A 72,089-nucleotide genomic window follows, 5' to 3' on the forward strand; every position below is an offset into this window, starting at 1 on the left:
GGGAGAAGCTGATGTTGGATCTGGTCCTGTACCTGGGGGTGAGACTGGCCCTTTTATTCTTGTGATATGAGTCCAACCTTTTTCTTTGGTCCGCACAGCTGAATTAGTGATTAGGAGCACCTGGAAGGGGCCTTCAAATTTAGGCATTAATGTTCCTGTATTCCATGATTTTATCAAAATCTTCTGGGCTAATGTTATGAACTTTTGTGTCAAGAGGGGAAGTTTGGGGAAGGTATCCTTTCTTTCTAAGTCCTTCCAGAGTTCTTCCAATTATTTCTAAATACTTTCTGGTAGCCTTTTCCCCTTCCAGATAGTCTCCTGTGCTATAAGGTGTTAACAAGAATGGCAGCCCAAACATCATTTCATAAGGTGAAATTCTTATGTCAGACCGAGGTCTTGTTCTGATGCGCAATAGTGCTAGGGGCAAACACTTCAGCCAATTCATTTTTGTTTCTTCAATCAATTTAGTTAACACATTTTTGAGAGTTTTGTTCATTCGCTCCACCCTCCCAGAACTCTGGGGGTGCCACGGAGTATGCAACCTCCATTTCATTCCTAAAGCCCCAATTATATTTTGTAATGTTTGGGACACAAAATGTGGACCTCAGTCTGAGTCTATGGTGTTCACCATTCCATATCTGGGGATAATGTTCCCTAGGATTGCTTTGGCTATGACTTGAGCTGTTTCCCTTCTGGTCGGGAAGGCTTCTACCCAGTGTGTGAGATGATCAACAATAACCAGTAAATATCTGTACACTTGCACTGGAGGCATCTCAGTGAAATCTATCTGTATGCTTTGGAAGGGTCGCAGAACTAATTCCCTTTTTCCAGGTGCTACTTTTCTCATAACTTTCTGGTTCACTTTTTGACAAATGACACACCCTCTTGTAACAGCTTTAGCCAGGTTATATACACCGATGCATAGGTTATTTCTTAAGAAATGATCACATAGTCCTTGGACTCCCCAGTGAGTTAATTTATGTAGTCCTGTTAGCACTGTCCGAGCCAGTGCTTTATTCAAAAACACCCGTCCATCTGAGGTTAACCACTCTCCTCGTTGTCCTTGATGTAACTTTAAATCTTTTATAGCTTCTAATTCTTCTTCACTAAATACAGGTTCTTCCCCTTTTTCCCCTTCTTCAGGTGTCATTTTTGCCTTTAAAATTTTTACTGTATCCCCTGGTTCTAAAGCTGCTTCTTTGGCTATCTGATCAGCCAGTCGGTTTCCTCTAACTTCAAAACTGTCTCCTCTTTGGTGCCCCTTTATATGGACCACTGCTATTTCTGTAGGTTTCTGTAGAGCTTCTAATACTGATCTAACTAGGTTCTCATGGGCTAAGCTCTTTCCCTTTGAACTTAGATACCCACGTTCCTCCCATATTTTCCCAAATGTATGAACTGTCCCATACGCATATTGGGAGTCCGTATAAATGGTTCCCCGGTCCCCCTCCAGTAAGTCCAGTCCCCTTTTCAGGGCATATATTTCACAACTTTGGGCTGACCAGTTTGGAGATAGTTTCCCTTTTCCTGCAATTTGTAATGTTTCTCCATCTATAATGGCATAACCTGAAGCTCTTTTTCCATTTACTACCCTTGAAGAGCCATCTATGAATAAGCTTCTTCCAGTTGCTAGAGGCTGATCTTCCAAATCTTCTCTTACTTTTGTTTGGAGGTAAACCAGTTCAAGGCAATCATGTTCTAAATTCTCTATAGGCTCTCCCATTAGGAATTGTACTGGATTGAGGGCATTTGATGTGATAAATTCTAAGTCCTCTGTGTTCATTAGTATTATCTCATATTTTAATATTCTGGCATCGGTTAACCACTGCTGAGCCCTCTGTCTCAGTACTGCCTTAAGATCATGAGGAGTATGCACTTTAATTTTTCCTTGTAAGGTCAATTTTTGGTACTGCTTGTATACAAACTGGTACTGCTTGTATACAAACTGGCCAGCCTCTAGCCACTGGATCTAACAATTTGGATATGTACGCCACAGGTTTCCTACACCCTCCCCACTCTTGAGTTAAGCTATACCTCCTTCTGCACTCACAAACAGGTCAAAGCCCTTCCTGAGGTCTGGTAAGCTTAGGACCGGGGCAGAAGACAATTTATTTTTTAGGTTTTCCAATTGCTGATCATCTTCAGCTGTCCAAATTAGGGGTTCTGGATCTACTAGTTTATTGTATAGAAATTTCACACTCTGTGTGTATTGATCTAACCATAACTTACAATACCCGAACAAGCCCAGGAGTTTTCTCACATCTCTTTTCGTTTTTGGGGCCGGGTTAGAGCTAAAATACCTGAAATTCTGTCAGGGCTTAATCTCTTATACCCTCCCCCTATTATGTGCCACAAGTATGTTACTTCTGATTGCACAATTGTAGTTTCCCTTGGGAAACCTTTAGTCCTTTCTCCCTTAGAAAATTCAAAAGCTTAATACTAGTTTGTCTGACCTGATCTTTTTCCTTTCCTGATACCATCAGGTCATCAACATACTGCAGCATCTGCACTTCTTCTTCAGGGACAAATTGTTCCAACAAACTCTCTAAAGCTTGTCCAAAGAGATTGGGGGATTCAGTGAACCCCTGTGGTAATCGGGTCCACCTTAGCTGTTGTCTCCTTTTTGTACTTGGGTCCTCCCATTCAAAGGCAAACCAATCCCTACATTCTGTTGCCAGAGGACACGCCCAGAAAGCATCCTTCAAATCTATGACAGTGAACCAAACATGTTCTCTTGGAATTCTGCTTAGGAGACTATACGGGTTGGGCACAACTGGATGTCTGGCAATGATTCTTTTGTTGACTTCCCTCAAATCCTGTACCAGCCTATATTTCCCTTCAGCTTTTTTAACTGCCAGTATAGGGGTATTATGTGGTGACATGCAGGGTTCTAAAATTCCCTCTTGCAACAGTTGTTCAATGACTATAGCAAGCCCCTTCTTTCCTTGTAGGGAAATCGGATACTGTTTAACCCGTATGGGTGAGGTATCATCCTGCATTTTTATTGTTTTTGGTGGAATGTCTAATAAGCCTCTCTTTCCCCCCTCAGCCCATACCTCAGTGTTTATCTCTGCAACATCTCCTTGAGATAGCTTCATCACTTGTACTACCATCCTCCCTTCCCTTGGAACAATCCCAACCCCCAAATGAACTTGCAGATACCTTCCTAACAAACTTTTTTCTAAGTTAGACAGATAAAGAAAATTAGCTTCACATTGCCTTGAGTTTCCAGTTGTTTTCACTTCTTCAATCACTGATGCTCTAAATGGTTTCCCCTCCACACCCAATACTGCACAAAATTTTCTCCCAATTTCCATACCTTTTGGTATTTTGTTGAGACAGGTCTTATCCGCCCCTGTACCAACCAAAAATTCAAATTCTTCATTTAGGGGTCCCACTTCAAAGTTTACCAAGGGCTCTTCTAGATGTTGCATCGGGTCCCCTAAAGTGTAAAGCCCCTGACCCTCTAATTGTCACCTTTAAGGATCTTCCCTAAATTATCTTGTTCCCTGGCTATTGCCGCATCGAGACTGAGCTTTCTACAAAACCTCCTGATGTGTCCTGCCTCCCCACAGTAATAGTGTCGCAGACATTTCTTCACAGAAATCCTTTCTTTCGGATTTCTGCGTCTTCTGGAGGCCAGAGGCCTCAGAAGACATGGTAAACAATTATTATCAGATGCTGTGGAATGTAACAGGGACACCTTGATTGGCTCATTTTCTATGTTTATAATTAAGGGCCAATCAGCAGTGCAAGCTAGGGGACTGAGTCCTTGAACACAGTCCTTGAACTTTGTTATAGATTCTTTCTATCTATTCTTAGCCTAGCCTAGCAGCTCTGCAAACCTCTCTCTATATTCTATTAGTATAGTCTTAATGTATTATATATTATATATCAATAAATCAAGCCTTCTGATTCAAGAAACAAGATTCACCATCTCTCTCTCACCAGCTGCGACCCACTCAGGCGCAGTAATATAATAGCACTGTCGTTCTCTCAAAGGGACTTGAGGTCTCTCAATCCTTCGTGCACCTGTCAGTACTGGCCTGTCTCTGCCTCCTCCTGGTGGTGGATTCGCCCATTCTCTGGTTACCTTGGATTGTGGTATAGAATTGCTTGCCCCTGCACCTTCCCTAGCTACAGCAACCATAATCCTAGCCTTAGCTTTTGCTTTTTCATCCTCCCTCCTTAAATACACCTTCAATGCCTCTCTTAATAACTCATTAATGTCCTTCTCTTGCCAATCTTCCATCTTTTCCAATTTTCTCCTTATATCAGGCCAAGATTTGGTAACAAATTGGACTTTTAGTAGCATTTGACCTTATAGGGTGTCTGGGTCTATTCTAGAGTACAACTGGAAGTTCCGCTTTAGGCGGTTAAGCCAGGCAGCAGGAGCTTCATCTTTCTCTTGTGTACCCTCAAATGCCAATTGGGTGTTAGTTCCTTTGGGAACTGACTCTTTGATCCCCCGTATTATCAAAGACCTATATTCCCTCATGGCCTTCCTCCCCTCCTCCTGGTTAGGGTTGCAGCTGGGATCCGTTAGTGGCAATTTCTGTTCACCTGTTGGCACCTGGGGTCCTGGATGGTTCTCTTTCTCTTAAATTCTTATGCCAGCCGCCCTAATCATCTGGACCTCTTCTGGGGAAAATAATATACTCAGGATGGAATTAATCTCCCCCCAAGTGTAGATATTTGGACCTAGAAATTAATCCACTTGGTTGGCTATGCCCACTGGGTCCTCAACTAAATGCCCCAATCTTTCTTGAATCCTCTCACCTCAGAAGCAGTTAGGGGAGCATTCACAAAGCCAACACCTCCCGCTACTCCTCCCATAGGAACCTCTCTGAGGGGAAACAGTCTCTCTGCCTTGGAGGTCTTGGATCTGGTGCTACAGTACAGCCCATCTTCAGATGCCAAACTACTTTGAGGGACATCTGGGTTACCCTGAACGTTCTGCCCATCAACAGGTGTATTTGCTGATAGCTGTTTTATTGGGCGAGGAGGCATTTGTGTCCCAACTAGGAGGAGGTAAAGGGACAGCAATAGAAGGGGGAAAAGAGCCCGAGTGGATATTAAGTGGAGCTGGAGAAGGGGTGGAGAATGCAGCAGGTGGAGTAGGCACTTGTGGTGGTGCAGAAGGAACTGGAGGGGCTGGAGGGGGTTGTGAGGGAGTGGTTGCTGGAGGAGATAGTGGGTTTATCATAGCGGAAGCTGAAGAGGTAGAAGGAGGAATTTGAGCAGGTGGTAATGAGATGGCAGCCGGGGGAAGAACCGGACCTGCCATTTGAGGTGCTTGAAGAAGAGGATTATAAGGTGGAGGGGCAGAAGGAGGCAAATAATCCAGGGGGTCCAATCTTTTACTAGTCCTGTCATCCCCTCCTTAATTTCCCTCTTTCTTCCTCTGTATCTTACAAATTCGCATCCCTTCATCCCCAACAGCGATCTTTACCCAGCAAGATACATACAGTAATTGCTCAGGATCAGTATCACCTCGAGCTGTCAGATACTTATTTAATTGTTGGCACATCCACTTACCCTTTGTCCCACACCAAGGCCATCCTCCTTGCACCTCTAATTCTGGCCAGACTTCTACACAATAATGAATCATTTTCACTTCATCTAATCCCTCCATGGCCTCTATAGAATCCCATTTCTCTAACAGTTCTCCTAAGGGACTACTGGGAGATATATCCCTCAGTCTCTTGCCGGCCTTTTTACTATTACACCCTCCCATTTTTCAGGTCTCAATAGTAAAAAGTCCCAAAGGTGCCTCTACTGACCGGGAATTTCAAAAAAACCTTGTTTGAGGAGCTTCAGCCTCCTCCACTGAACTTCAAATTTCTGCCTGATGCTCAGGACTTTATACTGAAACAACTGCCCGATCTCTTGATTGCCCAGCTTTCCCAACGTCAGGTCTTACATCTATCGGGACTTGAACACACGAAACCTCGGCCTAAGAATCCGGGTCGTGCCTGACTCCCTCAGTCAGGAAAAACAACTGCCTGATTTTTAGTTTGCCTAACTGCCAATTTTTAGGCTTCACCGTATGGACTTAAAAGCAAACCGCAGCCTCCTTTGCTGGGGTTTGTGTCTGACTCCTTTGTCAGGACTTGCTTTGCCTGCAGGGCTTGTGAGCTATTTGAATCCTTCTCGGGACTTACAAATCTTACCCGTATCCTTCTCGGGACTTACAAATCCTACCCGTATCCTTCTCGGGTCCTACAAATCCTACCCGAAACCTTTTCGGGACTTACAAATCTGCCTGACTTCCCTCTGTCAGGACTTACTTTAGGTGCGTGCCACTCATACAACTATTCCCTCCGCACACCCGGCGGGGGGGAAGCCCCTTTTTCCCCCTTAGGAGACGACTCACTCACGCTAATTCCAAGCACCGCCCCCTGTTCCCGGCCAGCTTTCTCACGAAAGGCTGAAAACGCAGTACTAAGGGGTCCGCTCTCGCTTCAAAGGTCCGGCTGCTGGCCCTCGTCTCACTCACACACACATGCGCACGTCTCCCACTCCCGCCACCAGATTCCTCACCAGTCCGGTGCTCCGGTGCTCCTCTGGTGCTCCTCTGCGTCGCTGCTCCTGAGCCGATCCCTCTGGTCCTGGTAGCCAGCTGTCCTTGTGGTCCAAGATGGCCAGTCTTGACGTCCTCTTGCGGCGTGGCTATTCCGGACAAGCGCCCCAGCTGAAATAAACAGGGCCAGGAGACTTCTTCTCCTTTTTAATGCCTTTATTAAAAGTGATCAGCTCAGGATTGGGCAGCTCAGCGGGGCTGCAGTCTCCCGTTGTCTCTCCCAGGGCGACTCAGAGGAGCAGGATATGCGCAGCTTTGTCCACTAGGGGCAGAGCTGGGGAATCAGGTCCTCGTGCGAGCCTTTAGGGCGCGGTGATCCCATCCAATATTGATTTGGTCTGAGTCTCGCTTCCTCCCAGACCTGGCCCGGGGGCTCTCGAAGACAGGGTGAGGAACAATGAAGGTTTTCAGCATCTCTGCAGGCCCAGCACTCCGCTCCTCTCATCCAGACATCACTCCAATCTCCCAGCTCTTAGGTGGCTCGTTGTTTTTGGGGTTTTCTCCGTGCATTTGGAATAGGGGTCCCACACAGCATGCTGGTCCTTGGAGTCACTTTGCATAGCCCCCTCCACCCTCTCAGGTCTCTTCACTATTCTGGGGAAAAGTACAACTTAACCTCGGGCAAGGCTCTGCTAATACAAAAGGAGCAATTAGCCACAACGACCCGTGATTACAATAACAAAACACGCAGAACTTCGGAAGCAACAGTGATCTGGCTGTCTTTTTGTAACCTTTTCTCGCAAAAAAAATTAACAGAATTTTTGTTCATAACAAATATTGGGTTTGATTTTTACTGCTTTTGTTTATTTTGCCTTGTGTTTTAATTGTTAATTGTATTTAGAACAAGGACAGTTGAATGATAGAAGAACCTTGGCTCCCAGAAGAAGAGGGAGCAGTAGATACACTACTTGGGCCCACTTTTGGGCCATGCATTTTATAGGTCAATTGCCATAGTAAAAAGACGTTTAGAAGTTGCACATTTGATGCTGTTTAGGAGCTAGCAAAACAAGAACTGAAACGATCTGATGAACAACATGATTAAAAAGAAAAAGGGGGGAATTGTAATGGGTTAAAACTTTAAGTTTGTTCATCAAAGCTGACAAAGTAATTCCAGTAAGACTGTTGCAACACCTCCAGTTTGTTTAAGTAAATTTCCAGACTTTAAAGGATAAGGAAGATGAAACCAAAAGACAATAGTTTTGACAAACATTTGTTTATCTGTTTAGTAAACTGTTAATATGGGTGGGGGGTTTGCTATGATTGATAACACAGTATCAGCTTATTCGCTCAGTAAACCTAGGATTCCAGGAACTCGGCAGATTGAACCTAAAAATTCCAGGAATCAGACAAAGAAAAATTACCAACCTTCATCTTCAGACCCCGGGAGGTGGCCTATGACCACCTGTTATGGTTTGGGCCTGGCAAAGCCAGAGCCCCCATGAGGACACCTTCTCCCCGGTGTCTGCTGCGAGATGTGACCAGGAATAAACAAAGCAGGCTCCAACTTCAACATACAGAAAAGTTTATTAACTAAGCTACATACAAACAATTACTAAACTACAAAACTACACACAAAAGAGGAAAAAAAACACGAGGAAAATGAAAACCTCACAAAAAAAACACTCTCCCCCTCCTCCCCCCTAAATTCCCAATACAATACATCCTCCAAAATCACCAATTCTAGGTCCAACACCACCCTTTAGATTGCTCAAACTTTCAGTTCCTCAAGAGGAGAGGGAGTCCTTCCATGTGTCGTGGTAGCCTTTTCCGTCCTTTTTCCGGTGCTCTCACCACCGAACAGGGATCAGGGCTGCTTCCAGGGTTGTCTTTTTTTAAGGATGCTTTGTCCAGTTCCAGAAAAGCACAGTATCTCACCTTCTCACCTCTGGGACATCTGTCCCCCCCATATTTTATATACCCCCTGGTGCCGAGGGGTCCCCACACTGACTCTTCTTTGGCTCTGGGACATTTCTCCCCCTGGACTCAGTCTCTGTATCACATGGAAACATGGCTCTGTCCATGACTACACAAAAGAGTCCAGCATAAAATGCCACTCCATCTTCTCCATTCTTTCAACATCTCTCACTCTCTCTCTCTCTGGTCCAGACCTCCATCACTCGTTCATTTCCTTCATCCTCCTCCACTCTTATCACTCGTCTAGGAAGGGTTAATGTTCTGTAAGGCTTTCATTGTCCAAAAAAAAAGGGTTAAAAAACTCCTCCAGGCAGCTGGACTCCTGGCTGCACCCCCCGCCCATCTCCTCAGCTGGGCTGCCTGCTGCCAGCACATATTTAGTGAATTTCAAGGTAACACAGGCTGCACTCTCTCTCTGTCTGTCTCCAAAGGGGGGGGGGGGGGAGGGGGGGAATGGCTGCCCGATGTCTCTTGTTGCTCTCCACCCTTCCATCCTCCAGGGCCTCCTCACTCCCATCTCTGTCCAGACCCAGGCCTACCGCATGGCTGCCCCTCCCCCACCCAGCAGTAGCGGCTGGACAGGGGAGAGCTCCAACCTGTGTCCCTCGAAGTCCCAAGAGAGCGTCCCAGGGCCGAAGCTCTGCTTTTAACCCCTGGGTGTTCTCGGAGGTGTGTCCTAAAACCCACTGGCTACCCCAGGTGCCAATATCAAAATCCAAGCACCCATTGGTTTGACCACAACATCCCAGAATTCCCACTTCTTCCTGGTCAAACCACCACACCACCTAAACACAAAAGAAGAATATGCAGAGTACTACACATCAACCCGGAAGAAGGACTGTATAAGAACTCCACGGAAAATCAGGAGAGTGCGGCAGTGTTAGAGCGGAGACTCTCCTGTCGCCCAGCACGCCCAGGGCGCTGACTTTGCCTATTATCGCTTGCTCTATCAATTAATAAATTTCATGTTATTTGGACTTCTTAGTCGGTGATTCATTCCCCACCGCAACTAACCTATAACAGTTAATGCAGTATTATCTTTCTTTTATTACTATGCTATTAAGAAGTCCCCTCCAGGTACTACTGAAGCAAGGATCAGAATCATGGAAAGAGGGTGGATTCATGCCAGCAGAATCAAAGGACTTGTGAAGAAACCTGAGGAATGGACTATCACCTTTAAACCGGGTGATGCCGAACTGACTTTCCAATGAGGACTGAGTGGTAATAGTTTGAGAAAACCCAAATGATCCAAGAAATGTACTAAATTAAGAAATAACACTGAATTAAGAAATAAGATAATGCTTATATCACTGGTTTCGAGCACTGCCTGAACAAAACATCTCCTTGGGGGAGTAAAACTTCAGATAGAAAGATCAAGACTAGTTTCTTTTGTATTCTGACCTTAGCCTGAGAATTGTACAGGGGAGAAGGGAAATTGCCATTTCCATTAGTAAAATTTATTTGATGCATTCCAATACTGGACATGCTAGCTGGGTTATAAGTAAATGCTTAAATTGTGAGAGTAATTAGTGTTGTGATTCGCAAAATTTATGCTCTTATTGCAAAAAGTGTAAAAGTACTGACTTGGTTTTGTGGATGGGAATTATTAGTGCCTGTTGAATGAGAGATACCTGAGGAACACTAAGAGACCACAGTTAAAGAGTGTCAAAAACAATTTGCCTAGAAATTAGTTAAGAGAAAGTGACAAGAAAATAGAGGGCAAGACCAGATTGGCCTCTGTGTTTCACCACCGAGAAGATCAAATAAACCTGCTGTGGGTTGCAACCTCACAGGCATGGGAGGTGGGAGTATAAGCCATACTGGACCTCTGTTATTCCTGTTTCTGGCACTCATTTGTTGTCTTTTCCCTTTCGGGATACCAGCAAGATCGTGTCACAAATGCTACATAAAGCATCATATAGAAAGAAACCAAAGGTCCTCTTTTATTACACACACCTATGTCAACAGCCACTGTTATAATCCATCCAAATTTAGAACTTGTAGGCAAAATAGAGTAAATTATTAGATTACAAGAAACTTAAGAAAAAGTGGTAATAGATTTAGAACTGAATGTCCAAAAGGAGAGAGATGGATTTGTTTTAAATTCAATCTTGAAGATACGGTTCAAGATTTCGTAAAGAACAAATAATAAACGAAAAGCTAAAACCAGCACAGCAATCTAACTCTGTATTGACTCCAAATTATCTGTTGAATTGTATTACAAGACTGCAAGTGTTGCCCGATTGATAAATGACACAAAACTCGGATAAGTTTTGTGGGTGCTTTATTAAGGGCCCGGGGAACTGGGGGACTCACGTCCCAAAATCCCAGCCCCCAAATTCACGTATGGGTGCTTCCCTCTTATACATGCGATTCACAACAAAGTCTCCAAGGAACAGTTTCCCCGTTCCCCTTGCCTGGTCACAGACCCCTTGTGATACATTCCTTGGTTCACAAACAAGATCATTAATCCTCTGCTTATCTTATTCTAAGAGCATTGTATGCTGCCTTTAGACAGGTTAGCATTCTTACTTTCTTGCACTAGTTTAATTATTTATTAAATCCCTAAGACTACCTGCTAGGTTACACACAAAACTCAACACACTTTTCAACGGCTACAAAACTGCTTTTTTAACAAACCAGTTCACACACAACTCACTATAATTAAATATTTTGCTAAATTTCATTTCTTTTCCAACATTTCCCCCCTTTTGAGCATCCTTCAGTCCTGCTGCAAGGATGCTCAATCAACAGTATTGACAGTAACATCTTCATAACGAGGGGGGGGAGTGTTCTTCATTCTGCAGCCCGCGGGTCATCACCTTCAGCAGCCGGAGAGATCGCCTCTTTTCCTTTTCGATCACACCTAAGAGGCATCTCTATACAATCCATATAGTCACTAGAAATACTAAAAACATTAGTACATACTGTATAGCAGACGTAATCCAGCCAGACAGGTGAAGCCCCAAAGAATCAAATACTGCTCCTATCCAATTATGCTGTGCTTCCCTTTCAATTTCCTTGGTTTTTGTTTCCACTTCTGCCAGTTGAGAAATATCTTTCTCAACTTCAAGTGTAACATTTGGAATGTGTACACAGCAATGATCTATTCTCCTACTCAGGTAACCACAAACTCCATGTTCCTTTAACAGTAGCAAATCCAATGCCATTCTGTTTTGTAGGGTCATTCTTGATGTAGCTTGCAATTGCAAATTTAGATCCTTAAATCCCTTCTTAGTAGCTGCTGCAAACCTTTCTGTCTGTCCTAACAAATTGTTGAGCATTTCCCTGTTTCGATATGTCGCTACCGGAGGGAATAATGACTCCAATATCCATCCAAATTGCACTCCTGAGCCAGGTTCATGCCACTGCTCCTCTAGGGATTCTTCCCTCTTTCTGAGTCCTTTCCTTTGGATCAATCTATTCTGTTTCCAGTATGGACACAATGCGGGAACCCCTAGGGTGATTTGTGTTACTGATCCATCTAGAGGTAAATGTGTGGTCCACTGTCCGTGTCCCAACACCCAGACTAGATTTCCAGGGCTATGCACAATAGTATATCTGCAATCTATAGGTCCATCCATGGACTCTCTGCTAACCGTGTGATCATACCCCCTACACTCGCATCCCCACTTTAATGCCATTTTCACTGGTACCAATCCGATTCGGTCTTCCGGTGTATCACATGTAAAAACCTCAGTTCAATTCCAATCCTCTTTCTGCGGTCTGAACTCTCGGGAAGATGTAGACGTGATAAGGGCCCTATAATGTGACTGATTCTTTACTCCTGACCATTGGATGCACCATTGTACTTCCCCAAGGTAATTATAGTGTTCCAAAACACTAGGTCCCCATAATGCCTTCCAACTATTCCAGGTGTCAAAATTCTGTGTGACATTCTGACAACTCATCTCGTTTTGTTGGGATTTCGTTCTTATTCGTACTGTATTGCATGGCTCATCTATTGGGGTTGCAATTAAACACCTCCTGGAATTTTGAATCCAACCATAATGATTGGATTTCTTTTCACATTCCTCTCTAGTCATAGCCCGAGTGGTCATACACAAATCCCTCCATACATCTACTGGTTTGGGAACTGACTGGCAGGACCATGAAACATTCTTGAATGTTTCAGGCATTTTGGTTACTGGTATTATTCCCCAGGGAATTGGTTCACCTGCAGCCTGTGGTAACGGCAGGCAAGCTGTTATTTTAGTCACATTCTGCATGATCCCAAAATCTCTGATTAATCCTACCACTAAATTTTCCTGCTCAGTATTTCGTTCTATTGTATCATTAACCTCCCGTCTACTCCTACCGTGTCTCTGTAAGGATAACATCATTCTGTCATGCCTCCACCATGCATTTCCTATTCTAGGATTAGTGACACTCGACCACCCACAACCTTTGCCTTCCTTTCCCCACCAACTGGTCCCGTCCTCTATTCTGTCCCAGGTCCCTATTTTGCTTCCACCATTTGACCCAAAGGTTCCTTTGATATCTTGATCTTACTAGGAAGGAACAATTTATTCTGAGAGGTGGCCCATCCCACATGTCCACTGCCATTGATACTGGATTAACCTTTATGTTTTCAGCACGATCCCCTGTCCATGGCAAAAACCCTCATACTCACTCTTTTGTAATCAAAACTATCCCGTATTTTGACCAAACATGTATATTCTCCCGTGTTGTTTGTGGTTACCTTGGTAAGATTCAGTACCGTGTTTCCTTGTTGCTTATCCTGATCCCAACCAACTCCTATCTTGCCCAAGGCCTGCTGGTGTGGCTATTCACAGATGCGGTCCTTTCCGCTGACCGCCACGGGAGCTTCACCGCTCCATCTCTGACACCTCGGCCGGCTGCCTCGTCATCAGTCAGGTGCCCTACGCCCGGGTCACCACATAGATACCGACTTTTGGGATGGGACGCCCACTCCAGCGCCCCACATAGCTCACACGTCAGCCCCGAACCCGGGACTCAAGCAATCCGTCAGGGTTCAGCTTCCCCCATAGCTAGGATTACAGGCGCGCGCCACTACGCCCGGCTATAAAATGTGGACCCCTATCTGATGACAATCCTAAAGGTACTCCAAATCTTGGTATTATTTCTTTTAACAAGGTTTTTACCACCTCCTTAGCCTGATTAGTTCTACATGGAAAAGCTTCCGGCCACCCTGAGAACGTACATACGTACACTAACAAGTATCTGTATCCCTGTGCCCTAGGCAATTCAGAAAAATCAACTTGCCAGTAATCTCCTGGTTGTGGCCCGACTTGCAACTTTCCCATTTGTATTTGTCTCCTAACTACTGGATTATTTTTCAAACATACTGGGCACATTGCATTAACTCTTTTTGCCATTGTTAACATCTGATTAGAGATTATCTCATTCTTCAAAAATTTTACCAATACTTCTGCCCCCCAATGACATTTATTATGTTCTGATTCCAAAATAAATTTCATTATGCGGGTAGGTACCACTATTTGTCCCATTGGTGTAACGTACCACCCAAGTTGATTCTTCTGTGCCCCTAGCAAGTTTATTAGTTTTCCATCTTCTATTGAATATTTGGGCTCCTGATTCAGGTATGGGGTAGCCGGATTTGTTCTTACCGGTACCAATGCCATTTGAGTCCATACTTCCCGTGCCACTTGCCGAGCTGTAAGATCAGCAAATCGATTTCCTCTTTAAACGTCTCCTTCCGCAGTCTGATGTCCCATGCATTACTGCAACTGCTTTGGGACTGTGTACCGCATCCAGTAGCTGTAGCACTTCTTCCCGGTGCTTGATGTTGGTTCCATGTGAATTCAAAAGCCCCCTTTCCTTCCATAACGCCCCATGTACATGAACCACACCAAAGGCATATTTAGAATCTGTCCAGATATTAACCCTTTTGTCCTTGCTCAAATACAGGGCTCTGGTGAGTCCAATCACCTCTGCCTTCTGGGCCGAAGTTCCAGGTAACAAAGCCTTTGCCTCTATTACCTGATCCAATGTTACCACTGCATACCCGGCATAGCGAGTCCCATTCTTGACAAAACTGGATCCATCAGTGTATAGTTCCCATTCAGGTTCTTCCAATGGTTCATCCTTTAGGTCGGGTCTGCTGGCATATACTTGTTCAATTACCTCTACGCAATCATGCACCAGTCCCCCAGCTTCCTGGTCACTGCGTAAAAACTCTGCTGGATTAACATGATTAGTAGTCCTTATTTCAATATCATCCTGTTCTCTCAGGATGGCCTGGTATTGCAACATTCGACTGGATGATAGCCAGTGACCTCCCTTTTGCTCCAAAACGGCCATGACCATATGGGGAACAAACACTTTCATTTTTGCCCCCAAAGTCAATTTCCGGGCCTCTTGAATAAGAATTATTGTTGCCGCCACGGCTCGTAAACACGAGGGCCACCCGGAACTTACCGAATCCAGTTGTTTAGAGAAGTATCCCACTAGCCTCTTCCAGGATCCCACCTTCTGGGTGAGGACCCCCAATGCCAGTTTTTGCCTCTCATTCACGTACTACTGGAATTCCTTGGTCACGTCAGGGAGTCCTAGGGCTGGGGCCTCCTTTAGTGCCTGCTTCAATTCCTGGAAGGCCTTCTTTTGCTGTGTCGTCCACTCCAACCGATGCTGCTTCAAGGCCTCATACAGTGGCTTGGCTAGGAGACTGAAATTCATGATCCACAGTCGACATCATCCCACCATTCCTAGAAAAGATCTCAATTCCTGATGGTTACGAGGCAAAGGAATAGCACATACTGCCTCTATTCGGTTTACTCCCAAACGTCTCTGCCCTTGTGTGATCTCACAACCGAGGTAAATAACGCTATTTTTGACCAATTGAGCTTTTTCCTTAGAAACCCGATACCCTGCTTGGCCAAGCATGTTGAGTAATTTAATTGTTAATTCCACACACATTTCCCTTTCCTTAGTAGCCAGAAAAATGTCGTCCACGTACTGCAGGACTACATACAAGGGTGGGGATATTGTTACCTGGGTTATCTTCCATTCCTCCAGCTCCTTGGCCAGTTGGTTTCCAAAAATAGTAGGGGAGCATTTAAATCCCTGTGGGAGTCTCGTCCACATAAGCTGCTTCTTTCTCCCAAAATCAGGACTCTCCCACTCGAAGGCAAAATATTTCCTACTCTCTACTGCCAGTGGGATGCAGAAGAAGGCATCTTTAAGGCCAATCACTGAGAACCATTTAAACTCCTCTGATACAGATGTTAACAAAGTATAAGGATTAGCAACAACTGGATGTATGTCTTTCACTATTTCATTAATAGCCCTTAAGTCCTGTACCAAACGGTACTTACCATTAGGTTTCTTTACTGGAAAAATTGGAGTATTATACTCCGATTCTCATTCCTGTAATATTCCTTGAGCCAAAAATTGTTTAATTAACGGGGCTACTCCCCTCCTTGCCTCAAGCTTCAAGGGGTATTGCTTTATCCTCACTGGTCGGGCCCCTTCCTTTAGTTCTACTTTTACTGGCTGCGCAGCTTTAGATTTTCCGGGAACCCCTGACTCCCATACCCAGGGTACTAAAGCCTGCTCAATTTCTTCTGGAATAGGAGAGGCATCCACTTCCTTGATCACAAAAATGCCTGCTATTTGTTCCTCAGGTATTTCCAATTTCACCCTTCCCCCTTCAAATATTATTTTCACATTAAGTCGGGACAACAGATCTCTGAAGAAGGGGTGTGGGGCAGTTTGGCATATACAAAAATTGGTGATCTAATTCCTTCCCCCCAAACCTAAGATTTAAAGGTTGTAAAAATGGTTGTTCCTCTAGCTTCCCTGTTGCCCCCACCACCTGTACCGTTGTGTCACTCAAAGGTCCCAATCGTCTATTGAGTACATAATAAGTAGCTCCAGTGTCTACCATAAATTCTTGATCCTTTCCATCTATTTCTAAAACTACCCTTAAATCCTTTTCTAGTCAGCTTTGATTCTGATAGTTTCCCAAAACTAGTGCTTGAGCAACTTCTGCTGGTCCTCCCGTGAATCCTCCCACAGGAGCATTCCCCATTTGACCTGTCCTTAATCCCATGTTTCCCATGCCCATACCTCCTCTAACCGGGCATTCAATTTTCCAGTGTCCCAACTGTCAGCAAAACGCACACTGGTTTGGATCCAACCTCCCCATGTTATAGTATCTAATAATACCTGTAAATCATTCCAGTCCGGATCCTGAGTCTTTATTACCATTTTAACCACCCTTGCCACCCTTTCAGGAACCTCCCGATAACTCCCCGCTGATTGCTTCCATATTACCAAATCCCCGGGGGAGAAAGGCACCTTTATAAGAATCCTTTCTCCCTGTGGTCCCACAGCTTCCCTTAACGGCGCAATTAACTGTGGCCCCTTCTGCCCCTTCCTTCCCTTGCGAGTCCGCCCTGCTAACGGAGTTCTTTTAACACACTCATTCTTTTCACTATCACCACCATCACTATCATTCTCACTAGATCCCGTTTTTATAGCAATATCCGCAGGGGGAGCAGGGGGCACATTAGGAGCAACCGGAACCCTTGGAGGTGCTATACAATAAGACAAATCTTCCTCGACTGAAGGATACAAATTACGCTCCTTTCTTTCTTTACATCCCACACACTCCCTTTCATCATTCACTTCCAAAACCAAAATACCACATTCCTTTTGCCATTCCTCTTTCCGATATAAAACGAAAAACAAATCCAAATATGGTATTTCATCCCATTTCTCATTCCTCCTTAAAAATTGCATCAAAGATTCCATTATCCCCAATTCCAGTGTACTGTTCACCGGCCATCCCGCTTCCCCAATCTCATATTCAGGCCACCAATGATTACAATAATCTATCATTTTACTTTTATCCAATTCTTGATAATACCCTTCACTTTTCCACCATTTCAATATACAACCTAATGGTGTATTTCCAGGTATTTTACCATTGGCTTGCACTAAGGTTTTAAAAGTTTTAAAAGACATCATATTACAACCTTTAATTCCACTATTAATCCCAATAAACCAATATACCTTAAACCAATATACCTTCTCGCCGTCCTTCCCTAAAACAAACAGGAGGCGAGTTCCGGTCCTGCGTCCTTAGATGTCTTATGGCCGGAGCCTAGGCTTTTTTACCAACCACCAAATCCAAATCCAATTATCACCTTTTTCCAATATAAAGCACCTTCGGGCTTACCTTGGCAGTTGTCCAACAGGCGCGGGGGGTCGGGCACGACCGATGACTCCCCGAGAAGTGCTCGGTGCCGGCTTGGAGTGGATCGGGACGCGAACCGCCCCAGCAGCCCTTGGAGTCCTGCCGCGGTCGCCAGAAAACTGTTGCCCGATTGATAAATGACACAAAACTCAGATAAGTTTTGTGGGTGCTTTATTAAGGGCCCGGGGAACTGGGGGACTCATGTCCCAAAATCCCAGCCCCCAAATTCACGTATGGGTGCTTCCCTCTTATACATGCGATTCACAACAAAGTCTCCAAGGAACAGTTTCCCCGTTCCCCTTGCCTGGTCACAGACCCCTTGTGATACATTCCTTGGTTCACAAACAAGATCATTAATCCTCTGCTTATCTTATTCTAAGAGCATTGTATGCTGCCTCTAGACAGGTTAGCATTCTTACTTTCTTGCACTAGTTTAATTATTTATTAAATCCCTAAGCCTACCTGCTAGGTTACACACAAAACTCAACACACTTTTCGATGGCTACAAAACTGCTTTTTTAACAAACCAGTTCACACACAACTCACTATAATTAAATATTTTGCTAAATTTCATTTCTTTTCCAACACAAGCAGTCACAGAAATGGTAGCAAATAAGGCTGCCCAGGCATTAGAGTTAATATTAAGTCAGCTAAGCCAAACAAAAACTGTAGGGTATCAGAATAGGTTGGCTTTAGACTATTTATTGGCCAAAGAAGGGGGTGTTTGTAGAAAGTTCAATATATCAGATTGTTGAAAATTGATGACCACAGAAAAGTCATTTTAGCAAAAGCAAAAGAAATCAAAGAAAAAAATATATATGCATATAATAACCCAGGTACCAGTCCAAAAATTAGAGAGCAATGTTAAAATCTAGCTGGTGGGGTGATGTATTAGAAGAAATTAAGATATTTTCATTTTTTGTTACAACTGTTTTTATATTACTTACTTGTGTAATCCCCTGTTTTATTTTGCCAGCATAGTCCAGAAGATGCAAGTAGATAAAAAAATATTGCTCAAGCCAAATGATTTACAAAGAATAAGAGTGGGGATTGTGAAAAATGCATGTATTTTATGATTGGCTTTTCTCAAATATTAAAATGAATATTATATGTGTTGTGTTAGAAAATAATGCTGTATTAATTTTCCTAAGTACTGTGTTAAATATAGTTTTAGGTTCTAAAAATTGTTAAAATAGAAATGATGCTATGTAGGATGCTTTGTTTAACAGAAAGGGCTTGCAGCGAGATAGCAGCCACAGGACACCTAGATCTTTCAGAGAAAGGGAATTTATTGCCTTCTTATCAGAAGAAACAAACTTCTTCCCGGCTTGGAGGCGCTGTTCGGATTAGAAGGAAGAAGTTGACACTGACCAGACAGAATCCTGTGTTTGAATGGAATTTATGCATCATGTATGAAGTGTATGAATATGCAACAGGCTATTGTTCTTAAGGGTTAATCCTTTGTTAACGGGTGTCCTTTTTCCAGGCTCCTGATGCCCAGAAAAAGGTACCCGGACGTCCGTAACTCTTTGTTGTTATTGTTTCATATTGTCTTAATTCAATTTGTCCAAATTCTTATTACTCTAATTGTGTTACTATTTTTATAACTATTTTATTACTATTAAACTTTTAAAAATTTTAAAACCAAGTGATTGGCGTTTTTCACATATAAAATAAATATTATATGTGTTGTGTTAGAAAGGAATGCTGTATTAATTCTTTGAAGTAGTGTGATAAACGTAGTTTTAGGTTATAACAAAATGTTAAAATAGAAACTATTCTATGTAGGATACTTTTTTTTCTGAAGAAAGGACTCGCACTGAGATAGCAGTCACAGCACACTTAAATCTTTCAGAGAAAGGGAATTTATTGCTCCACTATCAAAAGAAACTAACTTCTTCCCGCCTCGCAGCAGAGGATGACGCCGTTTGGCTTATGAGGAAGAAGTTGACGATGACCAGAGAGAATCCTGTATTTGAGTGGAACTTATGCATCATGTATGAGGTGTATGAATATGCAACAAGCTATTGTTTTTAAAGGTTAATCCTCTGTTAACGTGCGTCCTTTTTCGGGCTTGTGCCGCCCAGAAAAACGTACCCGGACGTCCGTAACTCTTTGTCTCTATTGTCTCATATTGTCCCAATTCAAATTGTCCAAATTATTATTACTCTAATTGTATTACTATTTTTATAACCATTTTATTACTACTAAACTTTTAAAATTTTAAAAACAAGCGATTGGCGTTTTTCCCGTACAACACTTTCATCCCGCCGCTCTCGGGCCGCGCGCAACCCGCCGCTCCCCATCGGCGCTATCGGCATTCGGCGCATCGACTGCTCTGGGAGTGGCTTTGCCGCCTGCGCTGCGTCCCGGCAGGGCGGGAAGCGTAGGCCGCCATCGAGAGCGGAGGCCGGACAGGGGAAGGGAGGTGAGGGGCTCTGGGACCCGGGGTCCAGGATCTGAGATCCAGGTGAGAGCAAGAAGGGGCTGGCTCGGGGCTTCTTCTCTGGAGTTCCTGTCCTGCCGTCGCAGCCCTCTTCCGCCCGGAAAGGGCCGGAGCGGGGCGGGTGTGTGGCCTGCGGGCGGGCAGACATATAGACAGACAAGCCGCCCCCCACTCGCGGTGCCGCTGCTCGGGGTTGTGAGGTGTCGCCGGCGTTGGCAGCTGTCGCGGCCGGGGGTTCGCTAACGCCTCTCCTGTGTGCTCTGCCCGCAGGCAGTTCGCGGGTGCCGCCGAGAATGGACATCAGGCCGAACCACACCATCTACATCAACAATATCAATGACAAGATCAAGAAGGAAGGTACAAATGGCTGCCGATCGCTTCTGGTTGTCCAGTGAAGCCTGGTCATTCCCTTGCACACGGCACTTGTGTTACAAAGGGGCTTTTAGGAGCTCCCGGAGGTCTCTGAAGTGCTGAGCAGGAGATCATTATCCAAGCTCTGGGCAAACGCTTTCTTGTAATGAAACAGTAGCTAAAGCAAACAAATTCACCTCCCACTAGATCAGGTTGCTGAGATCTCCCTACAGCCCAGTCTTGAACGCTTTTAGCGATGGGGAGTCCACAGCCTCTCTGGGAAGCCTGTTCCAGTGCCTCACCACCCTGACAGTAAAGGATATTTTCCCAGTATTACATCTAAGCCTCCTCTCAGTTTGAAGTCATTACCCCTTGTCCTGTCGCTCCAAGCCCTTGTATATAGTCCTTCTCCATCTTGTAGGCTCCCTTCAGGTACTGGAAGGCCAAAGATCACTCCTAAGTCTTCTCTTTTCCAGGCTGAACAGCCCCAGATCTCTCAGCCTTTCCTCATAGGAGAGGTGCTCCATCCCTCTAATCAACTTGGTGGTCTCCTGGCCTTGCACCCACAGCTCCATGTCCTTCCTGTGCTGCGCACCCCAGATCTGGATGCAGCTCTGCAGGTGGGGTCTCACCCGAACGGGGCAGAATCCCTTCCCTCATAGGGTGCTGCCCACTCTGCTTTGGATGCAGCCCAGGACATGGTTGGTTTCTGGGCTGTGAGTACGCATGTCCAGCCCCTTCTCCACCATCACCCCAAGTCTTTCTCAGTGCTGCTCTCCATCTGTCCATCCCTCAGCCTGGGTTGATACTGGGGGTTGCCCTGACCCAGGTTTAGCACCTTGCACTTGGTCTTGTTAAATCTCGTAGGGTGTTAGACTACCTGTTAAGATTACAAATTACTTTCTGTTTTAATACAGGTCTTAAAGTAATTTTTAGGGAAAGTGTTTTGATAGTAATAAAAAAAAGTATAGTTAATATAGTTAGTCAGGAGCAGGTGGAGAAAATGACAGTGGACTGATATTACCTAGTCTCCATATCAATAAAGAAGAGACAGCATTCTTATATTGCTAAAATAGTTAAAATGTAAGGGTTTTGTGTTAGAATGATTACACAGTACCTATTATTTATTTAGCTTGATTTGGATAGTACTAAGGTTTAATTTGGCATGTATTCAGGTAATGGTAGATAATTAAAATAAATCCATAAGCTGCAGTAGTCTCATACAAAAATAATTTGGATCCAGAATATGGGTGAGAAAATTGATTAAATGGTTACAACCAAAATTTCCAACTTTTTTTAGCCTTTTAGCCTATTTTTCTGCATTCTTGTTTTGCATCATATCTCTTTACTGCTACTTGTTTCAGTTTTGATTTTCTGATCAGTCCGAGATGGCTGTTACGCATCATACTTGTGTGTGCATATACCTGTATGAAAATACGTTTTTGCATACCTTTATGTAATTGTGATTCCCTTGGAATGGTAGAATGGATGGCATTACAACTTCTTTACTACCTGAATCCTTGAGGTATGAAACGGAATGTTGCACACTAGTTTACAAAACCTGGACAAATAAACTTGTAATGATGTAACAGTTTTGACAAACTCATGTACTCGCTGTGTGAGCTAAAGCTTCTAAAAAACATTGTTCCCATAGGACAGCAGACTCGGTAGAAGTGGAAGTTTGCACATAACCTGTTATAATCTGTTTTCTCCCTTGGTCCCCAGAGCTGAAGAGGTCCCTGTATGCGTTGTTCTCACAGTTTGGTCATGTGGTCGACATTGTGGCTTTAAAAACTATGAAGATGAGAGGACAGGCATTTGTTATATTTAAAGAACTTGGATCATCTACCAATGCTTTGAGACAGCTACAAGGCTTTCCGTTTTATGGGAAACCAATGGTAAGCTATTTTGTTACCTTTGTACAGAAGAAAAATACCCTGATGGTGTGATACAGTGTTTTTGGTACTTGCACCTTGGGAATGACCTCTCCTATGTAGTTGTTACCAAAGGATTGCTCCGGTCACATCCTGATGAGTATCTACATTTGTGCAAGCTGGAGGGATGCTGAAGAGACTGCAGTTACAACGCACACACTTTGAACTTAACATGGGGGACTTTTTGTTTTTCTATGCTGGATTAAAGTTTTTAAGATCTTAAATACTTTCATTTTACTCATCATGTCTTCCATTGAACCAATTAAATGAATTCTGAAATATTATTGCAGTTAGATTAGTTTTCAATTACTTTATGTAGAGTAACATTAACTACTCTTAGATTGGTAATGTATAGCTAGAATGTGATGCTTCCTTTTTGAGGTAACAGTGAGAAGGGTGAAGATCTCCCGTTTGCTTTCCAGATGTGACCATTGATTTTTTCTTTTTTAAATTGATGGCTAGTTCTGCTTGACAGTAGATCACCAAACCAAGTAGCTGTACTTCAGAATAACTTTAGTAAAGTTCAGTACTTCAGTAAATACAGTGCTGGTTGATAGAACATGATTTAGTAATGTGCTTCATGGTATGCAGAGCAGCACAGTTGACCTGCTTTGTTCTTGTCTGCTTGGACAGTTAAGCACCTCTTAATTCTGCGGCTGTTGGTAAGGTGTAACAATACATGCAAATGGCCCATGACTTCAGCAATAGATGGGTACAATTCTACTGGCTCTCAGCTTATGGCTTTGAGCAGTGACAGTTGTGCTGCTGAGCCGCAAGCTATTTATTTGCCTTAACACCTTCAGATTCTCTAATTAAATCCTTAACACAGAATTTTGCAAACTCAGTCCACCATTTATCCTTAAGGAGTTTTGTGCTCAGTAGAACTCAATAAGAAGTAAAAGGATTGAGGCTTCATAAGCTTTCAAATGTACTTCCATCTTTGAACATTGCCTGCAGCACGTATACTCTAAGCGCTAAACAAAAGCATTAAGAAAATCTTAAGCTGTTGTGTAGTTTTGTATTGAGGTAGTCTCTGATAGGAAAAACAATAAGATTGTATGCATAAATAATAATGTTGCACACTGGTATAGTTATACCTGCATCTGCTTAACCTTCAGCTGTAGGAGGCCTTTGTCAAAAGAACAGCAGCATTTATGCAGTCCTGTTGGGATTGAGGTGAATACTTGCCTTTTCTGTTTAGGAAGTTTGGGTTTTGCTGAATTTACGTTTCTGCAGAAATCTGAGAAATCACTTTAAAATTTAACTTCCTTTAAAATGGGACTGAAAACTCACAGTTTTAATAGAAGCTAGTGCCGATTTTCTCAGTTGTTCTCAGTGTAGCTCAACTGTATCTCTCTGTAGGTGCTGCCTTGACAGATGTTAAAAAGTTGTTGTTAGATAAAATAGAGTTCTGATTTCAATGAACTAAAATTAGTAATTTGCATATTAGGGTTTTTTCTTAGACTTCTGTAATTGTATTCAGAAAAAACTATGAGAATTAGTTACTTTCTAAGTGTACCTACACTTTTTAACAATGTTACTAGTATAAAAAGGTTCTGCAAAAAAAAAGTGTAAACACACAGTTAATGTAAGTGGTGCAAAATGTTCTGCATTATTACCTGTAGAATATACTCTGTTTTTCTTTTTTCTTTTAAAAAGCGTATTCAGTATGCAAAAACAGACTCCGATATCATCTCTAAAATGCGTGGGACTTTTGCTGATAAGGAAAAAAGAAAGGAAAAGAAAAAAGCTAAAACTCTGGAACAGTCAGCAAATGCACCAAATAAAAAGGTTATCCAGGTAAGCTGCTTCTCTGTTCAGAAAAAAAAACCCAAAAAACCACAAAACCCCAAACAGACAAACAAACAAACCAAGCAAACAAAAAAAAAAAAAAACACCTCCATAAAAAAAAAAAAAAAAAACACACAAAAGCTATTCTAAATAATTCTTTTAAGACTTGATATTGTCTTTTGTTGCTTTTCAACTCCCTAAATTGGGGTCTGTGGGTTATCTAGAGCTCTTGAGCATTTACTAGAAGTTGAAGGAGAGGGAGCTGGTTATGTAGCCTTGCTGTTCCTTTTTTTATCCACCTTTGTTATTATCAGATGAAAATAAAGATGGAGGGCAAATGTACAACAAACCAAAATAGAAACTAGCCTCTTAAGAAAAGGAAAAAAAAGGAGAATGGGCTTATCTTTAGTACTGGCTTTGTTGCCCGATTGATAAATGACACAAAACTCGGATAAGTTTTGTGGGTGCTTTATTAAGGGCCCGGGGAACTGGGGGACTCACGTCCCTAAAGTCCGAGCCCCCAAATTCACGTATGGGTGCTTCCCTCTTATACATGCAATTCACAACAAAGTCTCCAAGGAACAGTTTCCCCGTTCCCCTTGCCTAGCCTCCAAGAAACAGTTCCCCGTTCCCCTTGCCTGGTCACAGACCCCTTGTGATACATTCCTTGGTTCACAAACAAGATCATTAATCCTCTGCTTATCTTATTCTAAGAGCATTGTATGCTGCCTCTAGACAGGTTAGCATTCTTACTTTCTTGCACTAGTTTAATTATTTATTAAATCCCTAAGACTACCTGCTAGGTTACACACAAAACTCAACACACTTTTCAACGGCTACAAAACTGCTTTTTTAACAAACCAGTTCACACACAACTCACTATAATTAAATATTTTGCTAAATTTCATTTCTTTTCCAACATTTCCCCCCTTTTGAGCATCCTTCAGTCCTGCTGCAAGGATGCTCAATCAACAGTATTGACAGTAACATCTTCATAACGAGGGGGGGAGTGTTCTTCATTCTGCAGCCCGCGGGTCATCACCTTCAGCAGCCGGAGAGATCGCCTCTTTTCCTTTTCGATCACACCTAAGAGGCATCTCTATACAATCCATATAGTCACTAGAAATACTAAAAACATTAGTACATACTGTATAGCAGACGTAATCCAGCCAGACAGGTGAAGCCCCAAAGAATCAAATACTGCTCCTATCCAATTATGCTGTGCTTCCCTTTCAATTTCCTTGGTTTTTGTTTCCACTTCTGCCAGTTGAGAAATATCTTTCTCAACTTCAAGTGTAACATTTGGAATGTGTACACAGCAATGATCTATTCTCCTACTCAGGTAACCACAAACTCCATGTTCCTTTAACAGTAGCAAATCCAATGCCATTCTGTTTTGTAGGGTCATTCTTGATGTAGCTTGCAATTGCAAATTTAGATCCTTAAATCCCTTCTTAGTAGCTGCTGCAAACCTTTCTGTCTGTCCTAACAAATTGTTGAGCATTTCCCTGTTTCGATATGTCGCTACCGGAGGGAATAATGACTCCAATATCCATCCAAATTGCACTCCTGAGCCAGGTTCATGCCACTGCTCCTCTAGGGATTCTTCCCTCTTTCTGAGTCCTTTCCTTTGGATCAATCTATTCTGTTTCCAGTATGGACACAATGCGGGAACCCCTAGGGTGATTTGTGTTACTGATCCATCTAGAGGTAAATGTGTGGTCCACTGTCCGTGTCCCAACACCCAGACTAGATTTCCAGGGCTATGCACAGTAGTATATCTGCAATCTATAGGTCCATCCATGGACTCTCTGCTAACCGTGTGATCATACCCCCTACACTCGCATCCCCACTTTAATGCCATTTTCACTGGTACCAATCCGATTCGGTCTTCCGGTGTATCACATGTAAAAACCTCAGTTCAATTCCAATCCTCTTTCTGCGGTCTGAACTCTCGGGAAGATGTAGACGTGATAAGGGCCCTATAATGTGACTGATTCTTTACTCCTGACCATTGGATGCACCATTGTACTTCCCCAAGGTAATTATAGTGTTCCAAAACACTAGGTCCCCATAATGCCTTCCAACTATTCCAGGTGTCAAAATTCTGTGTGACATTCTGACAACTCATCTCGTTTTGTTGGGATTTCGTTCTTATTCGTACTGTATTGCATGGCTCATCTATTGGGGTTGCAATTAAACACCTCCTGGAATTTTGAATCCAACCATAATGATTGGATTTCTTTTCACATTCCTCTCTAGTCATAGCCCGAGTGGTCATACACAAATCCCTCTATACATCTACTGGTTTGGGAACTGACTGGCAGGACCATGAAACATTCTTGAATGTTTCAGGCATTTTGGTTACTGGTATTATTCCCCAGGGAATTGGTTCACCTGCAGCCTGTGGCAATGGCAGGCAAGCTGTTATTTTAGTCACATTCTGCATGATCCCAAAATCTCTGATTAATCCTACCACTAAATTTTCCTGCTCAGTATTTCGTTCTATTGTATCATTAACCTCCCGTCTACTCCTACCGTGTCTCTGTAAGGATAACATCATTCTGTCATGCCTCCACCATGCATTTCCTATTCTAGGATTAGTGACACTCGACCACCCACAACCTTTGCCTTCCTTTCCCCACCAATTGGTCCCGTCCTCTATTCTGTCCCAGGTCAGTTCCCTATTTTGCTTCCACCATTTGACCCAAAGGTTCCTTTGATATCTTGATCTTACTAGGAAGGAACAATTTATTTTGAGAGGTGGCCCATCCCACATGTCCACTGCCATTGATACTGGATTAACCTTTATGTTTTCAGCACGATCCCCTGTCCATGGCAAAACCCTCATACTCACTCTTTTGTAATCAAAACTATCCCGTATTTTGACCAAACATGTATATTCTCCCGTGTTGTTTGTGGTTACCTTGGTAAGATTCAGTACCGTGTTTCCTTGTTGTTTATCCTGATCCTAACCGACTCCTATCTTGCCTCGGCTTCTTTCAGCCCCCTGTTGCCATATTGCAATAACTTCACCGGCCTCAACTCTCTGGCTGTCAAAGATAACACAAGTTAATTGAACATCCATCCCTTCCATGACTGTAACCTTTGTTTCTTCAACCTGTACTAGAGTAGACCCTTGAACGGGTAATAGTCTCATGATCACTAGCAGTAATATAATTAAGAAGGCGGCTTTGCGCGGAAGATCATCCGGGTTGGAGATACTATCTGGGTTTCCCATTGGAACGGTGCCTTCTTTACCCTGGTGTAATGGATCCAAGCATCCATCCCCTGGACCTTCACCGCCATATAGGTCGTCATCATCACCTGGTGGGGCCCGCTCCATGATTCCCGTAGCGGATCCGTGATCCACTTCTTGACGTACACCTGGTCCCCAGGCTGGATGTCGTGGACAGAATTCTCTAGCGTGAGCGGTCTATTCCACTGTAACGTATTTCTTAAAGAATTCAAGATCTTATTAAGTGACATAACATACTCTGCAATCGCCTGGTCCCCACTCACATGTACCTCCCCTTTTAATACAGTTGCATGATATGGTTTGCCATATAATATCTCATATGGACTTACGCCTACCTTTTCCCTTGGTTTAATTTGAATCCTGAGTAGGGCCAAAGGCAAAGCTTGAGGCCAGTGCAGTTTAGCTTCCTGGCAAATCTTTTTGATTTGTCCTTTCAGGGTTTGATTCATCCTTTCCACCTGCCCACTAGACTGAGGTCTCCAGGGGGTATGCAAATTCCAGGTTATATCTAACATTCGTGCTAATTCCTGCACTACCCCGGCTATAAAATGCGGACCCCTATCTGATGACAATCCTAAAGGTACTCCAAATTTTTTTTAACAAGGTTTTTACCACCTCCTTAGCCTGATTAGTTCTACATGGAAAAGCTTCCGGCCACCCTGAGAACGTACATACGTACACTAACAAGTATCTGTATCCCTGTGCCCTAGGCAATTCAGAAAAATCAACTTGCCAGTAATCTCCTGGTTGTGGCCCGACTTGCAACTTTCCTATTTGTATTTGTCTCCTAACTACTGGATTATTTTTCAAACATACTGGGCACATTGCATTAACTCTTTTTGCCATTGTTAACATCTGATTAGAGATTATCTCATTCTTCAAAAATTTTACCAATACTTCTGCCCCCCAATGACATTTATTATGTTCTGATTCCAAAATAAATTTCATTATGCGGGTAGGTACCACTATTTGTCCCATTGGTGTAACGTACCACCCAAGTTGATTCTTCTGTGCCCCTAGCAAGTTTATTAGTTTTCCATCTTCTATTGAATATTTGGGCTCCTGATTCAGGTATGGGGTAGCCGGATTTGTTCTTACCGGTACCAATGCCATTTGAGTCCATACTTCCCGTGCCACTTGCCGAGCTGTAAGATCAGCAAATCGATTTCCTCTGTAAACGTCTCCTTCCGCAGTCTGATGTCCTCTAACATGCATTACTGCAACTGCTTTGGGACTGTGTACCGCATCCAGTAGCTGTAGCACTTCTTCCCGGTGCTTGATGTTGGTTCCATGTGAATTCAAAAGCCCCCTTTCCTTCCACAACACCCCATGTACATGAACCACACCAAAGGCATATTTAGAATCTGTCCAGATATTAACTCTTTTGTCCTTGCTCAAATACAGGGCTCTGGTGAGTCCAATCACCTCTGCCTTCTGGGCCGAAGTTCCAGGTAACAAAGCCTTTGCCTCTATTACCTGATCCAATGTTACCACTGCATACCCGGCATAGCGAGTCCCATTCTCGACAAAACTGGATCCATCAGTGTATAGTTCCCATTCAGGTTCTTCCAATGGTTCATCCTTTAGGTCGGGTCTGCTGGCATATACTTGTTCAATTACCTCTACGCAATCATGCACCAGTCCCCCAGCTTCCTGGTCACTGCGTAAAAACTCTGCTGGATTAACATGATTAGTAGTCCTTATTTCAATATCATCCTGTTCTCTCAGGATGGCCTGGTATTGCAACATTCGACTGGATGATAGCCAGTGACCTCCCTTTTGCTCCAAAACGGCCATGACCATATGGGGAACAAACACTTTCATTTTTGCCCCCAAAGTCAATTTCCGGGCCTCTTGAATAAGAATTATTGTTGCCGCCACGGCTCGTAAACACGAGGGCCACCCGGAACTTACCGAATCCAGTTGTTTAGAGAAGTATCCCACTGGCCTCTTCCAGGATTCCATCTTCTGGGTGAGGACCCCCAATGCCAGTTTTTGCCTCTCATTCACGTACTACTGGAATTCCTTGGTCACGTCAGGGAGTCCTAGGGCTGGGGCCTCCTTTAGTGCCTGCTTCAATTCCTGGAAGGCCTTCTTTTGCTGTGTCGTCCACTCCAACCGATGCTGCTTCAAGGCCTCATATAGTGGCTTGGCTAGGAGACCGAAATTCATGATCCACAGTCGACACCATCCCACCATTCCTAGAAAAGATCTCAATTCCTGATGGTTACGAGGCAAAGGAATAGCACATATTGCCTCTATTCGGTTTACTCCCAAACGTCTCTGCCCTTGTGTGATCTCACAACCGAGGTAAATAACGCTATTTTTGACCAATTGAGCTTTTTCCTTAGAAACCCGATACCCTGCTTGGCCAAGCATGTTGAGTAATTTAATTGTTAATTCCACGCACATTTCCCTTTCCTTAGTAGCCAGAAAAATGTCGTCCACGTACTGCAGGACTACATACAAGGGTGGGGATATTGTTACCTGGGTTATCTTCCATTCCTCCAGCTCCTTGGCCAGTTGGTTTCCAAAAATAGTAGGGGAGCATTTAAATCCCTGTGGGAGTCTCGTCCACATAAGCTGCTTCTTTCTCCCAAAATCAGGACTCTCCCACTCGAAGGCAAAATATTTCCTACTCTCTACTGCCAGTGGGATGCAGAAGAAGGCATCTTTAAGGTCAATCACTGAGAACCATTTAAACTCCTCCGATACAGATGTTAACAAGGTATAAGGATTAGCAACTACTGGATGTATGTCTTTCACTATTTCATTAATAGCCCTTAAGTCCTGTACCAAACGGTACTTACCATTAGGTTTCTTTACTGGAAAAATTGGAGTATTATACTCCGATTCACATTCCTGTAATATTCCTTGAGCCAAAAATTGTTTAATTAACGGGGCTACTCCCCTCCTTGCCTCAAGCTTCAAGGGGTATTGCTTTATCCTCACTGGTCGGGCCCCTTCCTTTAGTTCCACCTTTACTGGCTGCGCAGCTTTAGATTTTCCGGGGACCCCTGACTCCCATACCCAGGGTACTACAGCCTGCTCAATTTCTTCTGGAATAGGAGAGTCATCCACTTCCTTGATCACAAAAATGCCTGCTATTTGTTCCTCAGGTATTTCCAATTTCACCCTTCCCCCTTCAAATATTATTTTCACATTAAGTCGGGACAACAGATCTCTGCCAAGAAGGGGTGTGGGGCAGTTTGGCATATACAAAAATTGGTGATCTAATTCCTTCCCCCCAAACCTAAGATTTAAAGGTTGTAAAAATGGTTGTTCCTCTAGCTTCCCTGTTGCCCCCACCACCTGTACCGTTGTGTCACTCAAAGGTCCCAATCGTCTATTGAGTACAGAATAAGTAGCTCCAGTGTCTACCATAAATTCTTGATCCTTTCCATCTATTTCTAAAACTAGCCTTAAATCCTTTTCTAGTCAGCTTTGATTCTGATAGTTTCCCAAAACTAGTGCTTGAGCGACTTCTGCTGGTCCTCCCGTGAGTCCTCCCACCGGGGCATTTCCCATTGGGGCTGTCCTTAATCCCATGTTTCCCATGCCCATACCTCCTCTAACCGGGCATTCATTTTTCCAGTGTCCCAATTGTCGGCAAAACGCACATTGGTTTGGATCCAACCTCCCCATGTTAGGTGCAAACCCAAATCCTCCCCGACCTCTTGCCAACCCCCTTTGTCCGCGATTAGCTCCTCCCCGACCTCGACCCCTAATGGGTCTTCCTCCTGCCCCTGTCTGTTGCATTACAGCCAGAATACTAGCTTGTTGTCTTTTTGCAGTTTCTTTCTCCCTGTTGTTGTATACCTTCCACGCTACCTCCAGCCTTTTCTCTAGTGGCTCTAATAACCATTTCCTTTTTTGTGGAATCCATTATAGTATCTAATAATATCTGTAAATCATTCCAGTCCGGATCCTGAGTCTTTATTATCATTTTAACCACCCTTGCCACCCTTTCAGGAACCTCCCGATAACTCCCCGCTGATTGCTTCCATATTACCAAATCCCGGGGGAGAAAGGCACCTTTATAAGTATCCTTTCTCCCTGTGGTCCCACAGCTTCCCTTAACGGCGCAATTAACTGTGGCCCCTTCTGCCCCTTCCTTCCCTTGCGAGTCCGCCCTGCTAACGGAGTTCTTTTAACACTCTCATTCTTTTCACCATCACCACCATCACTATCACTCTCACTAGATCCCGTTTTTATAGCAATATCCGCAGGGGGAGCAGGGGGCACATTAGGAGCAACCGGAACCCTTGGAGGTGCTATACAATAAGACAAATCTTCCGCGACTGAAGGATACAAATTACGCTCCTTTCTTTCTTTACATCCCACACACTCCCTTTCATCATTCACTTCTAAAACCAAGATACCACATTCCTTTTGCCATTCCTCTTTCCGATATAAAACGAAAAACAAATCCAAATATGGTATTTCATCCCATTTCTCATTCCTCCTTAAAAATTGCATCAAATATTCCATTATCCCCAATTCCAGTGTACCATTCACCGGCCATCCCGCTTCCCCAATCTCATATTCAGGCCACCAATGATTACAATAATCTATCATTTTGCTTTTATCCAATTCTTGATAATACCCCTCACTTTTCCACCGTTTCAATATACAACCTAATGGTGTATTTCCAGGTATTTTACCATTGGCTTGCACTAAGGTTTTAAAAGTTTTAAAAGACATCATATTACAACCTTTAATTCCACTATTAATCCCAATAAACCAATATACCTTAAACCAATATACCTTCTCGCCGTCCTTCCCTAAAACAAACAGGAGGCGAGTTCCGGTCCTGCGTCCTTAGACGTCTTATGGCCGGAGCCTAGGCTTTTTTTACCAACCACCAAATCCAAATCCAATTATCACCTTTTCCAATATAAAGCACCTTCGGGCTTACCTTGGCAGTTGTCCAACAGGCGCGGGGGGTCGGGCACGACCGATGACTCCCCGAGAAGTGCTCGGTGCCGGCTTGGAGTGGATCGGGACGCGAACCGCCCCAGCAGCCCTTGGAGTCCTGCCGCGGTCGCCAGAAAACTGTTGCCCGATTGATAAATGACACAAAACTCGGATAAGTTTTGTGGGTGCTTTATTAAGGGCCCGGGGAACTGGGGGACTCACGTCCCTAAAGTCCGAGCCCCCAAATTCACGTATGGGTGCTTCCCTCTTATACATGCGATTCACAACAAAGTCTCCAAGGAACAGTTTCCCCGTTCCCCTTGCCTAGCCTCCAAGAAACAGTTCCCCGTTCCCCTTGCCTGGTCACAGACCCCTTGTGATACATTCCTTGGTTCACAAACAAGATCATTAATCCTCTGCTTATCTTATTCTAAGAGCATTGTATGCTGCCTCTAGACAGGTTAGCATTCTTACTTTCTTGCACTAGTTTAATTATTTATTAAATCCCTAAGACTACCTGCTAGGTTACACACAAAACTCAACACACTTTTCAACGGCTACAAAACTGCTTTTTTAACAAACCAGTTCACACACAACTCACTATAATTAAATATTTTGCTAAATTTCATTTCTTTTCCAACAGCTTCAAGTGCTCAACCAGCTCTTCTCTTCAGTGGTTTAATTCCATGTTGCCTAATAAGGACAGAAGAATAGTAAATGAGAACAAGAGAATTCATTTATGTTAGATATTACATGTTCCATGTTAGATTAACAGGAATTAGGTTGGAATTTATCTCCACTAAGGGTTGGTTTGTCTAAAGTAACAACACTTAGTAGCTTTTGTGCTGGAGTATAGCAGAAAACATCAAAACACCTGACCAGATCCCCCGAGTTTATATATTGGACATGATATTCTGTACTATGGAATGTGCCTTTGGACAGTTTTGGTCAGCTTTCCTGGCTCCCTCCTGGCTTCTTGTGCGCCTACTCACTAGCAGAGCATGTGAAACTGGAAAGTCCTTGATACAAACAATCACTCGTTATCAACAACCAAAACATCAGTTCGTTATCAGTGTTACTCTCATAATAAATTCAAACCACACTGTACTAAGAAGAAAATTAATTCTATCCCAGGTGAAACCAGGATACTTGTCTAGGCCTTCATTTTCAAAACTACTTTCTCCTGTCTACTAAGTAAAATTCTGTAATGTATAGAAATACTTGACTCAGCCATTAGATTGATCAGGTAGTACTGATGTTATTTCTTTTGCTTGCCTGGTTTTGGAGCCAAGCAAAATTCACAGGATTTGTTCCCTTTGAGAAGTGTCTCATAGGCACCCAAATGTTCTTGGATTGCAGCTCAAAAAAACCTTTAACATATGTCTTGAATTGTAGAGAAACATGGTGATATGTGCTTGGTTATTTCTAATGGAACACCTTTGTAAAACTATTTTGTCCTTACTTGCTAGGGAGCAACACAGAATTCAGCCAGTGCCTCAGGGACTACACCACAGAATCAGGTAATGCTTTTTATTTTTATCACTAAAAGCACTAATGTTTATAATTATTCTCTATGAATAATAGTTTGTTACACATGGAAATGTGAGGATTTATTTTACAGCTTTATTTTTGTCCTATGAGATATTTGTCTAACAGCTACATGACAGTAAACAAACAAAACAAATCCCTTTTTACTATATCTGGTTGACAGGAAATGAAAATCTGCAGTTTCTTATTACTATACAGAAAACAGCACTATTACAAAATCATACTGGATTCTTAAATTTGGACTGTGCTTAGTATCAGTTGAAGGATTCTTAATTTTTTTTTTTCCATTGCTCATAGGTTCCCTTTAGCTTACTTTTTTCTGGCAGCAGATAAAGAAAAGGAGGACAACATGGGATGCCAAAATATCTGCCTAAAAGCCTTATTTCAGGAGTTTGAGGGTTCTCTGCTCACTTCTTCCTTTTTCTCACAAGTGTCTTACTTTCCAAAGGATTGTGTGGAGATGTAGGAACAGCTCCCTACACTTCATTCATCTTGTCTGCTCAGTGACCTTCTAAATGATTCATGTTAGAAGTGAAAGTGGTAAAGAGCCAGGATTTACAGGAGAGCAAGTACCATAGAAGAATATCTTGGTCTGCCCTGCATCTTTCTTGAGTACTGCCACTGCATACATAATCAACAGGGGAAAAGGTCCTGCTCCCTGGATTTTCAGGCGCAATATGTGCATGTCAGTTTGCCTCAAAGCACAGCACTGAGTGTTTGGGTATTTTTTTGAACATCAGAAGTTTGTTTCCTAATGGCACTACCTAGAATATTTCCATCAGTAGAAGGAGATTGTTCTGCTGAGGCTTTTTATTTGTCACTGCTTTGAAGATGTTTGAAGTTGGGGTGTCCAGTTTATTTATAGTTTACTTGATGACTGGAAGATTTCAGTATCAGCAGATGACTACTCAGCCTTGTCTGTGGTGAGTGGCTACAAATTCATATTAGCAGGCTAATCTGTTACAAGACTAAAGCTCTAAATCTAAAGGGGTTTCTAATTACATTTTAATTGAGCTCTGTAATAAAACCATGTGAATTTTGTGAGTTTTGATTGCCCAGAGATACTCAGTATTTTGTTTGTACTGCAGGTAAACAGGGCTTGGCTACCCTCTGCTTTCTGGAAGGATGTGAGTCCTTCATACATTCTACCACTGCCTTACAGGTGTCTTGAATAGCACTGCAAGCACTGCTGTGGCACCTGGGTGCAGAGAGTACTGCAATGTCAGCTCTTGACTAGTTGAGTTTAAATGTGACATCTAAGACAGTATGGTATTGTGATTTTTGTGGAAGTAAGAACCTCTCCAAATTAATATATGTGTGTAAAAGAATGAAGGGGCTCTGTCTGCATATTGATAAAGGTGTGGTGAAGCCCAGATAGAATGTTATGAGCAAAACTAAAGGAATGTCTTAGTTCAAATAATCATGCAGACATGCAAAGGAACTGTATGCAACTATGTATAGTCTTCTGAGCTTTGATCTTCTGTTGTTGCAGGTGCCTGATAACCCACCAAACTATATCCTTTTCCTGAATAATTTGCCTGAGGAAACAAATGAGATGATGCTGTCCATGTTATTTAATCAGTAAGTTTTGAATAGAAATTATTTCTCCTTTGAATTCTTCTGTAACCTGTGTGATTTTTCTCAGTTAACAAGCTCACTTCTTAGCAATGAGGGTTTCTTCTGAAGGTATTTTATCTGTTAGCCTTACTGCCAAGGTTACAGATGTTGGTTCTGATGACTTGGTTCAGAAAGCAAATCTGATCTTTTTCGTAGCTGGTTTTGATTGTGTGGTTTATCTGCTATCAATTTGCATTGGATTCAAGCTGGTGACTGTAATACTAAAGTCTGTAGGACAGCAGGAGCCGTTTTAAAGCTAGTTAGATTGCTTCTGTATGTGTGCAGCTCTAATTAAACTGCTTCCACATAATATTTCTTAATTGAGACATAGTTCTAAGGATCGAACATGTAAAACCCTTCAATTTAAATCTTCCATTAGCAATAACTATTGCACTAGTAGATGCTTCTGATAAGAAGCTACTGAAGAGAGCTGTATTATTGAGGTAAGGAGTATTTTTTGACTCTCACTTTATTTTAAAGGTTTCCCGGATTCAAAGAAGTACGCTTAGTGCCAGGGCGCCATGACATCGCATTTGTGGAGTTTGAAAATGAGAACCAAGCAGGGGCTGCTCGAGACGCTCTCCAAGGATTCAAGATCACTCCATCTCATGCCATGAAAATCACTTATGCAAAGAAATAGCTATATGATCCTATAAAGGACTTCTGTGGACAGGTGTTTTTTTTAAAAACACTGATACTCATGTCAGTTACCATGTTTGATGTTTGCTGTTCTCTGCAGAAAACATAAGACTCAAATAGAATTGCCACAATGACCAGGGCACATGTAAAATTTTCACAGATCACCCGGATAGTAACTTTTTCTGTTGAAATACTAATTTTTATAAAATAAAATATAAATATGCTGTTTTCGAGCCATATTTTTTCCTCAAGTCTGTCTCATTATTGATTAGCCTTGCAGGGCTTTATTCAGTTTAGGAGCTTTTAAGGTGAGCCTTATTTCTCAGAAGTGAGTGCTAAAAATAGCTTTCTTTCCAGAGCAAAAGTATGATCAGGGATGCTGAATGCCAGCATAAATACAGAATAAATAGAACATTCAACCTCATTATCAAGGGGACAACTGTTTTTCACTTAGGAAATACAGCTTATCATTAGTGGTTTTTCTCCCCAGGTACAGTTAGAAATTGATTATAGTTTGGCAGTAATGCGATTCAACTTGGTTTTGTCTTGGTGACTGGCAGTAGAAACAAGTCCTGAGAGGAAACATAAAAGTTTCAGATTTTTAGCCAAGCTTTTCTGAAATACATGACCTAATGCTTCTGGGTTTCTCAAGGTTTGATTTACTTTATTTTTTCTCATTTGCTAAAAAACTTTATAGGTTTTGTGTGACATGAAATGCATTGGATGCAGTGAAGTAATCAGATATAGTATTGTGAGTTGTAACTGTTCTAAATATTTCAGAAAAAAAATCACTTTAGAAAGTTGTAGGGTTTTGTGTCTGCAATATAAGCCACCTTTATTTGCACAAGACTTAGAAAATTGAAGTTTCATCTGCTCCCAGACTACATTGCAAAATTATGTCTCTTTCACAGTCATTTCAATTACCATCCTATCTCCTTTTATGTACTTTTTCATTCTTTTTGGTGATTTTGTGTATGTGTGTTTTCACAAGTATTCTAATACTTGCAAATGAAAATCATTCCAATGTGTCTGTAAGAGCAGTTATTCCATCATAACCTTGGATTTTTCCTGCTGCAGTCATAAATTTATAGATAATAATTATGCTGTCATGTCCTCCCACTAGTTTGTGTGCACATGACTACCATTGTTTTTCACCTTTATTCACTTTAAGGGTTTGGAGCCTGACTGCTGTGCTGTTGTAAAGGGGACCTTTTAAGTCAGCCTGTGGCCCTGTTTGAAGGTCTGGGACCTTCAAACCCTCAACAGAGTTCAGCTAGGTAATGAAAAGTGAAATGGTTGCTGTCCTGGAATGACCTCTGTGTTTTGCTCTGACTGCATCTCCCTGTGGAAGGGGTCTTGCCTGTACAAGTATGCAGTGCTTGAGTTCTTAGATTTTAAATTTTAATTAATGACTTGAAAAGTCTTTTTACTGCCTTGCACAGCTCCCTAATCAGTTGTTACATTGCATCCATCTGCTATCATCCCAGTAGGTCCTTTCTGTAGGCAGGAACAGGGGAATCTCTGCAACTGAGGATTTTTGGTTGACAGAAGACTGCGCTCGTCAGGCAGCATTTGTGAAAATTAAGGACGGGAGTATTAAGAAGGTTGTAATTTCATTTGCTTCTTACCAGGGTCTGACTAAATTTTCATTCTCAGACTTTGCTTGAAGTATGATTAAGGCTATGGACAGCTCTAGGAGGGCTTAGAATGTTTAAATAATACAGTTGCTGATTAAAATATTAATACAGGGTGGTTTTGGGAGGAGATTCAGCTTTATGAGTCGGTCCTGAGGTTTTCCCCCTGCCTACAGCTCCTCTGGTGGGATGGATTGTTGCCATAGGCCCTTTCTATTAGCCTGGTGTGTTTGTCCAGGTGTCTGCCTCTTCCATAAAAGGTGGGGATTGCTGGACCTGGCATATACTCAGCAAGTGCTGCAGCAAAGAAAAGTGACACAAAGTGTTTACTTGATGATTTTACTTTTATGTCTCAGATTAATGTGTCCTCTCACCACTGGAATTTTTATGGAGAAGCTTACCAACAAGAACCTGTGTACTGATGATGACTGTAAGTAAATTTGCTTTATCTTTGAGGACAAAATAGTTAAAAAATAGTGGTGAAGGGAAAACTAGTTTGCTTGTTTAGCTCTGTTATATATTTGTCTTGTCAACTGGCTATGTAGAATGCCACATGCAGTTTTACCAAAAAAATGGGTTTTGTAAGGCGACATTTTTCACTTAAGTGAAAAGTGTAAAGAGCGACTCTAACTTTCAGTGCTGAAATTGCTTCTGAAGCTGTTATTTTGGTTACTGGAAAATGCACAGAACAAATTCTTGAAGACTAACTGTTTCAAGATAACCTACTTTTATGTAGGAACATTGTGGTGAAAACAAAGGGTCATACAGAGACATCTACTGATCTCAGCTTATTTTGCAAATGTGACTTTAAGGATCAGACTCTTTGTTCACATTTAAAATAGTCTATAGCACATCTTGACCATCTGTGTGCTGCCTGCTCCAGCAATATCTCCTAAAGGAACTGCTACAAATAGAGCTAGTGTTGCACCACCAGCTTTCCATCTGCAAATCAAAATCCAGTCTTCCTCACAGCTCTGTGACCTTCTCCCAAAGCACTGGCAATGTTTTTGCCTTGCTTTCATATCCTGGGTTGACTATATGATGCTTTTATCCCGAATCGTCTTGTTCTGTTTATGCTGAATAATAAGTTTTGCACCTTTAAGACTTGTTCCAGAGAGTGAAGGAGAGAGAGAGAGAAGAAGCACGCAGTTTGTTTTCAGACACTGCACTCACTCCTCCACATTCCTGCTCCTGGACTGTGTTGTCTGTGGATGAACAGACAGCGGGACAGAGCTCTCCTTTGCTTTTTGGTTAGTTTTAGCTAGCTGAGACAAAGAAGTTCCCTGGACTGTAGTTTTTTTTCTTTTTCCCCTTTTCTTTAAACCTCTTGAAACCTGCTCTGGACTGAACACCCAGAAGAGCATCAGCAGCTAGCACCTGTGGCCCACCGGGCTGGGCCTGGCCCACAACATTTCCAGCACCAGAGGGACTGATAAGAGACTGAGTGAGCTGAACTGCAGCCCGGGGAGGAGACTTTTTCAGTTTGTCATCTCTTTTAGAGCAGCAAAGATTTTTATTGTTTAATATTTAAACAATAAGAACAATAAAACTTAAACATTTAATATTTAAGTGTTTAAGTTTTATTGTTTAATAAACATTTTCTCCAAAGAAGTATTTTCTCCCAGACCGGTTAAGGAGAGAGGCCGATTGAATCTGCTTTCCTAGAAGAGCGCCTTTAGAGATTCTCTCCCAAATTTGCTCTGAACCAAAACAGCCTTATACCTTCAAAGCCCAATATTGGTGTAAGATGGGCTCTCTTTGGAAGGGGTTGCCATTTAAATGAGGAGATCTGATGCCCAAAGTTGAACAATGAATCATCACGCAGTGCAAATGACATTGTGTGAAGGGATGTCTGATGGGGAACTTGATGGGGAAAACCACTAAGGGGGACACCTCTTACATTGGAGAGAAGCCTAAAAGATAAAGGGTTCGGGGGCCTCTGTGTGTCCAACCTCCTTTTATTTCAGAGTTTTTTTTCCTCCCAAAAAGGTAACTTTCACTGTCGGAATCAATGGATGCCATTAGCTACAGACCTTGCTATAATAAACCTTTCGGCCTGTGGACCTCTCTCAGGATCCTTTTGTGCAGCACTTGGGGTAATCCATGTGTGTTGGTTGGTGTTTGAGCATTAAATATCAATTGGTTGTTTTGGGGTTTTTTTCTCAGTGCTGAATACAACGGGCTGAACACAATATGCTGTGTGCACATCCGAGTGTGGTGTTGGATTGCCTGCCTTCCCTCAGGCACTTAAAATTGGCCATTTGCTGGCTGAGTACTCTGGTTACCAGGAAGCAGATGTTCTGCAGCAGCTCCCTGTCTCCTGTTTCCAATGGGCAGCTATGTGGGATACACTGGATACACTGCTCTGATGCAGATGAGCAAAAGAGTGTGATAATTCCCTGCGGCAGAATCCAGATTTACGTAAGCAGATGAGGTAATAGCAGGAAGGAAGCAACATGCTCTGGAAGTATTTTCCCTGCCAGAAGTTTTCAAGCAAAATACTGGGATTTATTTTCTAGTCAGCAGTTCTCTAAGTGTACAGTCTAAGTCATCCTTTTCATGTGGGATTAGGAATTGTTTAAGGATAAAGGGTTACATATGACTAACCATTCCAGGTATTGGATTGTAGGAATACAAAAGAAAACAAACAAAAAAAGGAAGATAAATGAGTTTGAAATTCAGAGAGAAGGAGGTATAGTCTAATTAATTTTAAGAATTCAAGGCAGGAACAAATTATCTGAGCTGTGCAAAATGAGTCAAAAGACAAAACACCTCTTTCTTTTCCAGAGTCCTTTGAATCAACTATGGCGTACTTTGTGTATATTATAACATATTCACTTACCTTTGAAGTGCAATAAAAGAATGTTTAATCTTCAGTAATCTCAAAACATTTTTCCTCTTAACTCTCTTTTTCAATATAATAATTTCTTTTGTGACTAGCACTGAGAGCAGGCAATCTCTTGGCTTCTACCAGGGAAAGCTGACAGGAGGAAACCTGGGCACCCTCTCTAAACACACACTTCCTGTAATAGATATTTGTGAAACAAGCAACCTTTCTTCAAAACAAGAACATTTTTATTTATAGGGAGTGATTTGGGATGAGGACACAGTCCCACACAGGATTTGTTCTTTAGAAAATTTTTATGTGCGTACATTTTGTTACTTGTTAATAAAGCTGATAGCCTTTGTATTGCTTGAAGTCTCTGTGGTCTAAGTAAGCTATGTATGGGATTAGATGTGTGACCTTGGTGTGAATTTTCCTGCCAAACCTTACACCATGTATTGGCTATTAAAAATTCCTCCCTTGGATGAGCCATCTGTGACTTGCTGGGATAAATCTTACAGTTGTAAGAGTTATCTAACAATCGTGAAAACACCAGCAACTGAATATGGACTTCAGCAGTGCATCAAAAAGAGCTTCTTACCTGTTGTATGTGTTGGTACAGGTTATTTTCAAGCTGAAACCATGGCTCTAAGCCAGGGGAAAACAATCACTTGGATTGGAAGGGACCCTTAAAGTCCCCATCTAGTCCAAACCCGCTGCAAAGACCCGGGACGTCTTCAACTGGTCGCTCAGCATTCTGTCCAACCTGACCCTGAATGTTTCCAGGGATGGGGTATCCACCACCTCTCTGGGCAACCTGTGCCAGAGTTTCACTGCCCTCATTGTAAAAAACTTCCTTATGTATAATCTAAATCCACCTATGTTTTGTCCTATCACAACAGGCCCTGCCAAAAAGTTTCTCCCCATCTTTCTTATAAGCCCCTTTCAGGTATTGAAGGGCTGCTGTAAGGTCTTAATGTGTCCATTTTAAACAGGCTGTGTGGTGGGAATGCACCCTACACCTCAATACACATTGGAAGCTGTGAGTACCAAGACAGCACCTGTGGCAGTGTTTGCAAACAACAGGCAAAATACATTAAATTTCCCTGTGGCTATGAATAAAAATGATGAGGTGAAATTCAGCAATTGCTAGTGGAAAATGTGAGTTTTTTCTCAAAGCATTGTTTCATATCATTGGTTACAAATATTAACATATCCAATTCTACTTGGATGTGGAAGATGCAGCTCTATACTTCACAAGATGAAGCTTTATATACATAAAATATACATGTCTCCACAAAGATGCCATCCTTTTCAATCACAGTGCAGTGCAGGAGCTCCAGGCCAGAACTGGACATTCTGTGGTATAAAATAAGACCAGTGTTTGTAGTCCTTGACATTGCACTTAATCCTTAACTCAAGTTATGAAAAAAACTTGCAGACATAGCTGGTTTCAGCTCCTGTTTGCTCTCTAACCAGCTTGTATGAGCTATGGATACTCTATATAAACGTGGATACTATATGTGGACAGCAAAACAACTAAGAGGAGAATACTTCCAATGCAGGATGCATACACCAGGGAGTAGGTATACATCTATTATCCTTTTTGATGTTGCACAAACGGCAATGTTCGGAGTCTCACAGAAAAACAGCTTGCTAGTACGTCTTTGGCAGCCATTGTGACAGAATGTGGGCAGTGTGCTTTTATTCCTCTTTGCCTTTTCCCTGGCTGCCATTAGAGACCCTGTTCAAAATGACCTTTCTGTACAGAAAAATAACTCAGCAAGCTTGAAGGGGGCATCAGAATCTGTCTTTGCTACTTGAAATTCTGAGGAAGAATTTCAATATCAAAAATAAGGGTTGACTTTGTGATATCCATAAAGCATTTGGCTATGAAGGAACACTGTAGTGGCAAAGCTTCTTGTCTCCTGAATTCAGTCTCTAATGGTCAACTGTTGGATGGTCTCCAACCCAGTGTAGCTTTATAGCACCTTTTGTCTGCACAATGTCACAGGTACTTGTGTAAAAACTCATCACATAAACACTGATGACTTGTGCTACAGTCTGAACTCAGGTATGATAGGCTAGATAAACTTACAGCTTCATTATATGACTTTTGCGTAGGATCATTTTTTAAATTGCATAGAGCACTGTAACTTTATCTGTTAGTCTGCTGTGGTGTTATACAAGGAATAAAGCAATTCTCGACGTCTTTGTCCATGGCATATCTGACAGCAATCTCTAACTGTGTAAATGCTCCACTGAGAAGGCATGTTGAGTAGATTCTTTGCACAGGGGATGGTGTGTGTGCTCAGAAGCGTGGAGATGTTGAGTCTGACATGGTCTTCTTACTCCAGAGAAGATCCACTATGTGTCTCAATTATAATTTATTCACTTGAATCAAAGCAGCACTTTATTTTTTTCAGAATGGTTAACTTAAAATTCCCATTGCTAATGCTAATTACTACAAAAGAAAAAATGAGACTCTTGCATTTAGAGGAAAGTCTCAGTTTCCACCCTTTACAAATTTAGGGAAGTATGGAAATTTTAGCAGCACTGACATTAAAGGTAAATTATCCTGAATGTGTATGATGAAATCTGGGGTTAGTGGAGAAGGGAGAAATGGCAGGGGAGCACAGGATGTCTGTAGGGAGCTTCTGAGCACTTGCAGATGACAGCACTATTAATGTGAAATTGACAGTTACAGATCAATAGCTTTGTCACTGAACTTGCATCTGCTTCCTGCATTTCACATTCTCAGGTGAAGCTCACTTCCAGAAGAACACATCTTGCCATTCAGACCCCTCAGTGTTCACGCTGTACCTGGCTGAAATAAACAGGAACCGACTTTCAGGAGGAAAGGAGAGTCAATATTAGGCCAGGAGGCATTGAAGGGTGTTTTGGATCTTCTAGAATCTTTATTTTTCCACGACAGTGATTATTGTCCTTGCTATTTCTTTGTGGAAATCATAGCAGTTTCACCAATTCTGTTTCAGTAATATGTACACTAGATAAGATCTCATAGTCTGTTTCAGTTCATTTTATCCCAGCATAGGGGAAATACATGCAGACCTGAATACATGTCAGGTTTGCATTTAAATAGGGTTGTGTAGCACTCTTAATGTGGCCTCAAAATGCACTCTTAACTCATGGCATCTATTTGGCTGAACTTAATATGAAGTTTTCAACCTTAGACAGGGATTCAGAAGTTTTAAAAACAACCTGTTGTGTACTTTCCAGCAAGGATGTCTTTGAAGAAGGGTAATACTCTTAAGTCATTACCTTAAGTAAAAAGCTTGTAAGAAAGCCTTTCACTGCCATAGTACACTGGGAGCAGCAATGTTGAATGAGTGCAGGGAGATATCCAGTGGCTGGCTTCTACCTGGCTCTGGGAAGGACAGGTTAGGGACAGGATCAACCCAGCTGGGAGGGACCTTGAGAGTCTCCTGCTTAAATCCCCCCCAAATCCACATCAGAGCCCTCACAGATTTACCCCGTCTTGAAAACCTCCAAGAACTCTGGGTAATTTGTCCCTTAATTTATTCCCAGAGTGAAAATTATTTTCTTTAAAATCTGTTTGGTTTTGTAGGTTGTTTTTTTTTTTTTTTCAATTTATGTCCCTTTTCCTTCACAGAACACCTCAGCAAAGAGCCCAGATCCATTTTCTCAATAAACCCCTGTAGTTTCTGTGAGGGTGCTTTGTGTACCCCTGGAATTCTTTCTTTCCCAGGCTCAAGAAATGCAGCTTGCACAGCCTCTACTATTGGGGTTTCTGTACCCTCCCCACCCCGTTTTTCTTTAACAAGTTCCAGTTGCATAGCCACAAACCAGGTTTCTGAGTTGGCTTGCTGGAGAGGATGAAATGTGTGCTCTGCTATTCTCTCTCACCCAGACTACTTTTTTTAAGCAGGCTATTGTAAGAAGATGCCTGTGTTTTATGAATCTGAGACCTCTCATAACCTTGAAATTTAGGATGCCTTATAATAACCTAGTAAGGAAAATAATAACTGGAGAATATAATTGTTAACTTCGGACCTTGTGTTGATTTTAAAAAAGAACTTGCTATTTAATTATTTCTGGCTTATATTTATTTACTGGAAATACCTGATTTAAGCTGAAAGGCAGTTTGTTTTTCTTTCCTCTTCTCTGGCAACGAGGAGGTGCTTTGTCTTCTCTTGGCTGACACTGATCTGTCTGCATGGTTTTTTCCCTTACAGTCTCCCACCTCCACTTGGTTTTCTTGAATTGGTATGGCTGTGCCATTAGCCCCAGAGGTGGAACAAAATGGCTTTCAAGTTTAGAAATGGCTGCTTTTTTCAGGGTGGATGATGAAAGCTGCTTTGAGATGGATGAATAGAGTTATATCAATACAAATAACAAGGATCCAGTGTGAGACTGATTGTTCTTCCTGCTCAGACTGAAATTACACTGCCAGCCCATGACAAGCAGAAGCTCAAAATATATGTATAAAACTGCAGGACTGATTAGGAAACAGTATTGAATATTGAATATACATGTAATACTGGAGTTTCTCAGTATAATTTAAACAAGGATGTGAATGTCTCTGAAAAGTCTAAAATGTAGAAGAATGCTTAGTTTGGAGCAAGCACAAAAACTGTAAAACTTGGCTTAGATTCAGAATGCAACTTAAGGACAGCTCTCCTGTCTGTATTAATGTGGGAGGTTAAGATATCGCGATGTTATGGTCGGGTGGAACCCCTCCCCTTCTACCGTTACCTTACCGTTAGCCCCTGTTATAAATTACCCTGTTCCGCCCTTAATAAACGCCAGTTACCGTCCACCACATTGGTGAGTGCGTGTACTTGGTCCATGTGGCAAAGGTGCTGCCACCGAGCCGTTCCCGACCCGAGACGCCACACCTCAAGCGGAGGCAACATATTGTAGTGCTTATTTTCAAATCTGCTACAGCAAAGCACTGCTCGTGGTCAGGCCTTCAAAGTGTGGCAGTGGTGTTAAGATTTGTTAAAGAGAGAAGAATTTATTTATTTTTTTATGATTGTGTTGGAGGTTAGGATTTTTTCTTTTTTTCCCCTTTCTCTCAGGGAATTTTCTCCCACTTGTTGCCTAACAGATAATAACGACCAGTACTTAAGAGAGACAAAATAAATTGTCAGCATGGGGAGAAGGGATGCAGTTGGTTGCAGCCTCTTAGCTGGGGGCTTTTCTCTTGGGAAGAGCAGAGATGCTGTGACATTTTTGTCTGGAGGTCAGGGGTCTAGGCTCAGCTCCTCTCTTGGGATCGGAGGGGAGCAATTGAGCTGCAGCTACTGCGGGAGAAATTCACTGCCACCGCGGCATCCAGCCCAGCACCAGTTACAATAATTTGGAGAGAAGAGGGTCATATTTTCCATTCCAAGGGAGGTTCCTGCCTTTCTTAGCAGACACCTGTCTTTCAAACCAATGGGAAAACTCCAATTTTCAAACAGATGTGAAATTCTGAAAAAAAAAAAAAAAATTGGTTTCACGACTGTATTTTTACTGAAGAGTGTGTAAAATTGCTTAAGGAGGGGTGGACTAGGTCTGGGGGTGTAATACCCAGCTCTATTCAGAGTTTTTTCTTCTCATGTGGCATACCCTTGTAACAGCACTATGGAGCAAAGAGCTGCCCAAAGAGCTGCCAGTCCATCTGTTAGTGGCAGTGTTGGAATATAGCCCATACCAGTCAGTATCCTATTACAAATCAACTGTTTTCAGTGGGTTTTTTTGGGATTGGTTGTTTTTTGGTTTTATTTTCCTGAAAATTGCTTAACTCCCTGGCAGGCTTTCTGGAAGTCAGAGGTGGAGAAATTCCTCTGCATTTACAATAGCCCAAGGGGCTGGGTATTCAGCTGTGATAGAGGGAAATCCTCTTTATAATTCCCCATAGTTTAAACTCTGGCTGAGTGCATCCTACTTGTCCTCACTTCTGAAGGTTACTGGGGCAACTATTGGCGACAAAAGGGGTTAGGTCTCTGTTCTGGTGCAGAACAGAGAATTCTTCACTAGAAAGTTTTATAGGAGAAAAAGCATTTTGTTCTTTCAGACTTCCAAAGGATTTTGAAAGTCTGAGTAAAATATGAGTTTGCTGTTCCAATGAATGGCTTCTTGGTGTGGTGTGGCTGACAACACATTCTTGTTTTCTCTTTGGAAAGAGTAACACAGCTTTGTGTAATCAAAATGCAGCTAGCTTGAAACCTGGGATGTTCTTTAGGCAGATTATAGCACTTCATGCTACAAATGGTAAAATTTCTAGCACTGGTCATGTAGATTCAGGATAGTTTAATATACTGTACAGCATGTGTTGATGGTGATGCCGGGCAAACCCTTAATTTACTTGTATTTTATTTGACATAAAAATAGATCTTCACAATGTTCCACACGCTGTGCTATGAAAACTCTTCAAGGAGATGTAATAGAAAAACTATAAGCCATCTGCATTAGGGATATCAGTAAATACCCTCATCCTCAAATTTATATTGCTCCTAAAAATAATAATCACCGGTGATTCAAAGGACAAGACAGTTCTAAAAGGGACATTTAGTCATTCCTGGGGAAAGCTTAGAATAAAAGACTGTAGCAGTATGAAAAACAATAGAAAAAGTAGAATCTGCAGTCACTACAATGTATTTAATGTGTCATCCCCCTTACACTATATAGGGAAATATGTAGAGTTGTCAAAACTTCTTCATTTCAGCTGTAGCCCCTTCTCAGGACAGTGCAAGTGTAGAAGTTAAGAAATGCATGGAGATGCATAGACCTTACCCAAGTAGAGAGAGATCTGTAACTGTTTTCCAATTCTGTTCTAGACCTGTTTCTCATGTCTTTTTCTAAATCTGACTTCTCACTATGTTGCCATTCCCTCTCAGCATATAACTCATTTTACTAAAATTATTGGATTTTGTGGAAAGAGATACTGAATGTTAAACCTGGACTTAGTTTTTGGGGCACATGGGATGTTTGACTTCAAAGATGCAACAGCAAATGTTTGAAATAATTGTGTCACGATAATATCTGTCACAATGTGAGAAATGCTCACAGAGATCACTGCTGTATCTCAAAGCAAGAACAACCTTGTAAATGTAGGACTTTACTGACAGATAGTGCTACATGATACCAATGGGAGTGTAAGAACTGTACCTAGAGGGAGAAGTGGGAGATGCCTGGACCCTCAAAAGACCTGAGAAAAGCAGACCTGATATGGCAGATGGCAGAGGTAACAAGGCACAGATGCTGCAGCTTGTACCTTCAGAAACACAGCCATCTTAAATTTAAATTCAAGTTTCATCCTTGCACTCTCTGGTCAGGAGGTGATGTCTTTGCATTTAGTACATCTGAATGGGTTCTTCTTTCACAAGCTTGCATCATTTCATTGTGAAGTGTGAAAAATGCGAATCGCTTGTTTTAAAATTACTTGTTTTAAATTTTAAAATTTAAATTGCTTTATTAGTAATAAAATAGTTACACAAATAGTAATAAAATATTAGAGTAATAAGAATTTGGACAATCAGAGTTAGGACAATAAGGGACAATAAAAGCAAAGAATTATGGATGGCCTTTTTTTTGCACTCTGCCAAAAAAGCACACAGTTCTCTGACAAAGGATTAACTTTTAAACACAATAGCTGCTGCATATTCGTATATTTCATACATGATGCAAACATTCCTTTCAAACTAGGCATTTTTTTGTTTATTGTCAACTTGCCCCCACATCTTGTAAATCAATTGCCTTGATCCCCACAAAGTCTGGCTTTTCCCGATAAGGAGGCAATAGTTTTTCTCTTGAGACCTTAGTGTCTTGTTGCTGTTATCTTTATGCAAAGAATTTCTTGATTATCTTATCTAGTTCTTGAGCTAGTTACAAAAAGTATCTTACATCACATAGTTTCTATTTTAATATTATGTTATAGCCTAAAAACTGTATTTACTACACTACTTAGAGGAGATTAGTGCAGCGTAACTTTCTGACATAACACATATAGTGTTCATTTTAATATTTGCGAAGAGCCAATCATATAATATGCATTTTTCACATGAAGCTTATCCCAGCAACTGTAACTTAGGCCACCTGGGTGGTTCCACTTTGTGTTGCAAGGACAGATTTAGTTACATCTACATAGTGCAATATCACATTGTTCCAAGCTATGGATGTATACCTTGAAAGCTCCTTGGTCATGTGAATGTGTCACTGTACCTGGTGTAGATTAGGTCTAAGTTTAAACTCAATAAATAGCTTCTGAAGAACAGGGTTGTAACTCTAATGCTTGCAGCCTGTTTTTAGCTAGCTCAAGGCTCTCCTCCTTATGCTGCTTTTTGCAGCAGACAGATGCTTGGATCTTTCTGTCAACTTGGGACAAAAGGTCAGAATATAATGGCCAGAGTGTTGTGCTTTTGAACAGGAAAAGCTGCACATACAGAAAAGCCTTATGTCACTAAACCTAATCAATAGAGAGAAGCCAGCAGAATATCTGTCCCTAAGGAATTACCACCTCCTTCCCTGAGACAGACGTGGGTCAAGCATGGGACAGACATGCAAAAACAAATTCAATACGCTTTCACTATCTTGTGGTTTGTTTGTGCTGTAGACTTGTAAGCAGATGCTATGCATTTTTAAGGTCTTGAACAGCCACCTTTATTTCTAATACAGAATTCTGTCCAAAACATTGGTTTTTTGGGTTTTGGTTTGGTTTTTTTCCTTTTGTTTTAAGCATGAGAGGGAAGTGCAGGAGGAAGTAGTTATTTAAAGTGCTCTGGGATAATCAATAATGTCATCCTATTCCATATCTATCTGTACCCAAAAATTGTTACTGTCTTTTTAAGACCCTGCAGCTGCAGACCTTGTGTGTGTGACAGGGCTGTCGCAGGCATTTTTAAAATCAGCCCTCCCAGGCAGCTTCCTGCATTTTGCAGCATGGTATTTGCTTCACTGGTTGTTTGGTCTTTGCTTAGACAGAGGTTTTTCTTTCCTTTTTGGGATCTCTTTTCATTTTGGTTTTTTTCCCCCTCTCAGAGAGAGGACAGTTAGCAGGTTTGAGCTGCCTTGGGGCACGTTCTATGGATGTCTACCAGTCACCATGGGCTCCAGCAAGCCAGTCTGCATCGACTGGCTGCCTGCTGCAGGGGAGAAGGCTAACGGAGCAGAATGCCTCTCTTTATGGCAGCTTCAGCTTCACAACCATAGCTGTCCACAAAGACTGCATTTTGAATTAGAAACTATTTCAAAGGGAATTTGCAAACTCCGCTGTCAGCCAAAAAAGCCAGAGAGTTCCTGGGACCAGGCCACCCCATGCCAGCACCAACAGACTGGTCCTTTTCCCCTCATCCCACAGCCACAAGTGCGGAGCGCAGCAACAGCAGCAGAACCTGCAAACAGGAGGAAGCAGCAGGCAGACCCCACAGGAGCCAGCAAGACTACATCTGCTGCCAGAACTGCTCTGTAAAGCTCCTGCCCTCCCAAGAATGATGTGATAGCATCTTGCCCCTTTGTCCTACAAGCCTGAGGCTGTCCCTGCCTTGTGCCATCTCAGGAAAGGCTATTTCTGGCATTTTGGGTATCTCTTTTCACCTTTGGGATTTATGAGTTTTTAGCAGTTCTGTATCTAGCAGTTATTTACTTTTTTCCTTCACTGTTGGCATTCTGTTTATCAGTAAACTGTTATTTTTTCACCTATTTTATTTTTTCACTTGTATGACACTCCTTAATGGTGGAAAGGGATGGATTGGAATCAAGGGGGAGGTTTCACTAATTTCAGAGTGCTCATCTTTTTAAACTGTCTTAAACCAAGACACAACGATAGTTTGAACAGCAATGGAAGAAAAATTACTAATTCCATGGTTCAGGCTATTAAGCTGGGTCATCCTTTGATATGTGCTGAGATATGTGTGTGTATAAGGGTGTAACATGCTGCTGAGCAAATTTAGGTTGTATTTTCACTGATGTATGTTAAACAAACTTGGGCACCAGGAAAAAACTGAGTTCTTTGGAAGCTTATACAATTCCTGAGTAAATCTTAGTGGGTGTTGGCAGTTTCTGGAGTTGCTTCAAATTGCCTCAATGTGACCGGTGAACACAAAGAGTCTGGCCGGGCCATTCTGGAGTTTTATCAGAAAAGTGCTTTTGCATTAGTATCTAGTTTATAGAGTTTATGAGGAGGGGAAAATATGTAGCAGAAAAATGCTTCTTTAAGTTCTTCTTGCAAATGTAGATATTTATTTTTTCCCACTTTCTACCTGCCATAGCAAGGCTATTAGCTGTCCAGAGGAGGTCAAAGTGAACCAGATCAGACCTTGACCTGCCTACTGTTTTCTTCCTTGGCCTTGTATTGCCTGGCCTACAATTCCTTTGCCTTTCCTTGCCATTTCTACCCAATCTTGTGCTTCCTTGCCATTCCTGACTATCCCTTTTTTGTATTCCTGACCATCGTGACCATCTCTTGTCCTTCTTACTACTCATTGCCTTGCATTGAGTTGTTCACCCATCCCCCACCTTGACTTCTCTACTGCTTTTTTCCTGGCTTTGCTGTGCTTTGCCTGTTCCTCTTATGATGCTCATTGCCTTCAGAAACTCAGAAAGGAGCTTAGAGAAGACATTTTCCATTCCTCGACAATGCAGTCTCTTCAAGTCATGTCGTCAAGGGGCAAGATGGCTCAAGTCAGGTTGTAGAGCTGAAAGCCACCTAGATATCTTTGGATATTGCTGAGCAAGACAAGTGCTAAACAATTTATCTCTGCACTGGCTTGTAGATGGTAGCAAACGCTCTGTGGGGGTGGCTGGCACCATGGAAAAAGGCCAATTGCAGAACAGAGGAAAACACATCTGGACAGGCTGCTGCAGTGTGGCAAGATATTTCTGCCTGGGTAGCAAAGTTGACTGTGAATGTCCATCGTGTGCCCAAGAGTCTGGCTAATGAGGAGCATTGCAACAATGAACAGGTGGATCAGGCTGCCAAGATTAAAGTTCCAGAGGTAGACATGGCCTAGCAGCACAAGGAAGAGTTTTTTCTAGCTTGATGAGCCCAGGATGCCTCAGGTCATCAGCGAAGAGATGCACCATACCGATGGGCGTGTGACTGAGCAGTGGACTTAACCACAGATACTATATCCCAAGTAACCCCAGACTGTGAAATGTGCACTGCACAGTCAAGACCAAATGTGAAGCCCAAATGTGGTCTGGGAGTCAGTGGTCTAAATATAAATAGGGGAGACCTAGGAGATTCTATCATGCTACTGCAAACCTGCCTAGGCTTACATCGTGACAACGGTAGAAGGCACTACTGGATGGCTGTAGATCTACCCTGTGCCTCATGCCACTGCCTGGAACACCATCCTGGGCCTTGAAAAATAAATCCTCTTGTGAGTCAGACAATGGGACTAATTTCAAAAATATCCTTATAACAAACAGGGCTAGAGAGCTAGGTATTGAGTGGCAAAGCAAGGGATGCTGAGGAATGGCAAGGAAATGGGGGTGGGTAGGAAAGGCAAGAGAAGGGATGAGAAAGGCAAATCAGAGCAAGGCTAGAGAAGAAAGCAGTAGGCAGGTCAAGGTGGGGCATGCAAGGTAATGCAAGGCAAGGGAGAGGTAGCAGGGAAGGAAAGGAAAATGTTGCTTTGCGTGGCAAAGCAAGCTGGGGGCAGGTAAGACAAGGAGAGTCCTAGGAGGAGCAGGCATGGCAAGGCTCCTAACACACCTGATGAAAAACTCAGCCCTCCCTGGGACACACAATGCAGCAGATATTGAAAAAGGAGGGGGAAAGGCAAGCTTGGAGTGGAAAAAGAGAAGACAAATACACTAGCCTTTTAAAAACATTCACACTGCAATAGTGGGAACCAGTCACATTTACTCTTTCCTTGCTTTTTGTGATGACATAAATATGAAGTAAAACTACATTAAACACAATGCAGAGCTAGGATTTTACAGGTCTTTATTTTGACAATCTGGATGACAAATCTCTTCCCACACTAACACCCAGCCCAGTTTAAATCCATCCTTAATCCAACCCTTCCTCATCTCCCATTTCCCAGCACCCTCTGCTCAAGGCTTTGCACCTCACTCTTTCCTCCTGCAGTGGCATTGCACCTGAACACAGCAAGGTTTTGGCTGGCAGTCATGCTCTCTCCAAGCTGATCTTATCAGGAACTCTTCTGCTTTTCACTGCACTAGCCACAACAACTTTTGCTCACTACAATAAATCTTTTCCATAATGAACTGCAGGTGCAAGGGGAAAAGTGCTGCACAGCAATATTTTTCAGCCTAAGGACAAATAAATACTTTCTACCATTTGGATCTTGTTCCAGTGCTCTAGAACCAAATAAATCTGCTTTGGCTCTGAAAACACCAGCACCGCCAAACTCAGCTGCCAGCATTAAATACCTCACTGTTTCTACACCTCAGTCCCTCACACCGTGCTCTGTCATGTCCTATGCTACCATGCTACAGACTGCCGGGAGCAAGATTCATCCCTGAGAACTGCCACACTGATGTCACTGGACATTCCAACTTCAATGCCAATATTGCAGGAACTTCCTGCATTCCATTCCTTAGTACAGAAATGAGAAAAAGCCCTCACTCACCTTGTGTCTTCATAAAATCATGTGCAAGGTTTAAAAAAGCCTCCTGGTTTGAGGGGCATGGTTCACCCAGAAAGCCCAACTCTGCATCCAGAGGAAATGAGCATCACAAGCAGACCAATGAAGACCAGATGCAAGGGACACTGTCAGCTTGGACTGCATTTAACACAGCAGTGGTAAAACATGAACCTGAAGGTCTCGTGAGAGAGTGTAAAATATATTGAACACTGTTTCTCGAAGATGCCCATGTCATTACTTAAAGGTGTGGCTCAGTGAGCAATACCAACAAAGGCCACACATGAAAAGCCTGTGTTTTTTTTCTTTAAAAAAAACCTCAACTACCTAAAATATGGTTCAGTGTTTCAGGTGAGTTCAGACTTTCTATTAAAAAAGGATAAACTACTTCTACATGCTAAGGGTATAAAGAGTTGTTACATATATTAACAGCAGTTAGTGACACACGGTATCATTTTCTGGCTGAACCTCCACCATAGCAGAAACTTCCCACTGCCCCAGGAGCTGCAAGGAATTTGGGCAGGTGAAATGATATTGGAGAATCGCTGTAAATTCAAGGGCAGAAAGAGATGATCTACCATTAAAGCTTCTGTTAAAGCCAGAGTTGCTGTCACAGTGCTCCATGTGCCAGGGAAGGGCAAGGGCTGACGTTACTTGCCGTGTATGGACTGAGAAAGGTCAGGGTCTACTGCTCAAAAATATGTCATGTTCAAGCTATTTCCCTGGTTTATTATTAGAACAGCTCAAGACTTGTCTGAAAAGTCACATGTATTGGCCTCCCTCCTTCTGTTTGCTTCCACTTGCACTTAGAAGCTTTGATTTCCCTTGTCTTTCCTACATCTCCCTTGTCTTGCACTTCCTTATATACCTGTTCACTGCCTTTACTTGCCTAGCCCTTTCTTGGCCTGGCCTTTCCTTGCCTAGCCCTCCCTGTCCCTGCCTGATGAAAATAGGATGTATCATATTTAGGGAGAAATTCAATGATTTATGAGAAACTGTATTGCAGTTAGCTAAGAAATCTATATTTTTGTGATTTTCTTATTTTATGTGTTTTTAGTTTAAGGCAGTGTCTGATTTTGCCTCAGTGAATACCCTGAGAAAAACCAAGAGGTAACTTGGCGCTTATACTCTCCAGGACTTTTAACAAACATAACCCACTTGCAACACTTAATCAATAGACAGTTATTTAACTAAGAAATTATGCAGGTAGGTGCTTTGGATAAGAAAGGCTGTGGTTCTTGCTCTGTGGAATGCCTCCTTGTACCCTTTCCTTCCTTTTTCCATTTGATAAAGGTTTATTTGAACCTTTGTTCTTGCTCCCCATTCAATTTCTTGAGGCTACCATAGGAGTAGCAGCCAAGAGGGTAAAGTACATGTGTATGAATTTGGTGAGTTCCTGGTTCTGACCCTTGGACTTGTGAAGGAGAAGGAGGAGGCTAGATTCTGTCCCTCCATCTGTGCAGCCTTGTACAGAGACAGGATTCCTGGGGCTGGGAGCTGGATTTGTGCTTTGTTGCTGCCTGTTCCCATCCTGGTGACTTAACAAGCTTTTGCTCTCTGTTGACTTTGACATGATTAATTACTCTAGTTCTAGAATGCTGGACTCATTTTCAGGGAAGAGTTTCTTTTGCTCAGTGTAATTCATCATTTGTCAGTAGCATGCTAGATAGAAGAGACCTATGACAGAATCAAATCCACTCCTGTAGATGACTCAGCCAAAATAGAGTAAGTGTATCTGGGGGAAGAAGTTTCTTTTGCAGCTACAGGTATCTAATATGGTATCTGAAGAGTTTTGTCTTGTACCTGTTTGGATATTTTCCATGTACACTGTAGCTGCTGCACTTCAAGTGTTGAAATACTGAAGCCATGTACTCAGAAGATTTTGTTGAAAGTAAGTGGTTTATCTTGGACCTAATGTTCTAAGAATCATCTGAGTTTAAATAACAGCAACATCAATGGTTGTGAATAAAGCTTCACAAAGCTTTAAATTTGAAGGCAGTGGTGGACTGTCTCCTTTTCTATACAAACATTTTAAATGGTTCTCACGAGAAAAAAACATGAAATTGAAACTCGCTACTGCTAAATTCTGAGATTGTATTTTTATTTTCTGAGTTACATCTTGTGTGTAGGAGGGGAAAATGGGCTCTCGCCTCTAGGTCTGTCCAGCATTGTTACATGAGACAAAGAAATATATGTCAGCAATGTGGAGCTGAGAGGGTGGCTTGTTGCTTTCCATCCAGTGCTGATGAGTCTTGACAGCTTGTACAGTCTTATGTAAACAAACAATTAAAATGCTCTCATTGATTTTGACAGTGTTCACAGGGGTTTTCAGGATGAGGGAAGAGGCGTAGAGCTGACTCCATATTTCAGAAGGCTTGATTTATTATTTTATGATATATATATATTACATTATAACTACACTAAATGAATAGAAGGAAAAGTTTCATCTCAGAAGGCTAGGTAAGCTAAGAATAGAATAGAAAAGAATGATAACAAAGGCAGCTGGCTTGGACAGAGAGAGAGAGCCAGCTCTGCCGTGACTGGTCACTAAATCCAAACATCCACATGAGACCAATCACGGATCCATCTGTCGCATTCCACAGCAGATAACCATTGTTTACATTTTGTTCCTGGAGCCTCTCAGCTTCTCAGGAAGAAAAAATCCTAAGAAAGGATTTTCATAAAAAGATGTCTGCGACAATTGATCCATTTGAAAGAAATGCAGTGTAAGTTTTCTGAAGTTTAGTTTTTCTGAAATCTAAAACAAATTTCCTTGCATGAATTCCTTTCCCAGATATGCTTCTGTGCTCTCTCTTTTGTAGCAAGAGAGGCTAAAACTATAATTATGCAGCAGAGAATTCTTGCTTACCTGAAAGCCTGGGTTAATTATTTTTACATCAAGGTTAATATAATTTTTGCCTCCCACCTAATCATATACTTGCCTAGGAGTCGCAGATCATAAGCACCATTGTTTTGACTGTTTAACCAGTTGAACAATCAGGAAGGGAGAAAATGGAGAGTTACTTTGTGAATGTTGCCTAAAATTTGGCATGATTTGGCTTTCAGTTGACTGGAAGAAAATGAGATCAGATGACGCTGTAAGATATGAGTAGTCTTCAGGGAAGATGGATTATTCCTTGTACCTGATAATACTTACCAGCTGAGAATTAAGAAGGCAAAAGAAAGCATGGCAAAACACATACACATGCATGTACCACTTAAACAGCTTGGGAACAGGGCTGTGCCCAGGTCACAGAGTGTAACTGTTACATCTCTTACAGATAGTTTTCTGAGACTTAAAAGACTTTTTCTCAGGTATATATTGTAACTACTCAAGATAAATGTCAGTAAAAGTACCTGTTTGGAAGTGACTTGGCCATGGCCAGAACAAAACTCAGAATCTTAAAGTAGGTGTTGACTTGCATTATTTCAGTGGAACTTGCATTTAAGCAGTTCAACAACAAACAAAACAAAACAAAACAAAACAAAACAAAACAAAACAAAACAAAACAAATAATAACAAACAAAAAAAGTGTATCAGGTGTGGGGGGGAGAAGGAAACAAGGAAGTCAGTGGAAGGGATGCCAAGATTAGGGTAATGAGAGGTTTAAAAAACCAAGTCAGTATGTGGTTGGGATTTTTTGTCTCTGTGTGTTATTTCAAGGTGGAGATATGGCTATTTGGAAGCTGTGTGTAGAACTAACTGTGTTTAAAATTTTTGGTGGGGACAGAAAGTTGAAATTTTGAGAGACATGCAAAGAATGATAAGAATTTAGAGACGATGGCTCGTATCTGTATTTATTGTGAAGAGAGAATAGGGGTGATAATACATGAGGCAAGGTATAAGTTGATCTTTCTGAGTCAAAGGCTGTGACGGCAAAAAAGGCTGAAAACAAGAGATGGTCGCATCAGGATTAAAGTGGAGGAAACTTTTAACAAAATTATTTTTATAGAATTAAACCAATGTGGTCTCTATAGGAACTACTTTTAACATGTTACAGAGAAGATGCAAATTTTTCTATGTGGTCTAAGTGAGTGGATTTGATTTCTGGTTTTGCTACTGTGGCCAAGAACTGGGGGAACACATAAACCTGTCTTAGAATTTGAAAACTAAGATGTCTGGGAGAATTGTCCTTGCCAACCTGCAAAAATCCTCATCATGTCCCTGTGGCATGACCTGGAGAATAGAGAGAGAGAGAGATAACTATGGAGCATTGGCACAACTCAGGAAGTGGGCAGGTTGCTGAGGATGTCAGTGGTGTCAGAAAGGGATGTCTGCTTCCTGTCATTGGGAAAGTAAACAAAAACCAAAGGTGATATAAAGCTATATTTGCTTACCATGACAAAGTGACCTCATCAAGGAATGGGCTCCATTGCAAAAATGCTTCTCTTACCCACTAATCTGGTTTTAGAGTGGCCAAGAAAATCTTCACAGAAACAAATCTGTACTCACCATAAGAGAAATTAAAAGCTGTTTTATTTCATTTAGACTTTGAACAAATAGGTTGGGTCTAATGTATTCATCTTAGTACAGAAATCATTTTAATACTGGCCCAATGACAGATGCAATTAAGCTGGTTTTATCTCACAGTATTAAACTTCCTTTGCTGAAGAAACTGAGGACTTCTGAAACACAGAACAGCTATGGTCATTATTCTGAAGGGCACTGTCTTCTTATAGCTTCTAACACACCAGAGAACATCAGTTAAACATCAGACATTTTCTGGTGCTTGGATACATTCAACATAATAATTTTCTTAAAACAGCACTCCCCTAAACAGTGTGTGTCATCAGCACAAGGGGGGCCATATTCTTGGCCTTTAGTATTCTTGCTCCTGGAGCCAAGCTGACTTTATTCAGTGCCCATAGCTTGTACCTTCTGAAAGTAGTTAAAATTAGAAATGGGTGATGCATGGAAAATAGGAAAAAGAAAGTAAGTCCTCTCGCACTTTGTGTCCACAGATATGGAAACATTACTACAGTGTCATGTTTGTATAAAATTGAGCAATTGACCACACACTGAATTTAAACTATTTTTGAATAATTGTGTATGCTAAACTTGTCGGGTAAATATGGATATAGAGATTACACACACGGAGAGCATGAGGTTATATGTGTATTATGACTACTTAGTGCTACCTAAGTTTCTTCTGTTGGAACTTGATTTGTTTGCAAATGCAAGGTGTTAACTTTGCATACCTGGAATGTAGACCTGCCTTGAAAATACAGTCTTTAGAAGACACAAAAAATTGTATAGCACCTGACATGGCTTCATTTTTTTCTTTAAGGTCATAAAAAAGCTTTTGCAGTAGAAAAGCAGCTGTTTTATATAGTTACAAAATTCACCAATATCTAGTGAAATTTCTTTCTGACTTGGGATATGCATATGGATTAGATGGTGGCAGACAATTCTATGTGCCAGCTCTGCCTCATTCTTTGTGCATTGTAGCAGTTCATGTAACTTGCAGATTTAAGAGCCAGGGTAGATTGTGTTCAACAAAATTGCTGGGCCTTCGTTTCTCCCATCTCTTTGCTATCCTTAAGGTTTAGGTAGATTGACTCCTCATTCATGAAGCAGTAAGGTAATTTTCAGCACAATACATGCATTTTAATCTTATTGACAATTTGCAACATGCTAATTTAGAGTGGAACCTTTTTTCTGACTTCCATTTTCAAGGACCGTCTAGGTCTATTAAAGTGTGTTTATATCTGTAAGAATGAAGCTACTTCATTAGCATAAAACATTCAGAATTATAATGTGGAAGGTCAAGAATACAAGGCTTTATCGATAGCATTTCAGGAATGATGGGTTTCATTTGGAAGGGGAGATAGAAGGGATGGAACTTAAAAAGGAATCTTTATATGGCGAGTTTAAAGCTCCCAAAAGATATGCATTAAATACAGGTCATATTACTGTTTTCTGCCACAAGGAATGTTTCTCAAACAAACTACGTAAATCAGGGTCATCGGTACTGGTGGTGCTAAAAATTGGTTAATTACAGCTGTAATTTTTCTACTTGCAAAGGCACTTTCCTGATATTAGAGGTATGACCTGTTGTGATCTGAGAGATGTCCAAGAGATTAAAACACAATCAAACAAAACCAAAACTGATACGGTATATGTCTGTAGAGCCTTACTTCAGACAGCCAGGACGCAGTACAAGTTAAGCCTGGGACAAAGGTACTGCCTTTATTTACTGGTTGGCAATTTTCTTGTAGGGAAGAAAACCAAAAGCTCAAGAATCTGACAGACTGCAAGTAACTTTTGGATGCAAGCAATACCTTCCAGTATTTCTCATGGAAAAAACCCAGAACCCAAACCCAACAAAAAGCCAAACAAACCACAAAAACCCCTTGAGACAACACCAACACCAAACCTAAATGTTAAGTATTTCTGTAGCTTGCCACTACTGAAAAACCACATAGTAGTGATATGGAAGAGTCTGGGTGCTTATGCTCAAAGCTATTTTTATACCCTCAGACTTTAACTAGATTTTTATATTGATTATGAGGTGGAACTCATCACTTGATGGGTTTGGAGGAAAGCTTTGTTTTGGGTGAAGAACATCAGAAAACCTTCAGAAGTGCTTTTTGTGATACAAGAATATGAGGTTTTGGCTTTCTGCTGTCATTTTACTCCACTGAGTTGACTTTTGTGTCCAGAGAAAATATGTTAATAACTCTGCCGAGTTTTACCTGGAGGAGAAGCCGTGGTCAGATTGCAGGATGGGCACAAAGCCACTGGGTGGCAGAGGAGACTGAACTATCCAGCAGCTCAGCGAGTGGCAGTGCCTGGGTTTGTGTTCCTGGCTGGGAGAGAGACCAGATGTAAGGCACCTGAGTTCCTCGCTAGTATCCTTCTATTGGGTTTTTCAGGAACTGGAAAAGCAGAGAGAAGGGAAGAGTCCAGTAGATCTAGTAACAGACCGAAGTATTCTGCTGGCCAGCTTAAATTGCTACACAAGTATTGCATTGAGAAGGCAGTGCATGATCTGATGCACAGGTGAAGCGTTTACTTGGAATAACATATGTGTCCAAAAGCAGCACGTGCTTTCAATTTTTGTCCTTTTTTCCCCTCTTTGCTTCTTATCCTAAATTTAAACTATTGACTACTTTAAAAAAGGTGGAATGAAAAAAAGAGATGCAGTTATTTTCTCTTCTCTGATGTACTGAAAACAGAAGTACTGGTATTTTTTTCGATAAAGTACTAGACTATTCCTATCTTCCTGTTGTGTGTGAGGGGGCCTCATACTCTAAACTCTGCTGCCTCTCCCCTCACTGTCTCTGGCAAGGTTATATTTGCACTTCAGGATTATGGATTTAAAAGAAAGTGGGAAAAAAAATTCCAAGTTGCAGCAGGGAACAGTTCTGCATTCACTTCATGCTTAGTTTGCTAGATTGGTTTTTATTATTTCTTTACTTTGATTTATAGTGAGAGATATTTGTGCTGCACCTCATTACTTGAGATCTCTGCACACGTCTAGAGCCCGCAAATTATCAATGCCCACCATGAAGCCTGGAGCTGAATGAGATACCTAGGTGACCTGGGTGAGGGACATAGTAGAGGAGCAGTGTTGTCCATTCTGCTCTCTCTCTGTGCCTTGGGGTGGGCTGGAGCACCTGGCATATGACTTGAGAGACATTGAGGGTGCCCCATTAACTTACAGTGAACACATTCAGCATTTTCTCTGTGAACATATGAAACATATTAACATATGTTAATATGAAAAAAACCTCATAGCATTGGCTGGTAAGCAAGCAGCAGACAGCTTGTTAATATTCATTAGTAAAGTCCAGTTATTCTTGCCTTAGCATCAATTAGTAATCTAGTTTATCACTCCATTGAAAGGGTTAATTAGCTAAAACAGGTATGGGCACTATGTGACTGGTTAACAACAGTTGCCTGGAGACCTGAGGCTTTGCAAGTTTAGCAGGAATAATAACATACATTATATGCCAAATATAATAATACATTTCTATAAAATATCTATATTTATATTTATATTTATATTTATATTTATATTTATATTTATATTTATATTTATATTTATATTTATATTATTACATAATAATATATTTATTATCAATAACACCTGCCAAATAGAATAATAAGACCACATAGACTCCTAGATGATAGCATACAGAAATCAAATAGCATGGGAAACACAGGCAGCACAAGTCACTGAAAGAAGAAGGTGCTAGAAAATAATTGTTTGCTTTGCATTTTGATGGTATTTCTGCAGTAAACTACTTTTCAAAAGCAAGTAAGGGGCAGTGACAGGGAGCCAATGTTTCCTTTGCAGGTAGAGCCTGGGACATGCATATGTTCCTTACGTTCTGGAAATGGAATTTATGGATGAACTGTTCTCTGATTCATAAACAGCAGGAAAACCATTCATCTAGGGCCTGATGCCCTGATTCCCATGTGATTCTTTTCATCTTTAGAGTAAAGGTTATCTGATAGGCGCTAACCCTTCTTCTCTCCAAGCTGCAAATTAAAGTAATTAGCAAACAAAGCCTGTTTTAGATTTTCCATTGAAGCTGCAAAAATACAAACAGACACAGAGCATCAAGGCACTTTTTCTTTCTTGTTTAAACGTTATAAATGTCATTGATAATTTCACGGATTTAATCTTGCAAGATTAATTGCAAGAGCAGAAATGGTGTGAAAAGGGTAGGCTATGAAAAAAAAACAGGGTAAACATTAATGCAAGTACTCTGGTTGTCAGCGATTCAAGCAAACACGACACTTAGAGGTTGCTTGGCTGAAGAATATTTCTATAATAGAGAGAAATGAAGTGTGTAGTGTAGTAAATGCAACCTGAAGAGCCATTTCCTGGCAACAATTTTTGTTTCTGTCATAGCCCACTATTGAAGAAAGCATGGCTGTATGTTCCTGTGGTTTTGTGCTGAGACTTTCCATTCTTTGCTGTGAGCTACAGCGATGTGGGACATCCTGTGGGAAATGAAACTTTCTAGGAAGTGTAGATGCTAAAGAAGGCAAAGGGTTGCTTCTTTGCATATGCAGTTTGGCTTGAAATAGCAGTCCAGAAAGCAAATTGTGAAAGTTCCTCAGTCATGATTTAAGTTCAAATTTGTTTTGGAGAACAAATAGGTGACTGATTTTTTTTTTCCATTAGGAGTTTAGAGGTACATCCTTGGCTTTTAGTGTTTGACCAAAACCTGACAGGTTGTTTAAAGAAACAGGTTGCTTAAAAGTTTCACAGTAATTTTTTTTTTGCTTGCTTTACTGCATTATGGGCATACCTACCACTGCCTTTCATTTTCTGTAATTTTTAACTTGTTGTCTTTTGGTATCTCTTGTTCTTGGTTGGATTTAAAGGATCTGCTGCTCAGTCATGCTGACCTCCTGCATTGTGTTACAAGGAGCAGATGCTGCAAAACCAGGAGTTGGGTACATGCTCAGTGCCTTAAATGAGTTAGGGCTGCATTCTCTCCACGTGGGTAGGAGCAGTTCTGTAGGAAACAGCCTAAGGGAACAGTGTGTTCTGACCCCTTGTACTCTTACACCCCTCTTTTGAATCTTGCTATGTGGTGCTATAGGGACAAGTCTGTCTATGAAGGCTCATGACAGGTTCATGCATGGCCCACAAGCCAGTATAAATGGCAAGGTTCACAAATGTAAATCAATCATTACCAGACCTAAAAATAAGGTTTCATTCAAGATAGTGCTTTTTACCATTTCCCTCACAGACAACAGTGCTAATTAAGCTTTGAAAAACTGAGCATGGAAGGAATAGAATACTGGTGCTTTCTCCAAGAATAAAACATGGTTTTATGCAACAACTGTTTTTATGCCTAATCTGGAGTTGAACTTGTTTTTACAAGTCATACTATTGCAAATGTAGCAAGCACTGAAATTTGGGCACAATTTCTGTATAACCACATAAATAATCTAATTAGTAGTCCAGATTTTTCCCATTTTCTAATGATGTTAAAGGCAGGTATGAAACACAACTATATTTCTTATTATATTTGTACTTGATGTTAAATGAGTCATGAAGGGAGGCAGCAGATAAAGAAGTATGAGAGAGAAAGACGGAAAACTAGTGTCATCCTTATCTTCATTGAATGAGTCATAAACCCCTTCCCCGCCATGAAACCAACTCCAGTTCTACAGCTGGAAACTTTCATTGGAAGTAAAGATGTAAAAAACAATCCTACCCCACCGAGTTACAGTCCAAATATTGCTGTGGCTGTAAATATCTCAAAATCATCCATATCTGAGTTGCAGCATAAACAATCTGTGCTCCAGCAATGGTTTTTCACACTTATCTCTGCTGATGAAATGTGCAGGATTTTGAATCTACCTGACTTCTTGTTTAAGGGTGTTTTGTTGTGGTTTTTGGTTAGAGTTATTACTGTTTGATGGGAGATACTGTGAGAAAAAAATGTTGCTATTATAAGAAAAGCAAATGCCAAAATGCTCCTCAAATGAAGTGTCTTATCTTCCCTTCTTATGTATTGCTTCAGAAACAGGCTACGTTCTTTTTTCTGTAATTCTTATTGGCTTATTGGCAAAGGTTGCAGTGTTCCAGAGGCCAAGACGCATCAAGGACAATAAATTTGTGGAGGCTAAGAGTTGGAATGATAAGCCTGGCCATGAGGAAAAAGAAGTAACATTATTTAAGATTTTTACAGGTTATTCTCACAGTTTGGTGAGGGCAAAAGAAACAATAATCAGGAAAGTTTTTTATTAAATGCTCAGGATGCTAATTTCTCTTGACAGGGAAACTCCCTTTTTAAATTTTGCTTCAGGGTTCTCAGGGGCATCTGATCTCATAGGAAGATTTTTCAGTTCAGCCTCTGATCCTATTGCTCATTCTGCCACTAGTTCTCCTGAGACTGTTTTCCTCAACTCATATTCCTCTCTTCCTCTTTCCTGCATATCTGCTGAATACCGGTGTACTGAACTAGGCAGCAAGAACAGCTCTGCTTTCAGGCATTGCTGCAGCTGTGGAACTGGAATGACATTCCTGTCACTTGGTCCCAGCTCACCCTTAGTTACGGAGAGAAATGCAAGAATAAATCTGATCTTGTGTTCCTGGCTTTTAGTTTAGGAAAAGTGATGCCCATGCTTGGATTTCATAAAGGAAAACTGCACTGTTCCACTTGCACTGCCAGCTCTGAGATACGTGCTCCCCTTTCTTCCTCATTGTATAGTACAGCTATAATTAAAGAGACGCAAGGTCATTCTTCAAAAGAAACCTTCTTACTAGGTGGAGTGTTGACAGCAGTGTGGTCCTGTTAAGGGATACATGTTTCCTGACATACACAGATGCTCTCTGAAGATTTTTCTTGTGACCTAACGGCTTAATTTAGATGCTAACACATGCATCCTAATTTTTAGAAATCTAATTTCCCTTGGGCATGGTTTAAAGCCATTGCCTGTTTAGATGGTAAATAGACCCATGAATGAAGTGCTAATGATTAATATGTACCTTGGCAACAAACAGCTCATTTTGAAAAAAAAAAAAAGCTGACTTTTCCTGGATCAGAGTGTATTTGGGTGGGAGGGTTTGGAAAGGAAGTAAAAGTGCGAGATATATCCCTTATTTTATAAATTCCATCTTACCAGACAGATTTTCTTTATACTTACAAAGCCTGTTGATTGATATGGCAGATAAATGTAGTCTGCATCTATATGTTTGAGTAATATCAGTAACCCATTAACTGCTGCTGCCACAATGAGAACTGGGTTGATCATGGCTTTGTGCAGCCAAGGTGGAATTTGGGGGATGTGATAGCAGAATAACACATTAATATGAAATAGAGGAGCAAATGTAGTCTGGATTATGAAAGTGATGTGGCTCCAGAATACACTGGCACTTCCATTTTGCTTGAACGAAGCTCACATTTGGATGTCACTTAGATTTGTATGGTGTCAATGAGAAAGTTCCACATGGGCTATGAGTGGCTTGCTTTTAAAAATTCCTGACCTAAAGTGCAGCAAATTAGTCAAATCCAGAGAGGGATCAAATGTAAATATTTTACAGGCTGAGGGAGGAAACTTGCAATTGTATATTGGCACAAACTTTTGAAGGGGTGATGGACAGTGTATTTCAAACAAAGTCACTAACAGTGGCAGGTGGAACAACTTAAACTCTTGTTTTTTTCCTCCTAAGAACATTTTCATGAAATATATTGCTCTAAGTATCTGGGTGTATTTGTGGCTTACAGGTATGGTGGAGTCTGTCTGGATATTTAAAGTTTGGATTTTTTGAGAGGGTCAGCTCACTTTTGTTTTCAGCATGGCCAAAGAGTAATGATGTAAATGATCTTTCTAAGTATTTTCCTAAAGTCTTCTTTCGGTAGAATATTTTAAATAGCACAAAATATTGCATGGCTTAGCATGCAACAAGAGCTCTTCAAAAATCTGCTCATTTTTAAAGCTGATGTCTCTAAAACCAGCAAAGTTTCAGCTTTGGTACATGTGGAGGTTATGCAAAATCAGAATATAAAACATTTAAAGATTTCCAGGTATATCTTTGCACGCTGATGAGCAACAATTCACTTAGAGGTGATTGTTTTCCATCAGAAAGCAATAGAGCAGAAATACGGAATGGGTAAATGTTTGCAGGAAGACAGGAGGAAAGTAAACATGTTTGTGATGACTGCTTATCATGAGCTGGCTGAGGAGGGCAGCCAGCAGATGTCATAGAATATATTATTTTTGTTCTTTCTGCAGTCCATTTACGTATCTTAGCTAAGTGCATTAAAGCTTTAACTCAGGTACAGTAACTCTGCCTTGCATTGCTTCATGCTGGAAAAACAGACCTTTTCCAATGAACTAGAATGAACAGATGCAGTTTCAAATAGCTAGCAGATGTTAGAAACAAGCGAGCAGGAATCCGTTTGAGGGGCCTGTCTGGGGGAGGCAGCTCTCCCAGGAATTAGGAGAAAGGGAAGGAACTGAGGAGGATTTTCCTGAAGAAATGAAAAACAGTGCCATACTGACTTTTTTTTAGCTTAGGTGAACAAGGTCCTAGTGAATTCCAGAAATCTCTTCTCTTACACCTCCCTTTGGGTTTTTTTTTTTATGTTTTTTTGCTTGATTTTTGCAGCCCAGGTGAGACTGCTAGCTTGGATATGTATTTAGGGCAATAGAATGGTCAGTAATAAGACTCCAGAAGTTATCTAATATCTAAGAAAAATGTAGGTTTTCTATTACCTCTTTGCAGAAATAAAATGAGAGATTAATGGGAAAAAAAAGCCATGTGAAAAAGCAGAATGAAAAATGGAATTAGTATAACTTTTTGTTTTTTTGCAGCTCTAGAAGAGCTGGTTCTTCCCACCCAGCAGTGCCACAGAAGTTTTCAGCAATCTCTAGATTGCTGCTGTATAAAAAACTGAAAATTACTGTTGTGTGCAAGGTGCTTGCATGATACAGATTATCTGGTTCATTATTTTTTATAAGGTATTACACATGGACCATTAAGAAACTCTCTACTTTATAGAAATCTATTTTCAGTCTGCTTGTGAGACCATGCTGTATTGCTGTTTTGCCCTGTTTCTTTGAGAAAACGCATTACAAAGAATGTTATTTTTCTTGAAGGAAAAGAAAAGCCCAAAATCATAGACCAGCAATATTTATTAGGCAGATTTGGCTGTTAAGGTGGGAGTGCGGAATGGACATTAAAGAAAGTATTTTGCTTTTTTTGTCATTACATACTGATGGAAAAAGGCATAGTCATTCACCATGGGAGCTAAGGCTCCTGAAAGGTGAAGGTGGTCAAACATGGGAGTTTTAACTCCTCACTGATTACAACTGGCATCACAGAACGGGTGAGGCTGGAAGGCAGCTCAGGAGACCATTTAGCCCAACCCCCTCCCTCTAAGCCAGGTCATTTGAGTAGAGGTTTTCATGGCAGTGTCCAGCTGGGTATTGTCTCTCTCCAAGGATGGATATTCCACAGCTCCACTGAGCAACCTGTTCTAGACTTCTGTCAGCCATGAAACTTTTTTTTTACCATTTCCTGTTTAATATAGAATTTACTGGACTTCAGTTTATGGTCACTTTGTCCAGTCACTGGGCAACTCTGAGAAGTGTCTGGCTCCTTCCTTACTGACCATGCTCTGTCCTGCCCTGCTTTTATATCCTCACTGATACCCCTAAGCCTCCTTTTCTCTAGCTTTTGCTATTCTCTCCTTACATGTCTGATGCTCCAAGCCCTACTCATTTATGTAGCTATCTACTGGCCTCACTCCAGGATATCCGTGTCTCTCAGAACTAGACCTGGCAGTGAGCGAGCACTCTTCTAAATGGTATTGAGTAGAGGTTGGCTATTGTAAACAGAGAGGGAAAGAGAGACTAAGGACCTATATGATGCTTGCCATCAGTTAAAACACAGTCAGCAGAAACAGAGTAGAAAACTATCTTGTGTCAGCCTTACTTTATTTTTGAAATAAAAATGCTAAGTCTGTGTGGCATTAGTACCAATCAATTTATAATAAGCACCTGTCCTGGGTTTACTATATGACGCCTTTATCCCCAGTCGTCTTGTTCTGTTTATGCTGAATAATAAGTTTTGCACCTTTAAGACTTGTTCCAGAGAGTGGAGGGGGAAGAGAAGAAGGGCGCAGTGTGTTTTCAAACACTGCATTCATTCCTCCATATTCCTTCTACTGTGTTGTCTGCAGATGAACAAACAGCGGGACAAAGCTCTCCTTTATTTTAGTTAGTTTTGGCTATCTGAAGCAAAGAACTTCTCTAGACTGATTTTTTTTTTCCTTTTCTTTAGACCTGTTTAAACCTGCTCTAGACTAAACATCCAGAAGAACACCGGCAACTCGTACCTGTAGCCCACTGGGCCTGAGCCTGTGCTGTGGCATTCCCAACACTGGAAAAACTGACAAAAGGCTGAGTAAGCTGAGCTGCAACTCGGGGAGGGGACTTTCTGAGTTTGTCATCTCTGTTGGAGCAGCAAGGGGTTTTATTGTTTAATATAGTTTAGGTTTTATTGTTTAATAACCAGGTTTTTTCTACTTTTCTCCAAAAAAAGTATTTTTCTCCTGAACCAGTTGAGAAGAAGGGCCAATTGAATCTGCTTTCCTTGAGGAGCCCCTTTAAGACTTCTCTCCAAAATTTGCCCTAAACCAGGACAAATACACCTGGTGGCGCCCAACATGTGGCCCGAGAAATTGGAAAAAACCTTTATTGATTGTATGTTGGTTGTGCTCCTTCTGTAATGGGTTAAAGCTGTCAGTAGCTATATTGCTTGAATTTGTAATGTCTCTTGGGGTGGAAGCCTTCATGTGGTTCTGGTCTCTAGACCTTTTTCAGGTTTCTATACCTTTCTGGTCACTAGGATTATTGACCCCAACACATAATTTTTACAGTAGAGGGGCACGGATTGGAATAGCTATTGTGCTGGGCTTAGCGATAATAATTTATAGGGCATTTACAAAGATACTGGAGTCTGTTTACAATATATGTGGTTTATGGTTTCTTCATCCTACCCTGTGTCCCAGTTCCAGTAGTATGTTTTAGGAATTTATTAGCAATTGCACCCACTTTGTTAGAGGAGGAGCAGGAAATAAGCCTTTGGTTGCCTTGCCTTGCCTTGCCTTGCCTTGCCTTGCCTTGCCTTGCCTTGCCTTGCCTTGCCTTGCCTTGCCTTGCCTTGCCTTCCCTTCCCTTCCCTTCCCTTCCCTTCCCTTCCCTTCCCTTCCCTTCCCTTCCCTTCCCTTCCCTTCCCTTCCCTTCCCTTCCCTTCCCTTCCCTTCCCTTCTCCTTTGAATCTGTTATGTCACTTTTTGAGAATGTTCAGTTTCCTCTGAATGTTAAAAAGACCATCTTTCTGGTATTTAATCTGGTAAGTTTCCTCTATATGGTCTGCAGCTTCTCTAGAATGAGGACTGAGATGTCTAGAGGAGCTGATGAGACCCCTGACCCAGAAGTAGACCCAGGCGTGGAAAATCCTGAGTAGTGTGGAGAATGGGAAAATATAGGCCAAACCCTGAAAGAATTTTCTGACACTGTAAACTGGGATTTTCCACATAAACAAATTCAGAACCCAGCTAAGATGAGGAAATACTTGAAAGATAAGTGGGCTTGATGACTCTAAAGAGAAAAGGCTTGTTGCAGTAAGCTGGGCCCATGCCCATGCTCATCGCACACTGCTAGATACTGTAGGACAGCAGATAGAGGCAAGAGGGCAGGGAGAAGCAGCAGCTACCACAGTCACTCAGGCTGCAGCCAACACCCCAGCTACTCAAGCTGTAGCTAAACCAGACAGTGAGCCTAAGGCACTGGCAGTTGCCACAGGAAAAAAGCACACAAACGAAACCAATCGGCCAGTGACCAATGATGATGATCCAGGGGAAGGATCCTCAACACCAATTACTGATACAAAAGCCAAAGTTAATGCAACTAATGCAACATCAGAAGCCACTATTGAGTCCTATTCCCTGAAGGACCTTCGTCGCCTAATAAAGGATTACACTTGAAGACCTGATGAATCTATAATTAGTTGGTTAGTCCATCTTTGGGATGCTGCAGGCGAAGCTACAGTTTTAGATGGTAGTGAAGCGAAGCATTTAAGATTCCTGTCACATGATCCTGTCATTGACCAAAAAAAGATGAAAGAAGCTAACCCTCACAGCCTCTGGACACAGGTTCTGGGAAGTGTAGCACAAAGATATCTGTGTGCAAACAATCTCTATATGCAGCAAACCCAGCAGAAAACCATAAAACAAGGGATTCAATGCGTAAAGGAAATGGCAGTGGCAGAGATTGTCTTCTCAGATAACGTAAACACTGTAAATCCAGACTTAGTACCATGTACATCTGTGATGTAGTGAAAACTTGTACAACTTAGGCCACAAAAATACACTTCTGCTTTAGCAATAATGAAGTGGGATGACAATAATAAGAAGACTATGCTTAATATAGCAAAAAAGCTCCAAGCATATGCAGATGTTGTACATAGCCCAACACACGCCAGAATCGCAATGGTAAAAACACATCTGCAGAAATTAAAAGGCAAGATAAAAGACAATCACAAAAAACTAAAAAAGGAGATTAAAGAAAGCTTTCTCCAAATCTCAGCAGTACAGATCGGAAGTTCTGGTACCCAATGCAAACATTCCCCATATGGGGAGAGAAGGTACACCCCACAAGCCGAGCTGTGGTTCTTCCTGCGCAATTGCAAAAAAAAAACATAATAAGATGAAAAATCTACTGCTGCTCTGGCACGAGTGCATGAACTGAAGACTTAGAGAAGAAGTTCCAAAAGGGAAGCAGCTCCAGTAGCCTGTAACCAAACTGCCATATGATGATGATGACGATATTTTCAATCCCCTTGAAGGAATGTCCAGGATATGTGCCCAAGGAAAGATAGATAACCAGGCTTAGAGGGGCTCTGCCTCTGGCCAGGTAGAAGCTAAAGAAAACCGTGTTTTTTAGAATGTGTAGATTCATTGGCCTGGCACGTCCAAACCACAAGAATATAAAGTTTTAGTTGACCCTAGCGCGCAATGCACATTAATCTGATCAAGACATAGAAAAGCAAAATCTGTTTCTATTGCTGGTGTGACAGGGAGATCAGGAAATTTTACTTTAGTGAAAGCTGAGGTTGAACCTGACTAGAAATAAGTAGAAGAAACACTCTATTGTGACTGGCCCAGAAGCCCCGTGTATTTTAACCATAGGCTTCCTCCAAAGTAAGTATTTCAAAAACCCAAAGAGACTCAAATAAACATTTAGAATAGCTGCTGTAAAAACAGAAAGCGTCAAGCAATTAAATACCTTGCCTAGACTATCAAAAACCCCTCTACAATAGGACTCTTGAAAGTAAAAAAGCAACGAGTACCGATTACCACCTCGACAGTGCGCCGCCAACAGTACCGAACGAATCAAAATGCCATGATCCCCATCCACAAAATAATCTGTGAGCTAGAAAACCAAAGAGTAATCAGCAAAACCCACTCACCCTTCAACAGTCCTATTTGGTCTGTGCGTAAATCTAAAAGAGAATAAAGATTGACTATAAACGACTGTGCATTAAATAGTGACTCCACTGCTAAGCGCTGCTATGCCAGACATGCTGGAACTCCAGTATGAATTAGAGTCCAAAACAACAAAGTGGTATGCCACTATTGACATTGCTAATGCATTTTTCTCCATTCCTCTGGCACCAAAAAGCAAGCCTCAGTTTGCCTTCACCTGGACAGGCCTGCAGTACACCTAAAACTGACTGCAGCAAAAGTAGAAGCATAGTCCTACCTGTCACTGACACTTTTTATTAAAAATCCTTTCCTTAGGATTTTTTCTCCTGAGAAGCTGAGAGGCCTTGGGAACACAATGTAAACAATGATTATATGCTGCTGTGGAATGCAACAGGTGGATCTGGATTGGTCTCATGTGGTTGTTTCTAATTAATGGCCGATCACAGTCAGCTGGCTTGGACTCTCTGTCTGAGACACAAGCTTTTGTTATCATTCCTTCTTATTCTATTCTTAGCTAGCCTTCTGATGAAATCCTTTCTTCTTCTTTTAGTATAGTTTTAATATGATATATATCATAAAATAATAAATCTGAAACATGGAGTCAACATTCTCATGTCTTTCCTCATCCTAAGACCCCTGTGAACACTCTCACAACCTACCATCTCCCATGAACTGATCCAGAGTGCACTAGAAAAAAATGACACTCCAAAACATCTACAATATATTGATGACATCATTGTGTAGAGAAAGACAGCAGCAGAAGTGTTTGAAAAAGAAGAGAAAATCATCCAAATTCTCCTAAAAGCCAGCTTCACCATCAAGAAGAGAAAATTCAAAGAACCTGCTCAAGAAATCCTGTTTTTAAAAGTGAAGTAACAT

The 72,089-nt window shown here is 41.6% G+C and overlaps 1 protein-coding gene and 1 long non-coding RNA gene across 3 annotated transcripts; both read left to right on the forward strand.

The window, feature by feature from the left end:
• The first annotated feature begins 20,066 nt into the window (after positions 1 to 20,066).
• On the forward strand, positions 20,067 to 36,443 carry LOC131081441 (U2 small nuclear ribonucleoprotein B''). 2 transcript variants are annotated; one of them, XM_058020580.1, is made up of 7 exons: positions 20,067 to 20,172; positions 20,419 to 20,505; positions 22,225 to 22,397; positions 24,093 to 24,233; positions 33,870 to 33,920; positions 35,441 to 35,529; positions 36,046 to 36,443. In XM_058020580.1, exons 2-7 carry the CDS (start codon positions 20,442 to 20,444, stop codon positions 36,203 to 36,205), a joined length of 678 nt encoding a protein of 225 aa, XP_057876563.1. In that variant the 5' UTR covers positions 20,067 to 20,172; positions 20,419 to 20,441; the 3' UTR covers positions 36,206 to 36,443. The 2 variants fall into 2 exon arrangements, with proteins under 2 accessions (XP_057876563.1, XP_057876564.1); XM_058020581.1 differs by having other exon boundaries at positions 20,068 to 20,130.
• Positions 36,444 to 37,523: 1,080 nt separating this feature from the next.
• On the forward strand, positions 37,524 to 40,711 carry LOC131081505 (uncharacterized). Its single transcript, XR_009114264.1, has 2 exons — positions 37,524 to 38,268; positions 40,005 to 40,711. It is a non-coding gene; the product is annotated as an uncharacterized LOC131081505 (long non-coding RNA).
• The last annotated feature ends 31,378 nt before the right edge of the window (positions 40,712 to 72,089 follow it).

This window comes from Melospiza georgiana, chromosome 3, assembly GCF_028018845.1.
Source record: "Melospiza georgiana isolate bMelGeo1 chromosome 3, bMelGeo1.pri, whole genome shotgun sequence".
Lineage (NCBI taxonomy): Eukaryota > Metazoa > Chordata > Aves > Passeriformes > Passerellidae > Melospiza > Melospiza georgiana.

Bases quoted from the DNA above. Each gene is read 5' to 3' on its own strand.
- LOC131081441 (XM_058020580.1), top strand. From the start codon at position 20,442: ATGGACATCAGGCCGAACCACACCATCTACATCAACAATATCAATGAC. The intron at 24,234-33,869 runs GTAAGCTGCTTC...CTTACTTGCTAG, and splicing joins CAAATAAAAAGGTTATCCAG to GGAGCAACACAGAATTCAGC. The intron at 33,921-35,440 runs GTAATGCTTTTT...CTGTTGTTGCAG, and splicing joins GGACTACACCACAGAATCAG to GTGCCTGATAACCCACCAAA.